This window comes from Dama dama, chromosome X (assembly GCF_033118175.1).
Source record: "Dama dama isolate Ldn47 chromosome X, ASM3311817v1, whole genome shotgun sequence".
In the NCBI taxonomy this organism is placed as follows: Eukaryota; Metazoa; Chordata; class Mammalia; order Artiodactyla; family Cervidae; genus Dama; species Dama dama.
Genome location: NC_083714.1, coordinates 43276825 through 43348913, shown reverse-complemented (window position 1 = coordinate 43348913; position 72089 = coordinate 43276825). Strand labels below are relative to the sequence as shown.

Sequence of the window (72089 nt, the reverse complement as noted above, 5' to 3'; positions counted from 1 at the left end):
ACAATGACTTATTAATTACAAAGGGGAAATAGCAAATTTACACTAAAGGAAACTGGTGGTTACTACTTGTCTTTGTCTATTTGGGCTTCTAGAGCAAAATACCATAGACTAGGTAGTTTATAAACAGCAAACATTTATTTCTCACAGTTCTGGGGACTCAGAAGTCTGAGATCACAGCTCTAGCAGATTTGGTGTCCAGATGGGGAACAGTGGAAACAGTGGCTGACTTTATTTTTGGGGGCTCCAAAATCACTGCAGATGATGACTGCAGCCATGAAATCAAAAGACACTTGCTCCTTGGAAGGAAAGTTATGACCAACCTAGACAGCATATTAAAAAGCAGAGACATTACTTTGCCAACAAAGGTCCATCTAGTCAAGGCTATGGTTTTTCCAGTGGTCATGTATGGATGTGAGAGTTGGACTGTAAAGAAAGCTGAGTGCCAAAAAATTGATGCTTTTGAACTGTGGTGTTGGAGAAGACTCTTGAGAGTCCCTTGGGCTGCAAGGAGATCCAACCAGTCCATCCTAAAGGAGATCAGTCCTGGGTGTTCATTGGAAGGACTGATGTTTAAGCTAAAATTCCAATACTTTGGCCACCTGATGTGAAGAGCTGACTCATTGGAAAAGACCCTGATGCTGGGAAAGATTGAGGGCAAGAGGAGAAGGGGACGACAGAGGATGAGATGGTTTGATGGCATCACCGACTCAATGGACATGAGTTTGGGTAAACTCCAGGAGTTGGTGATGGACAGGGAGGCCTGGAATGCTGCAGTCCATGGAGTCGCAAAGAGTCGGACACGACTGAACGACTGAACTGAACTGAGCTGAAGACCTGCTTGCTCACAGGTAGCCTTCTTCTCACTGTCAATTCACATTGCAGAAGGAGTTCTCTAGGGCCTCTTTTAAAAGGGCACTAATTCCAAACATGAGGGCTTTACCTTCATGACCTAATCACTTTCCAAAGGCCCCACTTAATACCATCACTTCAGCGTTTAGAATTTCAACATATGAATTTGGAGGGAGCACAAACATTCAGACCATAACACTACCTACACCAAGTGAACAAAGTTAACAGCAGCAATATTGAGATGGTCTGGCATCATGTACCCCCTGATATGAAAAACGAAGAAGGATTCAGTCACACTTTTATTATTCTTTTGTTATACTTGCTGATCTAATCATTTGGAAGGTCTTCCCTGGTAGCTCAGATGGTAAAGAATCTGCCTGCAATGAGGGAGACCTGGGTTCGATCCTTGGGTTGGGAAGATTCCTCTGGAGAAGGGAATGGCAACCCACTCCAGTATTCTTGTCTGGAGAATTCCATGGACAGAGGAGCCTGGTGGGCTACAGTCCATAGGGTCACAAAGAGTCAGACATGACTAAGCATAAGCACAAGGATCCAACTGTTTGGAAATAGCAAAAATATACATTTAGAGGCAATATACAAAATGATTGGCTTATAGCATTCGAGAAAAAGACAAAAGGAAACTGAAGAACTGTTCCAGATTAAAAGAGAGTAAGGAAACATGGTAACTAAATGCAATGCATATCCTAGATTGGATCCAGGACCCAGGAAAAAGAAGCTCTAAAGAATTGGATCAGTTGTTCAACCTGAATGTAAACTGTGGTTTAAATAATAGTATTATTTTAATGCTACATTTTCTGGTTTTGATAATCATACTGTGGTTATGTATAGAGTGTCTTTTTTCCTAGAGTAAATGGACATGATGTCTTTGCTACTTTCAGATGGATCATGGCAACAAGGCAGAATAATAAAGGCACTGTGCTTCACAAATTGCCTACAATAGGGAGTATATCTAACCAAGCAGTGAATTTCGTTAACCAACTAGCCTAGAAGGAGAAGTGGCCTGAGGTGAAACTGTGTACAGTTTATTAGGCAGTAGTCAATGGCTAGCCATCTGTCAGGGGCCCAGAAGGAAAAGTACTGGAGGATCATGTGTAGAGGCACATGGAAAAGTAAACTGTAACCCAAGGGGTGGATGGTGGCAATCATAAGAAAACACCTCACAGACTCTCTACTACAGAGAGCAGAAGTGACCAAGGGCCTTGGATGCTGTTTTCTGAAATCTATGGGACACTGTTTGTGCCAAGGCTACACCTCAGAAGATACAGGATTCCTTGTCACCGAACTTTGGCTCAAAAGACCCTCTGAGGACTGAGGACAGGGAACTCTTCAGATGAGATGGCAATCCACAATACTTCCACCTGAGTCTTATTCCTTATCTCCTTCATCCAGAGTCAGGATCGCATTGTGGTCTGACAGCACCCTCAAACTCTCCCAGCTCCCTCATTTCCTCTGAGACAGGCATTTCCTCTAATACAGTTCTTGCGCACTTAATCCTTTATTGGCATCTGCTTTTCAGAGGATCTGGACTAACACAGAGGAAAAAATGTAGATAACTGGTGAATCTTGGGGAAATATACAAGGGAATTCTTTTACTATTATTGCAATCCTTCTTTAAGTTCAAAATAATATAAAAATAAAAAGTTAAAAACAACTGACCTTACTGTGCAGAAAAAAGGAAGCTTCTTACACTGTTGGTGGGAATGTAAATTGGTGCAGCCACTATGGAGAACACCACGGAGGTTCATACTCAAAAAACTAAAAATAGAGTTGCTATGATCCAGCAATCCCACTCCTGGGCATGTACCCAGACAAAACTCTAATTTGAAAACATACAAGCACCCGTATGTTCATAGCAGCACTATCTACAATAGCCAAGACATGTAAACAACCTAAATGTCCATCGACAGAGGAATGGATAAAGAAAATGTGGTACATAGATATTTGCGTGTGTGTGTTAGTCACTCAGTTGTGTCTGACTCTTTGCAATCCCATGAACTACAGCCCACCAGGGTCCATGGGATTCTCAAGGCAAGAATACTGGACTGGGTTGCCATGCCCTTCTCCAGGGGACCTTCCCGAACCAGGGATAGAACCCGGATCTCCTGCATTGTAGGCAGACGCTTTACCGTCTGAGCCACTAGGGAAGATGAGATCAAACATGACCATAATACTTAGATCACAGAAGCATATTTTGTCATTTTATGCACCTGAATTTTAGAATTTGACTTCAGAGTACCAACCTTAATATCACTGTCCTTAAATGAAAAGATTTCTACCTTCCTGCAGTTAAACCCAGATAGCACAGTTTCTTAATGTCAGCACACACCCTCTTTAATGCTATTAACAAAGAAGGCAGCTTTCATTTCACCTTATGCCCAGATCCATGTTTCTCTTCTTACTTCTATGAGCTTGCTGATGTTTATACACAGATTCTCTTTTCCCTCTTTGCTGGTCTATTTCTGCAGTGTTACCATTTTCAGTGGGGATGTGGAATAAACAAAAAGCCCTATCAAGTGTTGCCCTTCCACTATCGTTTTTGCCTGCTATTAGAGCTGCTTTAAGATGGCTGCACTGGCCCCAAGAAAAATAGGGTTTATTTTTCTGCTCTGAGTCAAGCAAATAAAAATTCTGGTAGATATAAACTTTAAACTTAAATGGACTTGAGTTGAGTAATCATTAAACACATGAATTGAGTAATCATTAAACACATGTTGACCAAAAAGAGTCAAAGGACTGATGGCTGAAAAAGGATCTTAGAGACCATCTTGTCCACCTTCTTCATTTTACCTATGGGAAATCCAAGACCAGACATCACTTGACCACAGTGGCAGAAATGAGGTTAAAATCTGGACCCCCAGATTTCTCAAACTAGTCCTCATTCAACTGCATCATAATGCCTTCCTGACAACTTTTAAAACTGTAATTTGCAAAAACAGTATCACTAGATTCTTATGAATCAAGGCAGGATGTACATATATACATACACATATACAAACATAGTTACTAACAAAAACATTATAAGAGCATTAAAAGAAAGCTTGGAAAGCAGAAAAGAAACATAAAACCACAATGCTGTTTTCCTAATACAGCATCTTGGTAAGGGATTACAAATTTCAACTACTGAAAGCCCCTCATTGACACATTCACTATTCTTATATTCTGTTCTTCTTAAAATGGTTCAATCTACTTGTCTGCACACTAGTCTATCTGCACTGCCAGACATTTTGAATATATCTAGTCTGTAACTCATTATATTTAAAAAAATTTTTTTAAACCTTTTTATTTTATATTGGGTTATAGCTGGTTAACAATGTTGTAATAGTTTCAAGAGAACAGCAGAGGGACTCAGCCATACATATATAGCATGTTACAAAGCAGAGACATTACTTTGCCAACAAAGGTCCATCTAATCAAAGCTATGGTTTTTCCAATAGTCATGTATGGATGTGAGAGTTGGACTATAGAGAAGGCTGAACACCAGAGAACTGATGTTTTGAACTGTGGTGTTGGAGAAGACTCTTGAGAGTGCCTTGGACTCCAAGGATCAAACCAGTCAATCCTAAAGGAAATCAGTCCTGAATATTCATTGGAAGGGCTGATGCTGAAGCTGAAACTCCAATATTTTGGCCACCTAATGCAAAGAGCCGACTCATTAGAAAAGATCCTGATGCTGGGAAAGACTGAAAGCAGGAGGTAAAGGGGATGACAGAGGACAAGATGTTCGGATGGTATCACTGACTCAATGGACATGAGTTTGAGCAAGCTCTGGGAGATAGTGAAGGACAGGGAAGCCTGGCGTGCTGCAGTCCATGGGTTTGCAAAGAGTCAGACATGACTGAGCGACTGAACAACAACAAATTCTCTCCCAAACTCCCTTCCCATCCAGGCTGCCACATAGCATTGAGCAGAGTTCCCTGTGCTACACAGTAGGTCCTTTTTGGTTATCCATTTTAAATATAGCAATGTGTACACATCTATCCCAAACTCCCTAACTATCCCTTCCCCACTGTAATTCATTTTATTTTTAAATGGATCACTTAAAATCCATTCCTCTAATATTTTAAGAAAACATCAAAGCTAGGTGAAGACAGATAAGGAAGAACATATACTCTTCAAACACTGTTATAAAGGACCACAGTTCACATCCTAACCCTATGGACTGTGATGTTGATCAATATTCTCCCTATTGTAGTTGAAGCTTAGGACATTGTTAGCATTGCTATAAGGATAGATTTTGTTCTGATGCTTTGAGGAGTCAAGAGTGCAATTTAAGTCTTTTGAAATATGTGTCATTCAGATAGGGATGAAATTATTTTCTTTTACTAAAATGCGTTCACTTTGAAATAGTAAGATCTCACTTGAAAGCAAACTCAAATCAAAATTTAAAAAACTAAACTAATGGAGCAGTACATTTGAACAATTTTTTTTTACTTTTTAAATTTTTTTAAACTTTTTATTTTGTATTGGGGTATAGCTGATTAACAATGTTGTGATAAGGCATAGAGTTTTTATATAGGCACTTTGAGATGGATTAAACCAAGTGAACCACTATTTGGGGAAAAAATGACTTATTTTAGAAGTGAACTGCATTTAGAAGGAAAATAAAATTTAGACAAAAGCCTCTACACCTTTGTCTCCGCAGACCTGGACCAGACCTCAGGAGACCACCTAGTGAAACCACCTACTCTTCATAGCAATTGCTCCCCTCTCAGTCCCCTCACCTAGGCTCCCAAAACTAATCCCCACTAAGACAGTCATTTAGTCATTTGGCTCCAGTCTGTAATGAAAGAATTCAGGCACTTGACAAGTGATGGGAAAGAGCTTTTTGGCAAGAAAGCCTTCAAGGTGCCCTTAAACCACCCAGTTCTAGTCCTCCCTGCTTTCTCTGTTATTAGCCATCAATATATTTCTTCAATTCTTGCTAAACATCGTCAGAATTTGGAAAAGCACTTTGAGATGTTTGACATTATTTACAGGCTACCGAAATCATTTACAGGCCACTTGAAACTATTTCAAAGTAGCTATTTCAATAAGGCTTGTACAAAGCTTCAAGGTTATCTCAAATTGCATTAGACTGTGGTTAGGAAACCAGGCAGGCAGCAAGCAACTTGCAGTGTTTTTCATTGCCTGACAATCAGCTTTGGTTGTTTGTTTATTGATTTGCATGTAGGGTAACTGGCCTTTGTTCAACATTAAATTAAAAACATGTTAGAGAGCAATTAGGACTATTTCATTCACTAGTACCCTGTCTGACCTGTGGATCCACTTTTCTAATACTAATAACAACAAAAAGTTGAGCCACAAAAAAATATAACTAACCAGGTTCTCAAAAGCTACTTTGAATGAGTGGATGACATTAATGTGTTAACCAAATCCTTTCTCCCCCTATTTTCTAGCCAATTTCTCTTAAGCATAGTTGGCAGGAGAAGGGAAAGACATTTTAAGGACAAAAGTATTCTATTAAACACCAAAATTAGCAGAGCTCCAATGACGGGCAGCACAGTGGAGGAAGAGAAAAGCTCTCTAGACCATACAGCGGAAGTGTGCAGTGTCAGTGCTGGCCCTGCCTTAATCAAAACTCATTTCCAATCTCTGGGTCTGTTTTCTCTCGAAATCCCTTTGAACTTCAAAATTCTCTATGCTGATTAATGTTAAAGGGAAAGCTATTCTTTATTTTCAAATTTCTAGAACATCACTTATAAATACTAAAAATATATATAAATGACTTTTTTTAAACCCGGATGGATATGAATGGTAAATGTTAATTTGACAGTCTCTAAGTGGTATGTTTCTGATCAATATATTTGCTTTTCCAATTTTTTAAAATGTTGTTGTTCAGTTCCACAGTCATGTCCGACTCTTTGCGACCCCATGGACTGCAGCACGCCAGGCTTCTCTGTCCTTCACCATCTCCCAGAGTTTGCTCAAACTCATGTCCATTGAGTCAGTGATGCCATCCAACCATCTCATCCTCTGCCGCCCTCTTCTCCTCCTGCCCTCAATCTTTCCCACCACTGGGGTCTTTTCCAATGAGTCAGCCCTTCACATTAGGTGGCCAAAGTATTGGAGCTTCAGCTTTAGCATCAGTCCTTCCAATGAATATTCAGGGTTGATTTCTTTCAGGATTGCCTGGCTGGATCTCCTTGCAGTGCAAGGGACTCTCAAGAGTCTTCTCCAGCACCACAATTTAAAAGCATCAGTTCTTCAGGGCTCAGCCTTCTCAATGGTCCAAGTCTCACATCCATGCATGACTACTGGTTTTTTAAAAAACTGTATGAAATGGCAATTTTTAAAGCAGAGAATATAGATTCTTTATTTTTTAAAAAATTAACATTTTTTAAAGTTTCGTTCTAATCATAATGAATCAGAAACTCAGCATTACCTTAGAATATAGTATTAAGTTTGTTTCTCACGAGAGTTCAACAGATTTTATCTAGATAATGTTAAAAGCATCCCTGTGAGGTATGTAGATGGTGTCTCATTTCCATAAATCAGCATTTTTGAACTGCAGTTCTACAGGGAAATTGAGCCTTGAGTCTCAAAGACATCCACCTTATATAGTGAATTAAATTTCCTCCTGTGCATCTAGAATGGTACTAGTCATTTCTCCTTGGGAGAATTTGAGAAAATAATCACTCCACTATTTTCAGTGTTCTGTGGTTCCACTGAGGAGCCACAGTTGAAAAACGGTACACAGAAGGCAAACAAACCCACACACCGGATCATTTGATTAAGGAGCATCTTAAATTACACTGAGTCATAGGTTAGCAAAATGTTTTGAGTGAATTTTAATTACCACTTGAAATTCTAGGAATGTACACAGGATGTTTTTAAAACTATTTTCCCTTGGGTACTCGTAATTGTTGAAATTTCCAGTTATTTAAAGGACAAACCCTTTTATCGCATAATGTATTGAGAGTGTTTAGTCAGACTTTTAATGCACCAGGCACCAGTAAGTACTCTCTAGTGAGCAAGAAAATTTTTTAAATAAAAAGGTAAAGGGATCCCCCACACTTACACTGCAGGGATCAGGGATTCCATCCCTAGTGAGGAAATTAAGGGAATTAAGATCCCGAAAGCTGCATGGTGAGGCCAAATAAATCAATCAAAAGTTAAGATTAAACAAGATCAGAGTTCAGAGAGGTATAGTTTCCCAAATTGATGAGCTCCTAAGTAGATGATTGTGGATCACATGGTTTCTTCCCAGTCCCATTCAGATCCTCATTTGCTGTGGAAGTCTGAATTCCAGATATTGAGGAGGAGGAAAATAAATATAGTCACAGCTAAGACCTTCACATGTATTTATTCCTCACAACAATCCTAAAATTTTACAGACAAAGAAACCAAGACCCAGGAGGAGAAATGTTAGTTAACTTCTTGAAGGTTTCAATCTAATAACTGGTGGACCTTTGGTCATTTTTGTTTTCATAAGTTGTCAAAATATATGGGCATACAAACAGTGATAGACTTTATTTTCTTGGACTTCAAAATCACTGCAGATGGTGACCACAGCCATGAAATAAAAGACATTTGCTCCTTGGAAGAAAAGCTATGACCAATCTAGACAGAATATTAAAAAGCAGAGATAACTTTGCCAACAGAAGTCCATCTTTGTTTTGGCTTTTCCAGTAGTCAGGTATGGATGAGAGAGTTGGACCGTAAGAGAGGCTGAGCGCCAGAGAATTGATGGCTTTGAACTGTGATGTTGGAGAAGATTCTTAAGCATCCCTAGGACTGCAAAGATCCAACTAGTACATCCTAAAGGAAATCAGTCCTGAATAGTCATTGTAAAGACTGATGCTGAAGCTGAAGCTCCAATACTTTGGCCACCTGATGCGAAAAACTGACTCATTAGAAAAGACCCTGATGCTGGGAAAGATCGAAGGCAGGAGGAGAAGGGGATGACAGAGGATGAGATGCGGGGATGGCATCACCGACTCCATGGAAGTGAGTTTGAGCAAGCTCCAAGAGATGGTGAAGGACAGGGAAGCCTGATATGCTGCTGTCCATGGGGTGGCAAAGAGTCAGACACAACTGAGTGACTGAACAACATTTGTATATAGATTTTTTTGACCCTGCAGTGTGGCTTGTGGGATCTTCGTTCCCCAATCAGGGATGGAACAGTGAAAACACTGAGTCCTAACCACTGGACTGACAGGGAATTCCCATTTGTTTAGACTATTTATTTATTGTCCTGTATCTGTGGAATTTGTAGTGATATGATTTTGCTCATCTATTTGTGTCAGTTGTGTCTTCTCTCCTTTTCCTTGATAAGTCTGGCTAGAGGTCTATCAGTTTTATTGATCTTCACCAGCAGCATTTGGTTTCATTGACTTTTTCACTCTGGTTTTGGTTTTTCATTTATGTCTGCTCCAATCTTTATAATTTTGTTTCCTATCCCTGTGCTGAGTTTAATTTCTTCTCTTTCTAGTTTCTTAAGATGGGAGCAGAGGTTACTACCTTGAGATCATTCTCCTTTTCAAACTTAGGCATTTAGTGCTATGCATTTCCCCCAAGCCCTGCTTTAAGAGCATGCCACTAATTCTGTTATGCTGTGTCTTCATTTTCATTTATTTCAAAATACTTTACAAATTATCTTCTGATATCTTTTGTTGACCCATGGACTATCTAGAAACATGTCATTTAGTTCCCAAATATATGGGGGTTTTCAAGTGATTTTTTTGTTATTGATCTTTAATTTAATTTCATTCTTGCCAGACTGTGGTTTAAATTACTTTAAATATCAACATGAATCAGCCATGTTTGACAGAAAGCAACAAAATTCTGTAAAGCAATTATCCTTCAATTAGAAAATAAATAAATCTTAAAAAATGCAAGTGGAAAAAGTTTAAAAAAATTATTTTAAGTATGTTGAGACATCTTATGGCACAGCATATGTTCTATGTGAGTAAATGTTCCATAGACACTTGAAAGAAATGTATATTCTAGGGTGAGAGGTGGGACAGAGGCTCAAGAGGAAGGGGACATATGTATACCTGTGGCTGATTCATGTTGATGTATGGCAGAAACCAACAGAACATTGTAAAATTATCCTCCAATTAAAAATAAACAAATTTTTTAAAATAGATTCTTCACTGGTTGGGTAGAGTTTTCTACAAATGCCAGTTAGGTCAAATTGATTCATTTGTTGTTGATGTTGTTTAGTGGCTGAATCATGTCCGACTTTTTTTGTGACCCCATGACCTGTTACCCATCCTGTCCAAGGGATTTCCTGGGCAAGAATACTGGAGTGGGTTGCCATTTCCTTTTCCAGAGGATCTTCACAACCTAGGGATCAAATGCGAGTCTCCTGCATTAGCAGGCAGATTCTTTACCACTGAGCCACCAGGGAAGCCCAAATTGGTTCATACTGCTCTTTAATTCTTCTACATGCTTCCAGATTTTCCACCCAACTGTTCCATCAATATACATAACCAAGAGATAAGTGTTGAAATTTCCCACCATAGCTTTATTTCTCCTTGCCATTCCTTTGGTTTTTCCACATACATTTTGGAGCTGTGTTTTTCAGCACATAAATGTTTAGATTATTATTTCCTCTTGATAAATTGGCCCTTTAATTATAACAAAACAACTATATTTAACTGTAGTATAATTCTTTGCTCTGAAGTCTACTTTGATATTAATATAAGCATCCCAGCTGTCATTTGACTAGTGGTATCATGGTATATTTTATTCCATTGTTATATTTTCAATCTATTTGTGGCTGTCATTATACTTAAAGTTGGTTTCTTGTGTGCACAATGCAGCTGGGCCTTCCTTTTTTTTTTTCAATCCAATGTGACAATCTCTGCCTCTAATTGAGACATTTAGACTATTTTAATTTAATGTGACCACTGGTATGGTTAAGTTTAATTGTATCATCTTTTCTTAGACTTTTTATTTTCCCATTTGTACTTTTTTTGTCTTTTTCATCTTTTCTGGCTTATTTTGGTTTAACTGAATATTTTGTATGATTATAGTTTATCTCCTCTGTTAGCTTATTACCTATAACTCTTTGTTCCACTGCTTCAGGGATTGTCTCGGGATTTATCAGATACACCTTTAACTTATCACACTCTACCTATAACTGATATTATACTACTTCACATATAGTATAAGAATCATGCAACAGCATACTTTGGTTTCTCCTCTCCTGGCCTTTGTGCTATGCTTGCCAGATAGCATACTTCTCCATATGTGATAAATCCACAGAAACTCTGCCTGACTATACCTGGGTTCCCTTTGTGCACTGCCACCTGGAAACTTTGTCTACGTAGTAAGCTGGGACATTGCAGTGTTGTCCTTGTTTCCCAACTCAGAATCACTGTTCTTTGTTTTCTGACATCTTGAGAATACTGTTGCAATATTTTCTCATTGTTTCATGTGGGAGTGTAAATCTGGCCCAGATTGCTCCATCTTGCTTGGAAGCTAAAGTCCAGAAGGAGCTTTGTGAGTCTAGTTGGGGAATCTGCTTTGACTCAGAACAAGAATGCAATCAGGGAGTTACTTGAAGATTGACAGATATCTAAAAATATTGTCTCAGCTAGAGACAGATGAGTAACCAGGTATATGGAAAAACTTGAGGACAATGGCTTAGACTGAACATGAAGAAGATCCCCAAATGAGAGGCAGTGTCTGAGAGACACTGGCAAGAATATGGATCAAAGATAGTGGGAGAGAGACAGGGCAATAACGGTTAATTCAAGTGAATGATGACTCCTCAGACCATAACCTGACTGTCATGGATGGGCCACGGTTAGTCAACATTCTTGCAGATGTAAACCGGAATTCAGAGAGAGGGCAGGTTGACTAACTTGCAGCCTTCAAGAGACCATACATTGGCTAAGTGCTGATGATTAATAAAAATAAATTCCTATAGCGTTTTTTTGTTAATATTATTTACTCCTATAGCTTTAAAGTAATCAGGATATTTATGGCTATTTTGTCCTCATAACAAGTCTGAAAGAAGAGACAGTTACCATTTCTCCCTGATAAAGGAAATTTGCATATTGGGACTCACAAAATGGAGGCAGCCCAAGTGGCCCACAAGCAAATTGAAACCCATGTCAGCCCACATTCACAAGAAACACCTCACTGTCTAGGAAACCTAACATACATTAATCAGTCCTCCAACTCAACTTGAGCTAGCTTATCTTACCCTAGAAAATAGACCTACTAGCCTTATCAGAAAATCCTTGACCTCCTAGCCAGTCATGCCCTATTTCTCCATTGCCTCTCCTAATGCTCTGTAACACCCATTCTTGCGGAAATCCCTCTGGAAGAGTGCTCCACTGCTTCCGAGGCACTGGGCACTCCTAACACATAGGTTGTTTTCTCTCAAATAAAGGACACTGCACTAGTTACTAAATTGTACTGTTTTTGTCATTTGATACCCCATTTGACAGATTAACAAACTAAGGTTACAAAATGCTGAAATGACCTACCCGTGTTTACAGTTAAGCAGGAATTTGATGTGAGGGCCATCTGATTCCACAGCCAAGATTTCAATGACGATCTGTGCCACTGCCAAAGCATTTTTTAAATTTAATGAATTAACATTTTAAAATGTAAATATATTTGTATATTTTATTTTTTCCTTAAAACATATTTAAAATTTTATATTTATTTTTTCTTGAATTTTGTGGGGTTTTTTTTTGGTCACATCACACAGCTTGTGGGATCTTAGTTCCCAGACCAGGAAGCAGACCCTGTCCCACAGTAGTGAAAGCACCAAGAGTTAACCAGTGGACACTGGACTACCAGGGAATTCCCTATTTTTTTTTTTTTTTTTTACTTTATAGCTGTAGGTCCTGGATGTATATATGTCAACATGAGGTCATTTTGTTTACAAAGGTAGATGAACAGTTATATGTTCTAGCTTTGTGAAAAATGCCATTGGGGATTTGATATGGATTGCATTGAGAGAATCTCTAGATTGCCCTAGGCAGTCTGGTCATTTTAATGATAGTCATTCTTTCAATTCAGGAGCACAGTATATCTTTCCATCTGTTTCTGTCATCATCAGTTTCTTCAATCAATGTCTTATAGTTTTCCAAGATCACTTCACTTCAGTTCAGTCACTCAGTTGTGTCCCTCTCTATATGACCCCATAGACTGCAGCACGCCAGGCTTCCCTGTCCATCACCAACTTCCAGAGCTTGCTCTAACTTATGTCCACTGAGTCGGTGATGCCATCCAAGTATCTCATCCTCTGTTGTCCCCTTCTCCTCCTGCATTCAATCTTTCCTACCATCAGGGTCCTTCTAAGTGAGTCAATTTGTGCATCAGGTGGCCAATGTACTGGAGCTTCAGCTTCAGCATCAGTCCTTCCAGTGAATATTCAGGGTTGATTTCCTTTAGGATTGATTGGTTTGATCTCCTTTCAGGAACTCTCAAGAGTCTTCTCCAACACCACAATTAAAAAGCATCAATTCTTTGGCACTTAGCTTTCTTGATGGTCCAACTCTCACATCAATACATGACTACTGGAAAAAACATAGCTTTCAGACCTTTGTTGGCAAAGTAATGTCTGTGCTTTTTAATATACGGTCAATGTTTGTCATAGTTTTTCTTCCAAAGAGCAAGAGTCTTTCAGTTTCATGGTAGCAGTCACCATCTTCGGTGATTTAGGAGTCCAAGAAAATACAGTCTGTCACTATTTCCATTGCTTCCCCATCTATTTGCTATGAAGTGATGGGACAGGAAAAGAACCTGATATCAGCTGGAAAAGATTAAAGGCAGGAGAAGGGGATGACAGAGAATGAGATGGTTGGATGGCATCACCAACTTGATGGACACAAGTTTGAGCAAGCCCCAGGCATTGGTGATGGACAGGAAAGCCTGGTGTGCAGCAGTCAATGGGGTCGAAAAGAGTCGGACACAACTGAGCAACTGAACTGAACTGAATTGATGGGACCAGATGCCATAATCTTCATTTTTTTAATGTTTAGTTTGAAGCCAGCTTTTTCACACTCCTCTTTCACTTTCATGAAGAGGGTCTTCAGTTCCTCATTGTTTCCTGCCATAAGGATGGTATCACATGCATATCTGAGGTTATTGATATTTCTCCAAGCAGTCTTGTTTCCAGCTTGTGCTTCATCCAGCCTAGGACTTCACATGATGTATTCTGCATGGAAGTTAAATAAGCGGGCTGACAATATACAGCCTTGTCGCACTCCTTTCCCAATTTGGAACCAGTCCGTTGATCCATGTTCTGTTCTAACTATTGCTTCTTGACCTGCATACAGATTTCTCAGGAGGCAGGTAGCGTGGTCTGATACTCCCGTTTCTTGAAGAATTTTCCACAGTTTGTTGTGATCCATGCAGTCATAAGGTTTATTTTTTTTCCATTTATTTTTATTGGTTGGAGGCTAATTAATTTACAATATTGTAGTGGGTTTTGCCATACATTGACATGAATCAGCCATGGATTTACATGTGTTCCGCATCCCGATCCCCCCTCCCACCTCCCTCTCCATTCCATCCCTCTGGGTCTTCCCAGTGCACTAGCCCTGAGCACTTGTCTCATGCATCCAACCTGGACCGGTGATCTGTTTCACCCTTGATAGTATAGTTGTTTCAATGCTATTCTCTCAGAATATCCCACCCTCACCTTCTCCCACGGAGTCCAGAAGTTTGTTCTGTACATCTGTATATCTTTTTCTGTTTTACAAATAGGGTTATTGTTACCATCTTTTTAAATTCCATATATATGCGTTAGTATACTGTATTGGTCTTTATCTTTCTGGCTTATTTCACTCTGTATAATGGGCTCCAGTTTCATCTATCTCATTAGAACTGATTCAAATGAATTCTTTTTAATGGCTGAGTAATATTCCATGGTGTGTATGTACCATAGCTTCCTTATCCATGCATTCTTACATTGTGATAAATAATCTCCAAAATGAAAATTTCCTTCAGCCTCCATGAAGAGTTTCTACTAGGCCTTTTCAGCTTTTGCTTGCAAGAAAAGCAAAACTCACCATGTAGGACTACATCAAAATAAAAGCTACTGCCCAGCAAAAGAAATAATCAACAAAATGAAAAGGCAATCTACAGAATGGGGAAAATGTTTGCAAACCATCTAACTGATAAGGGGTTTATATACAAAATATATAAGAAACTCATAAAACTTAACAGCAATAAAACAAATTATCAGATTTTAAAATGGGCAAAGAAGCTGAATAGACATTTTTCCAAACAATATATACAAACGGCCAACTGATTCATGAAAAGGTGCTCAACAACGATAATCATCAGGGAAATGCAAATCAAAACCACAATAAGATATCATCTCAAATCTGTTAGAAAGTTTCTGATAAAAAGACAGGTCAAAACAAATGCTGGCAAAGATGTGGAGAAAAGGGAATCTTTATACACTGTTGATGGAAATGTAAATTAGAACAACCCCTTTGGAAAACAGTGTGGAGGTTTCTCAAAAAATTGACACTAGAACTACCATATGATCCAGGAATCCCACTCCTGTGTATATATCTGAAGGAAATGAAATTACTATCTTGAAGAGATGGCTGTACCTCCAAATTCACTGCAGCAATATTCACAATAGCCAAGACATGGAAACAACTTAGGTGTCCATTGACAGATGAAAGGTACAGAAATTGTAGAGTGTGTGTATGTGTGTATATGTGTGCACATGTGTGCATATACACACAAAGTGGAATATTATTAAGCAACAAACAGAAGGAAATCCCGCCATTTGTGATAATATGAATGGACTTGGTGGACATTATGCTTAATGAAGTCACACAGAGAAAGACAATTATTTTATGATCTCATTTATATGTGGAATCTAAAAAAAGAAAAACCCAAAGTCATAGAAAGAGAGGGTAGATTGATGGTTTTTCGAGAGGCCAAGAGGAAGAAATGAGTAAAGATGTTCAAAGGGTACAAACTTCCAGTTATAAGATGAACAATTTCTTGGTATCTAATCTACAGCATGATGACTACAGTTAACAACACTGCATAGTATATTTGAAACTTGCTAAGAGAGTAAATCCAAAAAGTCCTCACCACACACACAAGAAAGGTAGCTATGTGAGGTGATGTCTGTGTTAACTAGCTTTATTTCATGCTAATCATTTCACAAGGTATGCATATATTAAATCATCACATTGTACACCTTAAACTTACACAGTGTTATATGTCATTTACATACCAATAAAGTTGGGAAAAAATAAAGGCTGACTATGAAAAAAAAAAAAGAAGAGAGGGCCTGGAAATGATACAGTATCCCTTCCATAGCAACCTACTAGTTAGTGCCAGCCAGAGGCCCATGTGGCAGGGACTGTACAAGGCAACAAATACAAGTTGGTGTGGTTCATTGAGGGCCATCATCAGAATCAGAAAGGCAAAGAAGAAAAGAAAAGATACACTCATCTTTGTGCAGAGTTCCAAAGAATAGCAAGGAGAGATAAGACTTCCTAAGTGATCAATGCAAAAAAAAAAAAAAAAAAGAGGAAAAAAATAAAACGGGAAAGACCAGAGATCTCTTCAAGAAAATTAGAGATACCAGTTGAACGTTTCATGCACAGATGGGCACAATGAAGGGCAGAATCAGCATGGACCTAAGAGAAGCAGGAGATATTAAGAAGAGGTGGCAAGAATACACAGAAGAACTATACAAAAGAGAATAAGATGGCAGAGTGGAAGGGTGTGTGCTCATCTTCTGCAAGAACTCCAAAATTGAAACTCACTGCTGAACAACCATTGACAGGAGAATACTGGGTCCTACCGAAAAATGATACCCCACATCCAAGGGCGAATGGGAAGACCCAACAAGATAGTAGGAGGGGCAAAATCGCATTTAGAATCACACTCATTCAACCAGCAGCTATATTTTCCAAAGAATATCTATAACCATAATTCACAGCTACTGAGCTAACAGAGTCTACCCTTTCTTGGCCAAAGAAACCTCTAAAATAAATTCCTGAAAATTCATTCTCACCCATCTTTCAGGATTCCATATGAGAGTCCACATGTGCTTCAAAAATCAATTTTAAAGTTGTTTGATAATCAAAGAGGAATTGACAAGAAACCAGTGAAGGGATGATAAGAAATATATTTTCAAATAAACTTCTGAAAGTTCATCCAAAAACCTATCTGATAACAGATAAGAAGCATAACCCAGTGTGAGTCAACTTGGTTAAACGTAAAACGCAACTTCACTATATTATGTGATGCAAACATTGAGAGCTGGTCAGAGATCAGGACTGGCAGGTGGGATCTGGCAGATTTCACAGGTCAAGTCAGGTAAGATATGAGGTACTGAAAGGTTAGCTAACTGGGCAGCAGTGAACTTGTTGCATTCCACCTGTGGTGAATTTTTTCTCTTCTTTAAATGTACTAACTTCTGACCTCACTCAGAACTCTTTCTGCTATGATCTGAATGTTTGTGTCCCCTCAAAATCCATATGTTGAAATCCTAATATCCAATATCATGGAAGATGGGACCTTTAGGAGATGATCAGGTCATAAGTGTGGAGCTCTCATGAATGGGATTAGTGCCCTTATAAGAAGAAAGCCCCCAGGAACCCTAGTCCATTCCATCTTGGGAGGATACAAGGAGAAGTCTGTGACCTGGAAGAGGGCACTCACATAATCAGGCTGGCACTCCAATTTTGGACGTCAGCATCCAGAATTGTAAGAAAGAGATTTTTTTTTTTTTTTTATAAATTACCCAGTCTGTGGTATTTTGTTACAGTGACCCAAATGGGCAAAGAAACTTTCTTAAGTGGTTCATCCATCTGGAATACTATCCCTTTGCCCCATTCAGTAACTCAGCTTAAGGCCATTTAATCTGAAAACAAATTTGACAAACTCCTAGTAATCACAGTAACATATCACTTTTTTTTTGCACTCACTAATTTGGACAAAATGTAAAGTTCTAGAAAATTCAAAATGATAGCAAGAATTTGCACCAATGGCAGTTTTCACACACTCTGGTGGGACTATAAGTTGATCCAAACACTTTGGGGAAGAATATTAGATTATCATGCAAAAGTTGAACATCTGCATCCCCTATCATGCAGCCACTCTCTTCCAGGTATGTTCCCAAGAGAAACTCTCAAATCTACACATCAAGAGGCAGGTACATGGATTTACAGCAACACTGGATATAATAGTGGAAAACTAGAAACAAGTAAAGTGTCCATTACCAGGAGAAGGGAATGAGAACATTCTGGCATAGTCATAAAATATGGTCCTATACATCAGGGGGAAATAGAACTGCAAGTGCACACAGGAACATGGATGAAAGTCACAAGCAATTTTGAGTGAATAAAGCAAACTACAGAAGAAATGTAAAATATCTTCCCATTTTTATAAACTTAAAAATTAAGCAAAACTAACAACACATACTTTTGGGATAAAGCATTAATGAAAACCAAAGGAATGTTTTAAAAGTCAGGATCAGGAATTTCTTGGGAGTACAGCGCTTAGGATTTTGTGCTTTCATTGCCAAGGGTGCAGGTTCAATCCCTGGCCAGGCAGCATGGCCAAAGTATAGAAAGAAAAAAAAAAGTCAATATCTAAAGGCAGCAAGGAAGACTATAAGGATACACTTTGAAATTTAATGGCACTGATGGTGTTCTCAGGTTAATGGGTTCATGAGGATTCATGTTATTTCGTGGCTGAGCACTGAAGAATCAATGCCTTTGAATTGTGGTGCTGGAGAAGACGCTTGAGAGTCCCTTGGATGGCAAGGAGATCAAACCAGTCAATCCTAGAGGAAATCAACCCTGAATATTCACTGGAAAGACTGATGCTGAAGCTGAAGCTCCAATATTTGGCCACCTGATGCGATCAGTCAATTCATTGGAAAAGACCCTGATGCTGGGAAAGACTGAGGGGAGGAGGAGAAGGAGGGAAACAGGATGAGATGGTTGGATGGCATCACCCACTCAATGGACAGGAGTTTGGGCAAACTCTGAGAGTTAGTGAAGGACATGGAAGCCTGCATGGACCCCTGTCTGGGGTCACAGAGTGTCAAACATGACTTAGTGGTTGAACAACAACATATAGATAGATAGATAGATAGAATCTAGATTATTTCCATGCAATGTCGTAGTGAAATGTTATATTTTATATTTCCCATTTATATTCCCAGTTTATCTTCAAAACATCCTAGCTCTGCTTTGGGAAATTGAGCACGCTACATAGCCATTCCCAGCCTCAATAGGCCCATCTGTAAGATGGAGATAATAATACAATGGCCACCAGGCCAACTGCTGTAGGAGATCCTTGCCTGGTACCTGGCAGTGCTAATTATTGCTACATTCTCTGAGGGACGCTGCATTTAGAGGAGCAAATCCTCCAGTCTGAACCAGTCATAAAGATTCAGTGAAAGGAGTCTGTCTTACTTGGCTTAAAACACATGTTTTCTCTAGGTGTCCTTCCCACTTTTCCCTCACCCCTGGAGGGGATGATCAGATCTCTGATCATTAGAGCTCTTTTCAAATGGAACTTGGGGCTTTAATCCCAAAGCATTTGTGATCCTTGCCCACAAGAGGGCAGAACAGGCAAAGAATGGTGAAGTGGATACTCATCTGTCAGGATATCCTTTGGAGGATGCTCAAGACCTAGAAAGTAATGAACTGCCAGTTCATTAATGTCGGTCACTAAATAAAATGAGACTGGACAGGCAGCTGAGATCAAAACGGCTTCTTGTCCTTTATGTGGCAATAACTAGAGCACAACAGGCACATGAGATTTAAACACCAATGATTTAAAGGTCAACAAGACATAATTTCTTGTTCTACAGATGTTTCCTTCTACAAGATCTCACCTGAGCTCTCATGGATATTGACATGCGTGTTTGTGAAGGCATTTGAAGGCACATATGCACACATGCTGTGAGCATGTGCAGATGAGAAGATAAATGCACCACACTGGCAGGGTAGTCTTGTGGGTAAGAACAGAGGAATCAGGAGGGGAAGTTGAGAACTTCCTCACTGGAAATGCTCAAGCCTGCAATGACAGGGTGCACTGCCAAATGTGGGAAGGGTGCAATTTGAAATTTCGGTCAACATTTGCCTTGACCTCATCACACCTTAGCAGTAGGCCCTGTACCACATAGGTGTGGCTTGGGGCTGCTGTCCTAAGAACAAGCATGTGGGGCTTTGCCCCACTTTCTTTATTAATGGCCTGGGAACATCCATAGCAGAACTAAGGTGAAATGTGTCAAAAGAACAAATATCTTGGAATCATTCTGATCATAAAAGTGAATTTCATTTGATAGTTCTATCAACTGTTAAGTCTGAAATGAGCCATATATTCATAGGTCTAGACTTGAGCCAACACCAGCAAATGTAGTTTAAGGATAGCTTTTCAAAATGATAGTGTTGTGAGGACATAGGGAAATAAGTGAACCTAGGTTCTGGAGTGGAAGCCCTCTTAAAATATCAGATGCAGTAGAGGACACGGCCCTCAACAGAAATGTAAAAACATACCTGGTTGAAAATATACACTATTCGTTTTCTAGATATTTTGGTTTTCTAGACCACTGTCTATTTAGAGAATACTCAAGCAATTCTTGCTTCTTAACAAAGTCTTCACAAGGAGTAGAAAGTCATCTATTCACAGCAAGAAGTTGCTGTTACCAACAGTAGAGTGTCCAAAAGTGTGCAAATCACATAATCTGGTAGAGAATGTATACCCCTCCAGAGACTTTCATTTTTGGGTGAAAAAACAAACCTGGTGTCACCTCCACATTCAGTTCAGTTCAGTTGCTCTGTCATGCCTGACTCTTTGCGACCCCATGAACCGCAGCATGCCAGGCCTCCCTGTCCATCACCAACTCTCAGAGTCTACCTGAACCCATGTCTATTGAGTTGATGATGACATCCAACCATCTCATCCTCTGTCATCTCCTTCCCCTCCTGCCCTCAATCTTTCCAAGCATCGGGGTCTTTTCCAATGAGTCAGCTCTTCACATCAGGTGGCCAAATTGTTGGAGTTTCAGCTTCAACAGCAGTCCTTCCAAGGAACACCCAGGACTGATCTCCTTTAGGATGGACTGGTTGGATCTCCTTGAAGTCCAGGGGACTCTCAGAAAGAGATCTATTTCTGCTTTACTGACTATGCCAAAGCCTTTGACTGTGTGGATCACAATAAACTGTGGAAAATTCTGAAAGAGATGGGCATACCAGACCACCTGACCTGCCTCTTGAGAAACCTATATGCAGGTCAGGAAGCAAGAGTTAGAACTGGACATGGAACAACAGACTGCTTCCAAATAGGAAAAGGAGTATGTCAAGGCTGTATATTGTCACCCTGCTTATTTAACTTTTATGCAGAGTACATCATGAGAAACGCTGGGCTGGAGGAAGCACAAGCTGGAATTAAGATTGCCGGGAGAAATATCAATAACCTCAGATATGCAGATGACACCACCCTTATGGCAGAAAGAAAGTGAAGAGGAACTAAAAAACCTCTTATGAAAGTGAAAGAGGAAAGTGAAAAAGTTGACTCAAAGCTCAACATTCAGAAAACTAAGATCATGGCATCTGGTCCCATCACCTCATGGGAAATAGATAGGAAGACAGTGGAAACAGTGTCAGACTTTATTTTTGGGGGCTCCAAAATCACTGCAGATAGTGACAGCAGTCATGAAATTAAAAGACACGTACTCCTTGGGAGGAAAGTTATGACCAACCTAGATAGCATATTAAAAAGCAGAGACATTACTTTGCCAATAAAAGTCCGTTTGGTCAAGGCTATGGTTTTTCCAGTGCTCATGTATGGATGTGAGAGTTGGACTGTGAAGAAAGTTGAGCACCGAAGAATTGATGATTTTGAACTGTGGTGTTGGAGAAGACTCTTGAGGGTCCTTTGGACTTCAAGGAAATCCAACCAGTCCATCCTGAAGGAGCTAAGTCCTGATTCCTAAATCCTGGAATCATTGGAAGGACTGATGCTGAAGCTGAAACTCCAGTACTTTGGCCACCTCATGCGAAGAATTGACTCATTGGAAAAGACCCTGATGCTTGGAGGGATTGGGGGCAGGAGGAGAAGGGGATGACAGAGGATGAGATGGCTGGATGCCATCACCGACTTGATGGGCATGAGTTTGAGTGAACTCTGGGAGTTTGTGATGGACAGGGAGACCTGGAGTGCTGCGATTCATGGGGTCGCAAAGAGTTAGACATGACTGAGCAACTGAACTGAACTGACTAAGACACCGCCAGGCCTGCTCACAGAACAAAGGACTGAGCAGAGCTAGCTGGCTGCAGACTGGCTGATCCTCGACCGGAGACAGGCAGTTGAGGGAGGCCAGAGCCGGAAGGGGGCAGTTGTGGCCCCAGAAAGGCATCATCTACAAAACTGCAAGCAGGCTTCCTTGCTAACCAAGACTTCTTAGGATTCTGGATCGTCGACATTCACTGGGAGGGTCAGAACGAGAGATCAACTCCCCAGAAGAGACACATGGTGCACCTGAGAAGGCGTGCCGGTTGTACACCCAGAAAACCGAGCAGCTGGGATGGGGGAGGCGATCAGCCACAGCCCCCAAATGGGAGCGACTGCACTTGCCAAGCACCTGGTCACCTGAGCTGCTCAGACCTGGGAAGGGCACAAAACGCAGGCTCAACCAAGTCTGCGCCTTTGTGGAGTACCCAAGAACCTGAACCTGAGGGCTTAGACCTGGGAAGTACATGCAACCCAGGGGCCCGCCTCAGACAGTCCCTGGCAGAGCAACCTAGAGCCGGAACAGTGTAGACTGGGAAAGTACACACGCCATGAACGGAGGCAAACCCAGGGTGGCGGAGACACTGCAAGCACTCCCCACACACACCAGTGATATTTGTTTGCAGTGTTCCTCCCCCCCCCCCCCCCCAACAGCACGACTGATCAAGTGAGCCTAAAAAAGTGACCACTGCTGCCCTCTTGTGTCAGGGTGGAAATTAGAGACTGAGGAGACCAGCAAACAGAAGAAGCTAAAATAAACAGAGGGAACCAATTTGGAAGTGGCAGGTGCAATAGATTAAAACCCTGCAGTTAGCACCGACTACATAGGAAGGGCCTATAGATCTGGAGAACTATAAGCCGGATCAAGGAACTATCTGAAAATGAACTGACCCCACACTGTCCACAACACCACCAGAGAAAGTCCTAGATATATTTTTACTACTATCATTTTTTAATTTTTTTCATTTTTAAGTCCTCTATTACTCCTTTAATTTTCATTTTTATAACCTACTATTACTTTGCAAAAAAAAAAAAAAGGACCCTATCTTTAAAGCAAATTATATATATATATATATATTTTATAATTCTTGTGACTTTGTTTTTTTCTTTAATATTGTATTTTTTATAATCTAACCTGTACTCTAGATTCTTAATCTTTGCTTTTTGGTGTTTGCTATTAATTTTCTACCTTTAAGAACCCAATCTTCTGTATCCATTTTTACTTGGGAGCAAGATTAACGGCTTGATTGCTCTCTCCCCCCTTGGACTCTCCTTTTTCTCCACCAGGTCGCCTCTATCTCCTCCCTCCCCCTTCTCTTCTCTACCCAACTCTGTGGCTCTCTTTGTGTGTTCCAGGATGTGGAGAACACTTAGGGAACTGATCAGTGGCTGGATCTGTCTCTCTCCTTTTGATTCCCCCTTTTGTCCTCTTGGCCACCTCTGTCTCCTTCCTCCCTCTTCTCTGCTCTGTGTAACTTTGTGAACAGCTCTGAGGGATCCAGACTGAGTAGAGCACATAGGGAAGTGATTACTGGCTAGCTTGCTCTCGCCCCTTTTGATTCCCCCTCTTCTCTTCCTGGTCACCTCTATCTCTCTCCTCCCTCTTCTCTTCTCCATGTAACTCTGTGTACCTCTCCGGGTGTCCCTCACTGTGGAGAAACTTTTCATCATTAACCTAGATGTCTTACCATCGGTGCTGTATAGATGGAGAAGTCATGAGGCTACTGTAAGACTGAAAACCAGAGGCAGGAGGCTTAAGTCCAAATCCTGGAAACACCAGAGAATTCCTGACTCCAGGGAATATTAATGGATAGGTGCTCATCAAACGCCTCCATACCTACACTGAAACCAAGCACCACCCAAGGGCCAACAAGCTTCAGAGCAAGACATACCATGCAAATTCTCCAGCAACACAGGAACATAGCCCTGAGCTTCAATATACAGGCTGCTCCAAGTCACACCAAACCCATTGACATCTCAAAACTCATTACTGGACACCTCATTGCACTCCAGAGAGAAGAAATCCAGCTCCATCCACCAGAACACAGACACAAGCTTCCCTAACCAGGAATCCTTGACAAGCCACCGATCCAACCCCACCCACAGCGAGGAATCTCCACAATAAAGAGGAACCACAAAGTGCCAGAATACAGAAAGGCCACCCCAAACACAGCAATATAAACAAGATGAAAAGGCAGAAAAATACCCAGCAGCTAAAGGAACAGGATAAATGCCCATCAAACGAAACAAAAGAGGAAGAGATAGGGAATCTACATGATAAAGAATTCCAAATAATGACAGTGAAAGTGATCCAAAATCTTGAAAACAAAATGAAGTTATAGATAAATAACCTGGAGACAAGGATCGAGAAGATGCAAGAAAGTTTTAACAAGGACTTAGAAGACATTAAAAAAGAGTCAATATATAATGAGTAATGGAGTAAATGAGATCAAAAACACTCTGGAGGGATCCAATAGTAGAATAACAGGGGCAGAAGATAGGATAAGTGAGGTAGAAGATAGAATGGTAAAAATAAATGAAACAGAGAGGAAAAAAGAATTAAAAGAAATGAGGACAACCTTAGAGACCTCTGGGACAATGTTAAATGCTCCAACATTCGAATCATAGGAATCCTAGAAGAAGAAGACAAAAAGAAAGACCGTGAGAAAATACTTGAGGCGATAATAGTTGGAAACTTCCCTAAAATGGGGAAGGAAATAGTCACCCAAGTCCAAGAAACGCAGAGAGTCCCAAACAGGATAAACCCAAGGCAAAACACTGCAAGACACCTATTAATCAAATTAACAAAAATCCAACACAAAGATCGAATATTAAAAGCAGCAAGGGAAAAACAACAAATAACACACAAGGGGATTCCCATAAGGATAACAGCTGATCTTTCAATAGAAGCCTTTCAGGCCAGAAGTGAATGGCAGGACATACTTAAAGTGATGATTGAAAATAACCTACAGCCCAGATTACTGTACCCAGCAAGGATCTCATTCAAATAAGAAGGAGAAATCAAAAGCTTTACAGACAAGCAAAAGCTGAGAGAATTCAGCACCACCAAACCAGCTCTCCAACAAATGGTAAAGGATTTTCTCTAGGCAGGAAACACAGAAAGCGTGTATAAACACAATCCCATAACAACAAAGTAAGTGGCAATGGGATCATACTTATCAATAATTCCCTTAAATGTAAATGAGTTGAACGCCCCAACCAAAACACAATTACTGGCTGAATGGATACAAAAACAAGACCCCGGTATATGTTGTCTACAAGAGACCCACCTTGAAACAAAGGACACATACAGACTGAAAGTGAAGGGCTGGAAAAATATATCCCATGCAAATAGAGACCAAAAGAATGCAGGAGTAGCAATATTCATTTCAGATAAAATAGACTTTAAAACAAAGGCTGTGAAAAGACACAGAGAAGGACACTGCATAATGATCAAGGGATCAATCCAAAAAGAAGAAATAACAATTATAAATAAATACACACCCAACATAGGAGCACCGCAATATGTAAGGCAAATGCTAACAAGTATGAAAGGGGAAATTAACAATAACACAATAATAGTGGGAGACTTTAATACCCCACTCACACCTATGGATAGATCAATTAAATAGAAAATTAACAAGGAAACACAAACTTTAAATGATACAATAGACCAGTTAGACCTAATTGATATCTATAGGACCTTTCACCCCAAAACAATGAATTTCACCTTTTTCTCAAGCACACACGGAACCTTCTCCAGGATAGATCACACCCTGGGCCATAAATCTAACCTTGGTAAACTCAAAAAAAGGAAATCATTCCAAGCATCTTTTCTGACCACAATGCAGTAAGATTAGATGTCAATTACAGGAGAAAAACTATTAAAAATTCCAACATATGGAGGCTGAACAACATGCTGCTGAATAACCAACAAATCACAGAAGAAATCAAAAGAGAAATCAAAATATGCATAGAAACCAATGAAAATGAAAACACAACAACCCAAAACCTATGGGACACTGTAAAAGCAGTGCTAAGGGGATGGTTCACAGCAATACAGGGTTGCCTCAAGAAACAAGAAACAAGTCAAATAAATAACCTAACTCTACATCTAAAGCAACTAGAAAAGGAAGAAATGATGAACCCCAGGGTTAGTAGAAGGAAAGAAGTTTTAAAAATTAGGGCAGAAATAAATGCAAAAGAAACAAAAGAGACTATAGCAAAAATCAACAAAGCCAAAAGCTGGTTCTTTGAGAAGTTAAATAAAATTGACAGACCATTAGCCAGACTCATCAAGAAACAAAGGGAGAAGAATCAAATTAACAAAATTAGAAATGAAAATGGAGAGATCACAACAGACAACACAGAAATACAAAGGATCATAAGAGACTACTACCAGCAACTATATGCCAATAAAATGGACAACTTGGAAGAAATGGACAAATTCTTAGAAAAGTACAACTTTCCAAAACTGAACCAGGAAGAAATAGAAAATCTTAACAGACCCATCACAAGTGTGGAAACTGAAACTGTGATCAGAAATCTTCCAGCAAACAAAAGCCCAGGACCAGACAGCTTCACAGCGGAATTCTACCAAAAATTTAGAGAAGAGCTAACACCTATCCTACTCAAACTCTTCCAAGAAAGTTGTAGAGGGAGGTGAACTTCCAAACTCATCCTATGAGGCCACAATCACCCTAATACCAAAACCTGACAAAGATGCCACAAAGAAAGAAAACTACAGGCCAATATCACTGATGAGCATAGATGCAAAAATCCTTAAGAAAATTCTAGCAAACAGAATCCAACAACATATTAAATAGATCATACATCATGACGAAGTGGGCTTTATCCCACGGATGCAAGGATTCTTCAACATCCACAAATCAATGTTATACACCACATTAACAAATTTAAAAATAAAAACCATATGTTTATCTCAATAGATGCAGATAAAGCCTTTGACAAAATTCAACATCCATTTATGATAGAAAAAAAACCCTCCAGAAAGCAAGAATAGAAGGAACATACCTCAACATAATAAAAGCTCTATATGACAAATCCACAGCAAACATTATCCTCAATGGAAAAAAATTGAAAGCATTTCCCCTAAAGTCAGGAACACCACAAGAGTGCCCACTCTCACCACTACTATTCAACATAGTTTTGGAAGTCTTGGCCACAGCAATCAGAACAGAAAGAGAAATAAAAGGAATCCAGATTGGAAAAGAAGAAGTAAACCTCTCACTGTTTGCAGATGACATGATCCTCTACATAGAAAACCCTAAAGACTCCACCAGAAAAAATACTAGAGCTAATCAATGAATATAGTGAAGTTGCAGGATATAAAATCAACACACAGAAGTCCCTTGCATTCCTATACACTAACAATGAGAAAACAGAAAGAGAAATTAAGGAAACAATTATATTCACCATTGCAATGAAAGGAATAAAATACTTAGGAATATATCTACCTAAAGAGGCAAAAGACTTATATATAGAAAACGATAAAACACTGGTGAAAGAAATCAAAGAGGACACAAATAGATGGAGAAATATACCGTGTTCATGGACTGGAAGAATCAGTATAGTGAAAATGAGTATACTACCCAAAGCCATCTATAGATTCAATGCAATCCCTATCAAGCTACCAACGGTATTCTTTACAGAACTAGAACAAATAATTTCACAAATTGTATGGAAATACAAAAAACCTCGAATAGCCAAAGCAATCTTGAGAAAGAAGAATGGAACTGGAGGAATCAACCTGCCTGACTTCAGGCTCTACTACAAAGCCACAGTCATCAAGACAGTATGGTACTGGCACAAAGACAGAAATATAGATCAATGGAACAGAATAGAAAGCCCAGAGATACATCCACACACCTATGGACACCTCATCTTTGACAAAAAAGGCATGAATATACAATGGAGAAAAGACAATCTCTCTAACAAGTGCTGCTGGGAAAACTGGACAACCACTTGTAAAAGAATGAAACTACAACACTTTCTAACACCATGCACAAATAGAGACTCAAAATGGATTAAAGATCTAAACGTAAGACCAGAAACTATAAAACTCCTAGAGGAAAACATAGGCAAAACACTCTCCGACATAAATCACAGCAGGATCCTCTATGACCCACCTCCCAGAATGTTGGAAATAAAAGCAAAAAGAAACAAATGGGACCTAATTAAAATGAAAAGCTTTTGCACAACAAAGGAAACTATAAGCAAGGTGAAAAGACAGCCTTCAGAATGGGAGAAAATAATAACAAATGAAGCAACTGACAAAGAATTAATCTCAAAAACATGCAAGCAACTCCTGCAGCTCAATTCCAGAAAAATAAATGACCCAATCAAAAAACAGTTCAAAGAACTAAACAGACATTTATCCAAAGAAGACATACAGATGGCTAACAAACACATGAAAAGATGCTCAACATCACTCATTATCAGAGAAATGCCTATCAAAACCACAATGAGGTACCATTTCACGCCAGTCAGAATGGCTGCTATCCAAAAGTCTACAAGCAATAAACGCTGGAGACGGTGTGAAGAAAAGGGAACCCTCTTACAGTGTTGGTGGGAATGCAAACTAGTACAGCCACTATGGAGAACAGTGTAGAGATGCCTTTAAAAACTGGAAATAAAACTGCCATATGACCCAGCAATCCATCTGCTGGGCATACACTCCAAGGAATCCAGAGTTGAAAGAGACACATGTACCCTAATATTCATTGCAGCACTGTTTATAATAGCCAGGACATGGAAGCAACCTAGATGTTCATCAGCAGACGAATGGATAAGAAAGCTGTGGTACATATACACAATGGAATATTACTCAGCTATTAAAAAGAATGCATTTGAATCAGTTCTAATGAGGTGGATGAAACTGGAGCCTATTATACAGAGTGAAGTAAGCCAGAAAGAAAAACACCAATACAGTATACTAATGCATACATATGGAATTTAGAAAGATGGTAATGATAACCCTGTATGCGAGACAGCAAAAGAGACACAAATGCATAGAACAGTCTTTTGGACTCTGTGGGAGAGGGCGAGGGTGGGATGATTTGGGAGAATGGCATTGAAACATGTATATTATCATATGTGAAACGAATCACCAGTCCATGTTCGATGCATGATATAGGGTGCTCAGGGCTGGTGCACTGGGATGACCCAGAGGGATGGGATGGGGAGGGATTTGGGAGGGGGATTCAGGATGGGGAACACATGTACACCCGTGGTGGATTCATGTCAATGTATGGCAAAACCAATACAATATTGTAAAGTTAGCCTCCAATTAAAATAAATTTATATTTAAAAAAAAGAAACATGTATATAACCATATGTAAAATAGATGACCAGTGCAAGTTCGATACATCAAGCAGGGCACTCAAAACCAGTGCTCTGGACAACCGAGAGGGATGGAGTGGGAAGAGAGTTCAGATTGGTGGGGACACATGTACACCCAAGGCTGATCCATGTTGATGTATGGCAAAAACCACCACAATATTGTAAAGTAACTATCCTTCAATTAAAATAAATAACTTTTTAATAAATAAATAAATAAAAATAAAAACCATAACACACAAAAACCCACCTCAGGTGAAGGGTCATCTCCTCCAGGACTCCCCACTTTGAAGAGATCGTTCTTTTGCATGATCTTGTGGCACTGGATCCTGTGACTTCACAGCCTACATATGACATTACACACCCTGTATGCGTGCATGCTAAGTCACTTCAGTCGTGTCCAACGCTGTGTGACCCTATGTACTACAGCCTGCCAGACTCCACTGTCCATGGGATTCTCCAGACAGGAATACTGGGGTGGGTTGCCATGCCCCCACCCTCCAGGGGACCTTCCCAACCTAGGGATTGAACTCACATCTCTTACATTGGCAGGCGGGTTCTTTACCACTGGGAAGCCCATTATATACCCTGTGCTGTGCTGTGTTCTGCTCTGCTGCTGCTTAGTTGCTTAGTCATGTCTGACTCTGCAAACCAATGGACTGCAGCCCGCCACGCTCCTCTGTCCATGAGGATTCTCCAGGCAAGAATACTGGAGTGGGTTGCCATGTCCTCCTCCAGGGGATCTTCCCAACCCAGGGATTGAACCAGGTCTCCCACATTACAGGCGGATTCTTTACCATCTGAGCCACCTGGGAAGCCCAAGAATACTGGAATGGGTAGTCTATCCCTTCTCCAGGGGATCTTCCTGACCCAGGAATCAAACCTGGTTCTCCCGCATTACAGGCAGATTCCTCACCAGCTGAGCTACCAGGGAAGCCCCATTACATAACCTAGTGATTGGTTATTTACGTGTCTGCCTCTCCCTTTAGATTTCCAACTCTTAAAGGCAGGGACTGTGACTGTCTGAATGCTCATGCTTAACACAAAGCTTCCTGCCACATAGATCTCCAACACACTTTTGTTGAAGCAATGAATCATCCTTGCTGCTTCTCTCTCCTTCATGCCCTATGGCCTACCCTTCCTCAAGCCCTACCCACATCAAAATACTCCTCAAATGCATTGATTACTCTCCATCTTTACCACTCTGCTTCAAGCCACCATCCTCTATCAGGTGGACCTACATAACAGCCTTCTAATTGTCTAAATTACTTTAACCCCAGCAATCTAGTTCCCATACAAGAGCCAGAGTGGTTTTTTAAAAATGGAGATCTCATCATGTTACTCACTAGCCAGAAAGTCTTTAGTGGTACCCATTAAAAGTAGCTCAATAAAAAAGCTTGAGGGATATTCAAAATCTTAATTTTAGTAAGAAAACTTCCTACAAACTTATAGCCCAGGATGATTTAACCCCTAAAACACATAAGAACTACTATAACACTGTAAGGTGCCTCCTTAACATTTAATAAAGAAAAATAGTTCTTCAGTATCTAGAGCTAACTCATTTTCTCTGCCTTCTGTGCTTAATAATGTCTCAAGCTTTTTGATTCAAATTTGGTCGAATATTTGATGTAATGGAGAAATAAAGGATTAAAAGTCTTTTCATAATATTTGTACCCAGGAGCTCATGTGTCCCCATGGTGAGATTATGCTGTCAGGATATGACATTCTATGATTATGATGTCATAGCCCCCTAAAACAAGCTGAGCCACGTTAAACCCAGCAGTTTCCTTCGGAGAGGAAACACAACAAGGTCCTGGACATGAATCTCTTCATTTATGTCTTCCTTTTATCAATTTGGACAAATAATTGTTTAGATAGGAATGAAAGCAATGGATCTGCTACCGCAGGTATGTCCCTAACCTTAAAAGCTAGAAATTATGATCTATTATTTTAAATATATTCAAGTACTTAATTAGACAAGCTAGCTGTGTTTAAGAAATCTGTTTATTCTACTTTACTATGAGTAGGTCTTGGAGAAATTCTAGGACAACATCTGAAAATTTTACTTCTGTGTAAAAATTCTAAACATAGAAACATGAAGAGTACAGCCATACTGTCCCTTTTCATTCCCCTTCCCCACCCAATTCACCAACCCCTGCCCCTCCCCCACCAGCCATACCAGAAAATTCTATGTGAATGAACCTAGCATGGTACCTAACACATAGTAGGTTTCAAGAACTGTGTTCTCGTGTCCCATCCCTTTTCCCACCATACACATTCACACACACATCAACACTCAAGTGCATTCACACATTCAAATACCTAGGTAATGGGCTGAACAAGCCACGATGTGGGTTAACCTAGGTAATTATACTGATTAGCCAGAGACAGCTCCCAGATTTGGCTTGTAGACTGTGGCTGGCTGGGGACGTGATAGAGGGAGGAAAATGACAGTGGACACTTATCATGCTTAAAGAAATAACTGATGATGAGATTTGACTTTGATCTATAGTAACAAACCCCCATCAAAATGGAAGCAAACTTGGTTACCAAGCACATGTTCTCATGATACATTTTCTTTCATAGTAACTACACACGTTGAGTCCAAGCAGAGCAAACTGGAGGAATTAAGGCGACGTATCCTCATTACTGTAATTGGCGTCCTCATCATCGGCTATACGGTCACATGTTCCTGCTTTCTTCACTATACCTGTGATGGTGAAGAAGCCCATAACGCAGCAAAGTAAGTCTTAACACCTTTGAATAAAAGTACAAAGTTGGGGGGAGGCGCACGTTCTTCACTATACTCTATAACTGTGAGAGCGAGGAAGTCCCCAAAGCAGCAACATTAAGTTGCTTTTTGAACTTTTGAACTAACAATACACAGTGGCGGGGTGTAGGGGTGAGGTGAGGGGGTTGGTGCACACGCGCATGAGCGACTGTACCTGCAATCGCATGCGTGCACACACGTAGGCGAGTTCACTGTTATTTTGTTACTTAACACTAACTTTAGACTTCAGAAGAGCTACCAACATCTTGTGGGTTGGATATGTTCACTTAAATGAAACTCTTAAATTATCTCAAGTACATTATCAACTTCAGCCAAAACTATCTCCTATTCAGGGTTCAGTTGAGCCCCAGGCTGCTAATTTCATTATAAGTTGAGTCTATGAAAAGACGGAATGACTATCTAAATAAGACAGAATCAAAATCTTCTCAGGGGAGAAGGAGTTGGGTCTCTGCATTCCAAAGATAGTAACGCATTTTGGTTAATCTATCATTTTAAGATGTGATAACATGAAAAATTTGTAACTGTGTTCAGTGATCCTAGTCCCTGCCTTTAATATAGGAGGATTAGGCTGGCACTGATATACTGGGTCCCTAAAAATTTCCCAATCCAAGGACTGGTGACTGAAATATACCACTGTTCTATTCCTTTGGTTTTAGAGTAATCTTGTGAGGATTAATATGTATGGTTACAAAACTTGATGGTGTAAATATGATAGGAAAACAATGAACTTGGTCTAAAGACTTGTTTATGTGACAGGTTGTGACATTTGTGCCTCAGTTGCATATCAACTTGTGACTTTTTTTATAAAAAGTTTAATTTCTGGAATAAATAAATTCTCTCTCTCCCTCTCAACAGTAGATTTGAAACAAGTTTGTGTCATTGCATATATAGACTATATGGTTATCCACTGTGGTTGAAACAGCAAAATTAAGAAAAAGAAAAAGCATTCAACATGAGTTCGAATCTGTAACCTGAGTCATGGTTTTCTCCACACTCCAGTTCTTGCTGTGTTCAATTTTCCTGCTAGAGCCAAAAAAAGACCAGAAGTCTAAATTGATACAATAGCCCATATTTTCTGGTAACAGCAATTTTACTCTTCTGATTTAAATTGTCACATTCTAAATCCTCTGTATTTTCAGGGTCAAGAAGGATGATATCACCATCAAAGCATCCACATCATCAAAAATATCATTTACTGGCTCCAAGTCACCGACTGCTGGTCTGGGTGATCCAGAAAAACAATCCCTGGTATCCAGTATAGATAAGTCATTTGGGCCCTCAAGTCCACAAAAAGTTCCTTCAAGTGCCAAAAAGTCAGTCAGGCGCTCGAGTCAACAAAACCCATCCAAGCCATCAAATCCCAAAAAAGTGTTAGGATCACCCCCGCAGGAAAAGTTGCATAGAACACGTAGTCCAAAAAAGGCACATAGGCGGGCTCATGCCCATAAGCTAGTCGGTCAGGTCAGTCCATCCTATCCAAAGAAGGCCACCAAGCCAACTTGGCCATCAAGTCTACAGTGTCAGGTCAAGCCAACCAAAACTCCTCTACTCTATTCAAAGAATCAAAGCTTCCCTGAGCAATCCAGTGTAGAGAAACTGACCAAATGCCAGAGATATCTTAAACCAAAATGCCCAAATAGTGCAGGTAGGGCAGAAATATTATCTAGGCCTCAACCAGTGAAGTTTTGTCGATGCTACAAGGAAAAATGCCTCGTTTGCAGAGCTGTTTCTGAGCCATTCATCACTCATATTTCAGAAGCAAATATAAAGCATGTTCCAGTTCCACTTTTTTCACGTGAATTGAAGCACTTTTACAAGTCATATAAAAAGAAACCCAGATACATCACACTGTATGGCAACATGGGTGACAGTGATGTCACAACATATAACAGTGATGGTGACAGTGACAGGGAGGTGACTATACTTTGTGATATAAAGTGCAAGGAAGACATCTATAGAAACTCCCGATATAATTAAGGGATCAAAAAATAAACAACCACCCATGCAGAAGAAGCAAACTTCTGTGAACTACTATATGCTCACCATATTTAAGAACCTGGTAAAGGAAAACTCCACTTGGTATCACTATTGAGATTAGACTTATATTCATCTTGAGGCAATTTACTTGAAAAATAGTAAATAAATATGTGACATAACAACTGATTGTATTGTAATTATTATTGTATTTTAGAGGTATAAATCTCTTTTGGAGGTATCTTAGATCTGCTTGGGCAAATTCTGGGAGATGGTGAGGGACAGGGAAACCTGGCATGCTGCAGTCCATGGGGTTGCAAAGAGTTGGATATGACTTGACGACTGAACAACAACATAGATCTGATCACTTGGATGGGCTTCCCAGCTGGTACAGTCGTAAAGAATCCACCTGCCAACACAGGATACATGGGTTCCATCCCTGGGTTGGGAAGATCCTTTGGAGGAGGAAATAGCAACCCACTCCAGTACTCTTGCCTGGGAAATTCCATGGACAGAGGAGACTGAAGGGCTACAGTCGATGGGGTTGAAAAGAGTTGGACACAGGCACACACTTGGATGGGGAACATAGTCACACACACACACACACACACACACACACACACAAATATAGAAAGGTATTGCAAGATGGGTACCCTGGGCTGCTCTTTCCCTTGGATTAGCCCTCAGTTGAAGTCTCAACCCAACTATTTTTTAATTTTGACATACTGTGCTCAGTTTAAGACTGTCTTTCTGTGGTGCCCAGTGCATGGCGGAAATGGCTCTGTGTGCTTGGTTCTGGTTGAACTGGGGAAATTCCTGATAGTCATTATCTTTTTAAAAAAATATTTATTTCACCATGCCGGTTCTTAGTTGTGGCATGCAAACTCTTGGCTGTGGCATGTGATTCCCTGACCAGGGATAGAACCCAGGCCCCCTGCATTGGGAGTGTGGAGTTTTAGCCACTGGACCACCAGGGAAGTCCCAATAGTCATTTCTAATACCACTGCCTCTGATGACTGCTACCAAACAAAGTAAGGATCCAGGCTCCAGCTCCCACTCTCAAGGTTTTTGATTCTTTTTGTTATCCTTCAAGATGATAAGAAGAGTTTGCCCTGTTGTGTATTCTCAGAATGGCCCAGATAGAGATCTGATATCTACCCATTTTCTTCACAGGGTACCTTCTTACTTAGGATCAGGAGGGCTGGGAGGCCAGGGGAAAACCTTGGAGTTATATTTTCTAACTTTCTCACTGATGAGAGGTTATCCCTGCCCACTTCCGAGAGCATGGTTCAGAAAAACAGACAAAATCCTGGAGTCACAGCCTATATTCTAGTACAGTGAGGTCAGTCCCCTGTCACATCCAGCAGGATCAGTTAAATTCCATAGCTGGCATATATTGAATGTGTACTCCTTGCCAGACACTGTACTAGTCCATTTATGTCCAGGATATCTGAAGGCCACCTTCCCCTCAATTTTACTGATTTAGCAAAAGGACTCACAAGACTCAAAAGCAGATTATAGTCATGGCTGAGGTTTATTAGAGCAAGAATATACAAACCAAGAGCAACAAGAAAAAGACGTCTTTTCAGGTAAATCAGACAGGTTGGACATGTGCTTTTGAGTACTTGCCCCTCTGGGGTCACCTAGGGCATGCTCTCTTCTCTAGCAATAAACTAGAGGCATGTGTGCAACTTGGGAAGCTCAGGGAAGCCTCAGCATCTGAGGCTTTTATTGAGAACAGGTCCCATAGGTACATCATGCTCCATGACCAGCCATGCCAAGTGAAACTCAGGATCCCAACAGTGACACCAGATGCACATTATCGATGGTGATGTTTGTGCAAAGCAATCAGGTGAACAAAACATGATCATCAACCAATTAACATTAGAACATTCCCCCAGGGTTGGCCAATAGTCAAATCATGGTTTCCAGTTCCCTTGACATACAAGGACCAAACAACCAGATCTTCTGTGTTAACGCTTTTCTCACATTCACATATTTGATTTAATTCCCAACAGTCCCCTATCATATGGAGTATTATATGAGTTAACTGATGCTCTATAACATATAGTAAGACCACATCTAGCAACTGATTGAATCAAGATATGAATCTATGATTGACGTAAATTCAAATTTTCATTATGCTGTACTGCCTTCTCACTTTCAGTTTCTAGGGTATCTGCTTATTCTCAGATCACCCAGTCCGCTGGTATCAACAAAATCCTTACTTGACTTTTAATCAATCTGGACCATCCTCCTAACCAACCAGGAGCATATAAATATGTCTTGAGTTCATTCAGATCTGACTTTCTCATAACCTCTGCCTCTACTGATAGTATCCTGGTGGGGTCTGTAAGGTCATCATGAAATTCACAGATGGCACGATGTATAAAAGTTTTAAGAGGTGGAAAATGCATTTGAAAAGCATTGTGGTAGCTACAGACTTGATTTCCTACTTTTATGACACTTTTTGTAAAGATAAACTGCAAAGGGTTAGAACAGTTCTGGGATAGCCTGGTCTTTTTAAAATTCACGAATAGAAGCAAAAGTTCTGATCAAATTTTTATGGTTTAGTATCAGTAACAGTTCAAACAAAAAGGTAGAAGGAGTATGAATGAACGCCCATATAAGCATTGCCCAGATTCAACAATTATCATCACATGGCCAATGTTGTTTCATTTAAACTACTATCCATTGCCCTCCCATTTATATCTCAAAACAATAACAAATTTTAAAAATACATAACACAATACTCCACGGGGTCACAAAGAGTTGGATACAACTGAGTGACTGAACTGAACTGAACTGAAACACTATACTATTATCTCATATAAAACTTCATAAAACTCTTGAATATAAATTATCCAGTCAGGATGCAAATTTCCTCCATTCGCCTCATTTCTTTTAATGGTTTCTTTGTTCAGATGATGTTCACCAGCATTTGACAGCATCTCAGTCTAAATTTTTTAAAAATTAAAATTTCATTGGGTAATCTGGCTTCATATTGTAAGATGATTTTGGAGTTTATCTGAGCTATCAGTAGCCTGGAAAATAGCCAACGTCAAAACTGCATAGTTTTTCAGCTTAAATTCAACTGAAGTCTTGGTTCAGTTCAGTTCAGTCGCTCAGTCAGTCCGACTCTTTGTGACCCCATGGATCGCAGCACGCCGGGCCTCCCTGTCCATCACCAGCTCCCGGAGATTACTCAAATTCATGTCCATCGAGTCGGTGAGGCCATCCAATCATCTCATCCTCTGTCGTCCCCTTCTCCTCCTGCCCCCAATCCCTCCCAGCATCAGGGTCTTTTCCAATGAGTCAACTCTTCACATGAGGTGGCCAAAGTATTGGAGTTTCAGCCTCAGCATCACTCCTTCCAATGAACACGCAGGACTGATCTCCTTTAGTATGGACTTGTTGGCTCTCCTAGCAGTCCAAGGGACTCTCAAGAGTTTTCTCCAACACCACAGTTCAAAAGCATCAATTTTTCGGTGCTCAGCTTTCTTCACAGTCCAACTCTCACATCCATACATGACCACTGGAAAAACCATAGACTTGACTAGGCAATGGATAGTACTTTCTTGGCAAAGTAATGTCTCTGCTTTTTAATATGCTATCAAGGTTGGTTGGCAAAACCAAATCTTCTAAGCTCTCTTCTCTTTACCATTCTTAAGCTGAAGACTTGTAATACTTTAAAGGCTGGAAATATTAATATCTAATTTTTTTTTGCAAAAAAAGTAATAATTTTTTACCAGTGAAAGCTTCCACAAGTTAATACCTAAAATAACTCGTATCACTTCAAAGGATAGTCTTTGGCATTTCTTGGAAATGTCCTGGTTTATGTAAGAGCACTCTGAATCTCTATTTCCTAGCCTTCTTGCAGCATTGTTTTATCCGTCATGATGCCTTTCTTCTGTCTGGCTCCCTTTTTATTTTTTCTTCCATTTATTTTATTAGTTGGAGGCGGGAGGGGGGATCGGGATGGGGAACACATGGCTCCCTTTTTATATTTCCCTGTTCAGCAAGTGTAAGGGCTGTATCTCAGTCAGTCCTGGGCTTCCTTACATTTCCGTCCACCAGGGGTCGCTGTGAAGCCAGTTTCAAACGTGGTCCTTCCCTCTAAGACCATCTGCGCTGTCTTTCCCTTTAACCAGCTTACCTTGATCTCCAAAACTCACATCTTGTTCCTGTCTGTGGAACTAAAATCGTTAGCTCTTCAGTCGTGTCCAACTCTTTCTGAGTCCGTGGACTGTAGCCCACCATGCTTCTCTATCCATGGAATTCTCCAGGCAAGAATACTGGAGTAGGCAGTCATTCCTTTCTCTAGGGGATCTTCCAGACCCAGGGATCCAACTCAGGTCTCCTGCATTGCAGGCACATTCTTTACCATCTGAGCTACCAGCGAAGCTCTGGGGTCACAGAGAGTCAGACACGACTGAGTGACTAACACAACAACAACAATGGAACTGAAATTAATTATATTTTACTCCTTTTATTCAATAAGTTCAGTTCAGTTCAGTCGCTCAGACCTGTCCAACTCTTTGCGACCCCTTGGACTGCAGCACGCCAGGCTTGCCTGTCCACCACCAAATCCAGGAGCTTACTCAAAGTCATGTCCATCGAATGGGTGATTCCATCCAACCGTCTCATTCTCTGTCATCCCCTTCTCCTCCCGCCTTCAATCTTGCCTAGCATCAGAGTCTTTTCATGAGTCAGTTCTTCGCATCAGGTGGCCAACATATTGGAGCTTCAGCTTCAGTATCAGTCCTTCCAAGGAATATTCAGGACTGATTTCCTTTAGGATTGACTGGTTAGATCTCCTTGACTGGTTGAATCTCACTTTATTCAATAAAGTTCTTTCTAAAAACCTATCACTTAAAAAAAGTTCAAAAATGCAGATTTCAAACATTTCCAACATAGATTTGTACATGAAATTCTATAAGCAAGGAAGTTAACACAACATTGTAAATCAACTTTATAAACTTCAATAAAATTTTTAAAAATTAAACTTTTAAAATTAAAAAAAATTAAGAAATTATATAAACAATGGAATATTACTCAGCTATAAAAGGAATGCATTTGAATCCATTCTAATGAGGTGGATGAATCTTGAGCTTATTATACAGAGTGAAGTAAGTCAGAAAGAGAAAGACAAATACTGTATAGTAACACATATATGTGGAATCTAGAAAGATTGTACTGATGATCCTACGTGCAGGGCAGCAAAAGAGACACAGATGTAAAGAACAGACTTTTGGACTCAGTGGGAGAAGGAGAGGGTGGGATGATTTGAGAGAACAGCATTGAAACATATACATTACCATAAGTAAAATTGATAGCCAGTGTGAGTTTGATGTATGAAGCAGGGCCAGGGCACCCAAAGCAGGTGCTCTGTGACAACCTGGAGGGATGGGGTGGGGTGGGGGCTGGGAGGGGGGTTCAGGAGTGAAGGGACACAAGTATACCTATGGCCGATTCATGTTGATGTATGACAACCATCGCAATATTGTAAAGTATTTATTCTCCAATTAAAATAAATACATACATTTTTTTAAAAAGAAATTATATAAACATGTAGCTGAAAGAATACTTTGAGATCCTCTCTTCTACCTCCTTTGGGGAGAAGGGGCTGTGAAGAGCTGAAGGAATGTTCATTCAGCAAGAAGACCACGTTTTACCGGGCTATCAGGGTTGAGGACGCTAGCTCGCTGTGGCATGTGCCTGGTTGGCAGATCTTTAAGTGGCCACAGAGAAGTCATACACCAGATGAGGGATATATAAAAGTCTCCAGTTTTATCGACTCTCAAAATCCTCAGGTCCCTGCCACATCGTGAAATTCCTAAGAATTGGAAGCAACAAAGGAAGGGAACTAGAAGTAGGAAGAAAGCTTTCTGAGAGCTTCAGTCAAATATCTCTTAAAGGCAACCTATATACACCCCTCAATTATTCCTCTGCTGTTGCAACCTTATTAAACAAGGGTTAATCATGATTAATTAGCTTTGCAATTATATATATAATACACAGAAAGGGCCGTCTTTGAAATAAGCAAGGGCTAATAATAGCTTACATCTAAGAACTTTAAGCTAGTGCTCCTTGAGAATAATTCTACTTGGAATTATTCCCTGATGTGTCTGAGTCAAAATAACACGTTGAAAAGACAGCTGAAGGAGATGAAGAAATAAATTGCTGTAAATCTGTTGTATATAATTGTTTTACTTTGAAAAGTAAGATATAGGAACTATATAGTCATTGTTCTCTGGATAGTTGAAATATGCTGATTTAAAAAATCTGTAGATATCTTCTACCATCAAACTAATTCCTTAGTTACCAATTTTCCTAACAATATGAACTATTTTTAAATCCATATTAACATTAGCAAAAGGCTGGAAATGTAAGTTGGTACAGCCACTGTGGAAAAAGTAAGGCAGTTCCTCAGAAAACTAAAAATTGAATTACCATATGATCCAGCAATCTCACTCTGGGGCATATATCTGGACAAAATCAAAATTCCAAAAGATACATATATCCTTATGTTCACAGCAGCGTTATTCACAATAGCCAAGACATGGAAATAAATCTAAATGCCCATCAACAGAGGAATGGATAAATATGTGGTCCATATATATGATGGAATACTACTCAGTCATAAAAGAATGAAATAATGTCATTTGCAGCAACATGGATGCAACTAGAGATTATCACACTAAGTGAAATAAGTTAGAAAGAGAAAGGCAAATGCCATATGATATCACTTATATGTAGAATCTAAATTATGAAACAAACAAACCTATCTATGAAACAAACTGATGGGCATGGAAAACAGATGGGTGGTTGCCAAGGGAGAGGGGATTAGGGGTGGGGGTTAGCAGATGCAAGCTTTTATATATAGAATGGATAAGCAACAAGGTCTTATTGCATAGCACAGAGATATATCCTATGGTAAAGCAAAATGGAAAAGAATACATTAAAAATGAATGTATATATATATATATGTAAAACTGAATCACTTTGCTGTACAGCAGTAATTAACACATTGCAAATCAACTATACTGCAATTTAAATTTTTTTTAGAATTACCAAAAGGCAGGTAATCACAAAGAAGAAAAGAAGAAACAAAGGCTTATGTGAATGAATGGCTAGAATCATTAGTCCTGAAAAGACTGAATGGACTGTATCTACCCTATCTACACCTTCTCTGCCAGTTTGTAAAATAAAAAAATCAGTGTCTAATTGTGGGACTTCCCTGGTGGTCCAGTGGCTAAGACTCTGCACTCATAATGCAGGTTTGATCCTTGGTCAAGGAAGTAGATCCCACACGTGGCAACTAAGTGTTCACATGCTACAACTAAAGATCCTGCACATGCAACAAAGATCCCACGTGCCACAACTGAGACCAGGCACAGCCAAATAAATAAGTGAAAATGTCCAATTGTGTGGCTGTGAATCAGAACAATCGAACATGACTGACACCAAATGTTCATAGCGGACCTATTTACAATAGCTAAGATATAGAAACAATCCAAGTGCCCATCAATAAACTATTTGCTTAAGAATAAGTGGTATATATATATTCGATGGAATATTACTCTGGCATAAAAAAGAATGAAATAATGCTATCTGGCAGCAACATGGATGGACCTACAGGTTATCATACTAAGTGAACTGAGAAAGAGGAAGACAACATCATATGATGTCACCTACATGAGGAATCTAAAAACTGACAGAAATGAACTTATTTACAAAACAGACACAGATTCACAGATATACAAAACAAACTTATGGTTACCAAAGGGGAAAGGAAAGGGGGGAAATTAGGACTTTGGGATTAGCTAATACAAATTACTATACATAAAATAGATGTTATAAGGGTTACAATAGAGCACAGGGAATTATACCCAATACCTTATAAGAACCAATAATGGAAAAGAACCTGGAAATATATATATTAAATATATCAGTGAACTTGCTGTACACCTGAAACTAACACAAAGTTGTAAATCAAGTATACTTCAATTAAAAAAAAAAGAATGTGATTGAGCTACTGACCTTCAATTTCCACATGTTTATGTAAATAAAAAAGCACCCACAGCAAAATGAAATAAAATTCTAAAGTACCAAAGGACTAATGGAAGATATTATAAATTAGTAACAATGAAGATATGAAGGTAGTCAACTCTTGATATTTGCTCACAAAAGGACTATATCACTGTTACATAAACAAGTCTCTTTCATAAACCTTAGTTTCACTGAACAAACAGTGAAGACAAAGTGAAACTGTCAAAAATAAACCCTTTTTTAAAAAAAGATTTTCTCATCACGTTTAATGGGAAACAACTAAAATGTCATGAAAAGAGTGCAGTAGGGAAACATTTACTATTTATCTTTCAGATCATGTACTTTTTCTTCAAAATCTGCACAGATTCTCGTGATGTTTTCAAAAATAGGTCCTGATACAGATTTGACTCAACTGTAGATCCTAGAGGAGACACTCTTTAGGATCCAGATTTAAATTCAGCAGCAGATTGTTCTAGTTCTCTAGTTATATTCTTTTGCAACTCCCACTGCATCTTGTTATTTGAAGGGCGTGGAATTGAGACAGAAAACACTACATTTGCTCTTGGAGTAAGATTTCTAGAAAGAAAGAAAGTCGCTCAGTTGTGTCCGACTCTTTGCAACCTCATGGTCTGTAGACTGCCAGGCTCCTGGGATTTTCCAGGCAAGAATACTGGAGTGGGTTGCCATTTCCTTCTCCAGAGGATCTTCCTGATCCAGGGATCAAACCTGGGTCTCCCACACTGCAGGCAGACTCTTTACCATCTGAGCCACCAGGGAAGCCCAGAGTAAGATTTCTATTGAGCACTAAACTACTATTGAAATTGCCAACACAAGGGGGCTCCAGGACTGGCCTCGTGGTAAGAGGGCTGAGTCAAGATCTGTTCTGCTCTTTCTCCACCACAAGTTGGCTGCTGATATCTACCAGCCTCTCATTAGTCTTGTCTAGTTTATTTGCCAGTGACTTTCTAATGTCTAGTTCTACTAGGTAGAGTGGCTTATATTTTTCCAATCTGCTCTATTAGAATCTTCTTGAAAAGTTTTCGCCTAGGAGAGTCCAGATTCCAAGTCTTTAATTCTGAGTTCCATCTGACTTCTTATTGAAGCGTTATTCTTCTCTTGTAACTGCTCTAAGTTTCCTTGAGCTGCTGCTTGTATTTTCATAGATAATAATTTGTGTTGAAGAACTTGATTTTTTGCATTCAGGTGCAGACATTCTGAAGATGCAGCTTCCAGCTCTGCAGAAAGATCATCAGTCTGACTTGTGAGTTGACATAATTTCTTAGTTCAATCCTGTACCTCATCGTCTAAGTCAGCACAATAACATGACGTGGACGCCAGTGAAGCCTCCGACATAGACTGCATTTTTAGGGTATCAGCCAGTTTTTGCTGAAATTGTCTCACAACTGCTATGGCGATCTGCATCATCAGATTTTTGCAGCTGCTGCCACCAGAGGTCCCGGGCCACCCAGATTCCCAGTCCCGACTTTGCTTGGGCAGTGCGAGCCCCAGCAGAAAAATAAAGTTTTCTACACAAATCTCTTGAGGTTACTTACAGGAAAAAAATAAGAACATACTGCAAGTCACTTAAAATTAAAATGGTGTGAGGTAAGCTATTTCTGGAGCCATATACCAATTACTAGACTCATGGATTATCAGAAAACCAGTCTTGGCTACTAAACACAAATTCAAGCTACTTTTCTTTTCTCATTACTGTTACATGCATGAAATTATGTAAGTCTGATACAGATTTATGGTGCTCTAGAACTTTCAACCACTTTTATACTGTAGCCAACCTCCCAAGAACACCTCCCCCATTCGTTAACTAGGTACTGGATGTTGGACTAGAGGGAAAAAAATATTTTTTCGTGATGATAACATCCCATGGGTCCTCCACATATGCCAGATTTTGTGGTTTACTTTAGTCGTTTTTCAGGGGCATTTGGTGGATGCCACCAACATTTAAAAAAATAAAGAAAACAATTGATGTTTCAGCAAACCAGCTTGTGGTAATTTATCATGGTAGCCCTTGAAACTAATACAGTTGGGTAAAGTCTACAGTTGCCTTAAAAATAGCTAAGACCAAATAATGGAAAAATAATAGGGGAGTGTTAGGGAGGAAGTGTCCTTTCACACCTTATCCCCACAGGAAAAGCAGTGACTAATCTGACTGTACACAGTTAAACTGCATCAGGCCACATATCATGAGTTCATAAGGTCACTATCTTGAAAGGTGATTGTGTTTGCTATGCTCTCTTTGTCTATGCTATACTAGCAAAGGTCTGTCTAATTAAAGCTGTTTTATCCAGTAGTCATGTATCGATGTCAGAGCTGGATCATAAGGAAAGCTGAGCACCAAAGAACTGATGCTTTTGAACTGTGGTGTTGGAGAAGACTCTTAAGCATCCCTAGGACTGTAAGAAGATCAAACCAGTCAATCCTAAAGGAAATCAACCCTGGATATTCATTTTAAGGACTGACACTGAAGCTGAAGCTCCAATACTTTGGCCACCTGATGCGAAGAACTGACTCATTAGAAAAGACCCTGATGCTGGGAAAGGTCGAAGGCAGGAGGAGAAGGGGATGACAGAGGATGAGATGCGGGGATGGCATCACCGACTCCATGGAAGTGAGTTTGAGCAAGCTCCAAGAGATGGTGAAGGACAGGGAAGCCTGATATGCTGCTGTCCATGGGGTCGCAGAGTCGGACACAACTGAGTGACTGAACAACAACATTTGTATATACATTTTTTTGACCCTGCAGTATGGCTTGTGGGATCTTCGTTCCCCAATCAGGGATGGAACAGTGAAAGCACTGAGTCCTAACCACTGGACCGACAGGGAATTCCCATTTGTTTAGACTATTTATTTATTGTCCTGTATCTGTGGAATTTGTAGTGATATGATTTTGCTCATCTATTTGTGTCGGTTGTGTCTTCTCTCCCTTTTCTTGATGAGTCTGGCTACAGGTCTATCAGTTTTATTGATCTTCACCAGCAGCATTTGGTTTCATTGACTTTTTCACTCTGGTTTTGGTTTTTCATTTATGTCTGCTCCAATCTTTATAATTTTGTTTCCTATCCCTGTGCTGAGTTTAATTTCTTCTTTTTCTAGTTTCTTAAGATGGGAGCAGAGGTTACTAACTTGAGATCATTCTCCTTTTCAAACTTAGGCGTTTAGTGCTATGCATTTCCCCCAAGCCCTGCTTTAAGAGCATCCCACTAATTCTGTTATGCTGTGGCTTCATTTTCATTCATTTCAAAATACTTTCCAAACTATCTTCTGATAACTTTTGTTGACCTGTGGACTATCTAGAAACATGTCATTTAGTTCCCAAATATATGGGGGTTTTCAAGTGATTTATTTGTTATTGATCTTTAATTTAATTCCATTATTGCCAGACTGTGGTTTAAATTACTTTAAATATCAACATGAGTCAGCCATGTTTGACAAAAAGTAACAAAATTCTGTAAAGCAATTATCCTTCAATTAGAAAATAAATAAATCTTTTAAAAATGCAAGTGGAAAAAGTTTGAAAAATTATTTTAAGTATGTTGAGACATCTTATGGCACAACATATGTTCTATGTGAGTAAATGTTCCATAGATACTTGAAAGAAATGTATATTCTAGGGTGAGAGGTGGGACAGAGGCTCGAGAGGGAGGGGACATATGTATACCTGTGGCTGATTCATGTTGATGTATGGCAGAAATCAACAGAACATTATAAAGAAATTATCCTCCAATTAAAAATAAGCAATTAAAAAATATGTAGATATATATTCTTCTGTTGTTGGGTAGTGTCTTCCACAATGCCAGTCAGGTCAAATTGGTTCATTTGTTGTTGATGTTGTTTAATCACTAAATCATGTTCAACTTTTTTTGCAACCCCATGGCCTGTTGCCCACCAGGCTCCTCAGTCCCTGGATTTCCCAGAGAAGGATACTAGAATGGGTTGCCATTTCCTTCTCCAGGGAATCTTTCCGACCTAGGGATCAAACCCCAGTCTCCTGCCTTAGCAGAAAGATTTTTTACCACTGAGCCACCAGGGAAGCCCAAATTGGTTCATACTGCACTTTAATTCTTCTATAAGCTTTCAGATTTTCCACCCAACTGTTCCATCAATATCCATAACCGAGAGATAAATGTTGAAATTTCCCACCATAATTTTATTTCTCCTTGCTATTCCTTTGGTTTTTCTGCATACATTTTGGAGCTGTGTTTTTCAGCACATAAATATTTAGATTATTATCTCCCCTTGATAAACTGGCCTTTTATTATTACAAAACAACTTTATTTAACTGTAGTGCAATTCTTTGCTCTAAAATCTACTTTGATATTAATATAATCATCCCAACTTTCATTTGACTATTGCTATCGTGGCATATTTTATTCCATTGTTATATTTTCATCTATTTTTGGCTGTTATTATATTTAAAGTCGGTTTCTTGTGAAAAGAATGCAACTGGGCCTTCTTTTTTCTTTTTATTTCCCAATCTAATATGGCAATCTGTGCCTTTAATTGAGGCATTTAGACCATTTTAATTTAACATGACCACTGGTATGGTTAAATTCAATTGTGTCATTTTTCTTGACTTTTGATTTTCCCATTTGTACTCTTTTCATCATTTTCTGGCTTATTTTGGATTTTGTATGAGTATAGTTTATCTCCTCTGTTAGCTTATTACCTATAACTCTTTGTTCTGCTATTTCAGGGATTGTCTCAGGATTTTTTTTTTTTTTTGCTTTTTTTTTTTTTATTAGTTGGAGGCTAATTACTTCACAACAAAAGTACAGAACAGACTTTTGAACTCTGTCTCAGGATTTATAGGTTACATGTTAACTTATCACAATCTACCTATAACTGATATTATACTACTTCACACATAGTAAAAGAATCATGCAACAGCATACTTTGATTTCTCCTCTCCTGGCCTTTGTGCTATGCTTGCCAGATAGCATACTTCTCCATATGTGATAAATCCACAGAAACTCTGCCTGACTATACCTGGGTTCCCTTTGTGCACTGCCACCTGGAAACTTTGTCTACGTAGTAAGCTGGGACATTGCAGTGTTGACCTTGTTTCCCAACTCGGAATCACTGTTCTTTGTTTTCTGACATCTTGAGAATACTGTTGCAATATTTTCTCATTGTTTCATGTGGGAGTGTAAATCTGGCCCAGATTGCTCCATCTTGATTGGAAGCTAAAGTCCAGAAGGAGCTTTGTGAGTCTAGTTGGGGAATCTGCTTTGACTCAGAACAAGAATGCAATCAGGGAGTTACTTGAAGATTGACAGATATCTAAAAATATTGTCTCAGCTAGAGACAGGTTTATGTAAAAACTTGGTTCTTTACAGGTTTATGTAAAAACCAGGTCTATGAAAAAACTTGAGGGCAATGGCTTAGAACTGAACATGAAGCAGATCCCCAAATGAGAGGCAGGGTCTGAGAGACACTGGCAAGGATACGATCAAAGATTGTGGGAGAGAGACAGGTCAATAACAGTTAATGCAAGTGAATGATGACTCCTCAAACCATAATCTGACTGTCATGGATGGGCCACAGTTAGTCAACATTCTTGCAGATGTAAACCAGAATTCAGAGAGTGGGCAGGTTGACTAACTTGCAGCCTTCAAGACCATCGATTGGCTAAGTGCTGATGATCTAATAAAAATAAATCCCTAGAGCGTTTTTTTTGTTAATATTATTTACTCCTATAGCTTTAAAGTAATCAGGATGTTTATGGCTATTTTGTCCTCATAACTAATCTGAAAGAAGAGACAAGCATCATTTCCCACTGATAAAGTAAATTTGCATATTGGGACTCACAAAATGGGGCAGTCCAAGTGGCCCACATGCAAACAAAACCCATGTCAGCCCACACTCACAAGAAACACCTCACTGTCTAGGAAACCTAACATACATTAATCACAATCCTCCAACTCAACATTTGCTAGCTTATCTTTCACTAGAAAATAGACCTATTAGCCTTATCAGGAAATATTTGACCTCCTAGCCAATCAAGCCCTATTTCTACATTGCCTCTCCTAATGCTCTATAACACCCTTTCTTGCTGAAATCCCTCCGGAAGAGTGCTCCACTGCTTGTGAGGCACTGGGCACCCCTAACTCATGGGTTGTTTTCTCTCAAATAAAGAACACTGCACTAGTTACTAAATTGTACTGTTTTTATCATTTGATACCCCATTTCACAGGTTAACAAACTAGGGTCACAAAATGCTGAATTGACCTACCCATGTTTACAGTTAAGCAGGAATTTGATGTGAGGGCCATCTGATTCCACAGCCAAGATTTGAATGATGATCTGCGCCACTGCCAAAGCATTTTTTATCTTAACATTTTAAAATGTAAGTGTATTTCTATATTTTGTTTTATACTTAAACATTTTAAAAATTTTATATCTATTTTTCTTATATTTGTTGAGGTTTCTTTTGGCCATACCACACATCTTGTGGGATCTTAATTCCCTGACCAGGTATCAAATACTGTTCCATGGTAGTGAAAGCACCAAGAGTTAAACACTGGACCCTGGACCACCAAGGGATTCCCTATTTTTTGTTTTTATAGTTGCAGTTCCTGGATATATATAGGACAGCATGAGGTCATTATGTTTACAAAGGCAGATGAACAATTATTTGTTCTAGATTTGTGAAAACTGCCATTGGTACTTTGATAGGGATTACACTGAATCTGTAGATTGCCCAAGGCAGTGTGATCGTTTTAATGATAGTAATTTTTTCACTCCATGAGCACAGTATATTTTTCCATCTGTTTCTGTCATTGTCAGTTTCTTCAATAAATGTCTTATATTTTTCAAGTTCACTTCAGTTCAATTCAGTCACTCTGTCTTGTCTGACTCTATATGACCCCATGGACTGTAGTACACCAGGCTTCCCGGTCCATCACCAACTCCCGCACTTTGCTCAAACTCATGTCCATTGAGTCAATGATGCCGTCCTAGTATCTCATCCTCTGTCATCCCCTTCTCCTCCTTCTTTCAATCTTTTCAGCATCATGGTCTTTTCCAGTGAGTCAGTTCTTTGCGTCAGGTCACCAAAGTATTGGAGCTTCAGCTTCAGCATCAGCCCTTCCAATGAATATTCAGGACTGATTTCTTTTAGGGTGGACAGGTTTGATCTCCTTGCAGTCCAAGGGACGCTCAAGATTCTTCTCCATCACCATAGTTAAAAAGCATCACTTCTTCAGCGCTCAGCTTTCTTTATGGTCCAACTCTCACATCAATACAAGACTATTGGAAAAACCATAGGTTTGAGTAGATGGACCTTTGTCAGCAAAGTAATGTCTCTGCTTTTTAATATGCTGTCTATGTTGGTCAAAGCTTTGCTTCTAAGAAGCAGGAGTCTTTCATTTCATCACTGCAGTCACCATCTGCAGTGACTTTCAAACCTAAAAAATAAAGTCTTTCACTGTTTCCAATGCTTCCCCATCTATTTCCCATGAAGTGATGGTACCAGAAAAGACCCTGATGTTGGCAAAGATTGAAGGCAGGAAAAGAAGGGGATGACTGAGGATGAGACGGTTGGATGACATCACCGACTCAATGGACATGAGTTTGAGTAAGCTCCAGGAGTTGGTGATGGACAGGGAAGCCTGGCGCACTGCAGTCCATGGGATTGTATACAGTTAGACACAACAGAATGACTGAAATGAACTGAACTGAACTGATGGGACTAGATGCCATGATCTTCATTTTTTGAATGTTGAGTTTTAAGCCAGCTTTTTCACTCTCCTCTTTCACTTTCATCAAGAGGCTCTCAGTTCCTCTTCGCTTTCTGCCATAAGGGTGGTGTCATCTGCATATCTCAGGTGATTGATATTTCTCCCAGCAATCTAGATTCTGGCTTGTGTTTCATCCAGCCTGGCCTTTTGCATGATGTACTCTGCACAGAAGTTAAATAAGCAGGGTGACAATATACAGCCTTGACATACTCCTTTCCCAATTTGGAACCATTCCAATGTTCTATGTCCAGTTCTGACTGTTGCTTCTTGACCTGCATGCAGATTTCTCAGAAGACAGGTAAGGTGGTCTGATATTCCCAACTCTTGAAGAATTTTCCAGTTTGTTGTGATCCACACATCAAAGGCCTTAGCATAGTCAATGAAGCAGAAGTAGATGTTTTTCTAGAATTATCTTGCTTTTTCTATGATCCAATGGATGTTGGCAATTTGATCTCTGCTTCCTCTGCCTTTTCTAAATCTAGCTTGAACATCTGGATGTTCTCCATTCACGTACTGTTGAACCATAGCTTGGAGAACTTTTTTCAGGGGAAGCACACTGACTGAAACCATCCACTCTGACCAGGTACCACAGTAAACATTTGCATGAGTTGTTTTATGACAGAAGGTCCTGGTAAGGAATATGGAGCTAATAACCCATCACCAACCAGGAGAGTTCAGGGTCAAAGGTGACACCACGTGTCCGACCACCTCCCAGAATCCTCCTTGCTGGCATCCATCTTGGCTGAAAGAGGGATACACCACCAGGAAGGACTCTGAGTCAGAATGATTGGCTAAAGAAAACCCAGAAGTGAATCCCATCACCAGAAAACCCTAACTCTGAGCCACATGGCAGAGCAATTTTCCTGGGTTCCCTTACCCTACTGCTCTTTGCCCCGGCGCCCTTTCCCAATAAAATCTCTTGCTTTGTCAGCGCATGTGTCTCCTCAGACAATTTTCGAGTGTTACACAAGAGCCCACTTTCAGGCCCTGAAAGGGGTCCTTCCTGCAACAAATGGGGACTCTAGAGGGGACTCTTCTTCACTGTGACTGACATCCTGACCACTCAGGATACTCAGGGACCAGCTTGCCCACCAATGGACCAGACCCAGTTGCCACAACTGGGACCCGTTTGTCCCTAGTCACCTCCTGAGGTGGACAACTGGCCAGAGAGCCACTACTGGTAAAGGAACAAAAGACTTGATTGACCTCACTCCCCTTCTTTCTCTCTTTCCTCTCTTTAACCCTTCCTATCCTATCCTACCCTTTTTTCTAGTCCCCAAGTCCTGAATGCAGGAATCTGGTTGAAGGGCTTCAGCCTGAGCTGAGGATTGGAGACTGATCACCTGCTCTTGGCAGAGAACTCAAATTCTGGCTCTGTTTCAGTCTGGTTTCTGGTCGGGCCGAGTTCCAGTCCTCCCTTCTCTGGAGGCCCAGGATAAAGTCCCGTAATGCCTGGGTGTCTGCCGGTGGCAAGAGATGTCTGTAGGTCCACCCCTTTTGCCCTCCTCTCTCACCTCCTCACCCCTCTACTTTCAACCTGGCTTCATTTCCTCCCCTTTGAAATCTTTGATGATCTGATATATTTTCATTTATTCTGTTAATACTTGGATCTGAAGTTCTGTGTTTATAGGAGGTTTTCTGAGAGACAGTAATTTTGTATTTAAGGGACTAGCTTATGAGGACTGTCAGGCCTATGTGTGTGCTTTATATTCTGTGTTCTATGTTGTGATTTATGATAGACATTTTGCTTTGTGTGACTATAAATGGTTTAGACTGCCACCATTTTCTTGGAACTTGACTTTCTTTCCCTGTGCCTTGAGACCAGGGCTCTCAGGAACACTTATCTAGACCATCTCTAACTCTTGAGACAGGAAAAATGGGAAGAAGACTTTAAATTTTTTATTTAATCCAACTTTTAATTATAAACTAGTGAATCTTATATGGTAATATCTAATTCATGACTAGGTTTAGAAAATGAAGCTAGAGCTTGCCTTGTGTCTGTCTGAATATGTGTATGTCTCGGTATGTCTTTGTCTCTGGATAATATTTTTGAGATTACTTTGTAAATGAGCTCTATTTAATTGGCTTAAAGAAAAGTGAAGTGAGATTTGCTCAGTTGTGTCCTACTGTTTTTGACCCCATGGACTATACACTCCATGGAATTCTCCAGGCCTTTTTCATACCTTTTTCTATGGAAAAAGGTTTGGGTGGGTAGAAGTGGATAGTCATTCCCTTCTCCAGGGAAAAGAAAAGTAAGCACTTACAAACCAAATAATTCTAAATTAAACGATGAATTCCAGGTTAGTGTGAACTGGGAAATATTCAGTATTAAATTAATACCTGGTAACATAGACATGTCTTTAGAACCATCAATAAGTATAATTGCATACTTATTGTACACAGACTATATATATTCCGTATACAGAAGGATAAAAGAACTTCTGTTGTACTTAGGTTTACTGGAGGTCAAATAAGACTGTATTCTGTTACAAATTTGTCAACAAAACATTTAACTTACCTCATTGTGAAAAATACTTTAGGGAAACTAAGATGTGTTTTCAGTAGAAAAAGTTATGAAAAAATTACTGAAAAGAGTTATGCATGACCAGGATTTTCTAAAATTGGATTACAATTAGTAGGATAAATGGATTTTGTTAGGATTGACATAGACATAGGAAAACTGGTTCAAGTCAACGAGGTCCAAGATGGCGGAGTTGACTTTCACTACACCTTCAGCCTTGGTATCTACATATTCCCATTGTGACATATCAGCAAGCTAAATGATACACCCATCAGCACTGACTAAATCTGACTGAATGTTCTAAATTGTGTTCATTTCGTTGGTTAAATTACATGGGGAATATTATCAAATGAGCAATAAATCCACTCACATTATAAAGTATAGTAAATATTACTAATATAGATATCCTAGAAATTATATGGAGTTCCTAACATTCTGGTATGTCCTGGTATTCTAATGGGAAACCTGATGACTTTACAAAAGTTAAAAAAATGACTGAATGAACCAGAGAATATGCTTATAACTTTTATAGTTTCTGTCTGAAAAATTACAGGTTTGAATTCTGGGAGTAGGGAAAACCTTCCTCTCAAACTAATTATGACAGTAAATTGGTAAAATTATACGTTATAAAGAAAACAATTATATTTTCTCTCTATCTGACTCCTCCAGAGATCGAAAACTCTTAGGTTTCCAGTAACTTTTTCAGATGAGTTAGGAAGGTTTTCTCACTAACAGGTACAGAAATCTCAAGGAATTTTTTAGACCTTGAAAAGGGAGAAATTCACTCTGTTAGGCAAAATCTGTAATAAGCCTTTGGCATGACTTTCCTAGCCCTGGAAGGTTTGATTTTAAAAGTTCAGTCTGAGACTCTGTAAAAGTTTCAGCAAAGCAAAAAGGTCTATGATCAATTCTGGTTAAATAAATCATCAGGCCAAGTTTTTGAAACCAGACCTATATCACAAACAAGTCTTAATTTGGTTATATTTGGTAAAAATGACGGTGATTTTAGGGAAATAAAGAGGTTTCAATGAAAGTGAAATCCCAGTTTGTTAATGGAGGTCCGAATCTAGTAAGACTCATTTCCTGGATAGTTCTTTGCTGGTATGCGATAGTAATGTAAAATTGAATTGAACTCTTAAAGAACACCCTAAGTTTGTTTCTGAAGCTTATGTCAGTCATCTATCTTTGTGTAAAGATCAGATGCCTCATTAGCTGCAACCAGGACTGGAAAAAAGACATAATTTAAGGGACTGTCTCCAACCTGGATGGAAGGACCTTTTTCTCAGGTATTCCTAACTGGCTCATGCACAGTGAAATTGAAGGGAAACTGACTCTTAGATTAATTGCCACTTCCAAAGGCCCGTACACTGGACTGATCTATAGAGAGGACAGCTGACCTCATCTCACCTTAAAATGATGCTCAAACAGGAAAAACTGCACTACACCAAGATGAGAAGATGACATCAGAGGTAGACAGCTTGCCCAAGATGCTGGACCTGATTTCTATGAGCATTTATAATGCTTTCTTGACTTCTTAGACCTTTGCATATAAATGAAATGCTTTTCTATCATAGGCCTGATCCTATGCTAGTTTTAGAAATCAATCCAACTGCTGGGTTTGGGGCCAATGACCTGTGTCTAGTTCTGTGATTTTCTCTACTGCAACACTCAGACTGGTTGGCCCTGAGAAAAGTCACTTCAAAAAAAAAAAAAAAAGTTATAGTCCTATCCAAGTCACTATTGATATTATTAGATGGGATCTCCTCACCTGGCCAATTAATAATGCCTGCTCTGACTCTGGACATAAATTTGAGTTTTCTTCTATTACTCAAGCTCAATCAGAGAAACAAGCAAAGTTTCAGCAAAGGAAAAAAATCTCCCAAATTATGGAATGGATACATATAGATAACACCAGGCTATGGTAATTTAGGTTTAAAGTCTCCTCTATGTTGGAAACAATTAAATCATACTAAGGATAATCAGTCTAGTAACACTAGGAAACCAGGCTATGTGCCTTATAGACAGTGCCAATATATAATTTCCCTGAAAGATAAAGATTTGTACAGTACAGACTAAGTCAGATGACCTGGAATATACTGGGCTTCATCTTATGGAAGTTTTTAGTTTAAGTCTTACTTATGACTTTACTAATACTGCTGGCTATGTTATATGTGTTTTGCCTTTTTACAAAATTGCTATTTCTTACACTGCCAAATGTGTGTGTGTGACTGAGGCCTCTGATAAAATGATATAGTTCCATATGAGATTGATGATGGTAACTCTAGATTATGTAACTCTAGATATGGGAAGAAGCAACAAGAGGGAGTGTATTCCTGGACCAAGAGGCTAATAAGACAGGTGGTTCAGAGAATTTTGGATCCTGTTTTATGGCCTAGTCCAGTAAACAGCACATTGAGTGGCCTGTCAACAATGTCAACAATGGACATTCTCAGCAACGTGGGATGAAATGGTCATGAAGTGCCCCACTCTAAATCATGGTCAAGTTTATGACCAAGAAGGGGCTCTGCCAACTGAAAACTGACACTTGCCATCTACCTCTGCAAAGATTAAATCATGACCACTGCAGCTGCTGACCTTCAACACCCGTGAAAGAAGTCCAGAGTGAAAATCAGGAATGAGGCCCTCTGTGCTCTGGGGAAAACTGGCAGAATAGGCCTTCAGATAGTTAGATCTTTTTAGGAGAAGATTTTATGAGTCCCAATTCTCGCATCTTCTCGTACCTAGAGAAATACTGACATCATCAATGGTCACATCTGCTTTAGCTATTAAGAATTTTACAATTGAAAGTAAAAATATGACCCAGCAATCCCACTTCTGGGCATACACACCGAGGAAATCAGATCTGAAAGAGACACATGCACCCCAATGTTCTTCCAGCACTATTTATAATTGCCAGGACATGGACGCAACCTAGATGCCCATCAGCAGACGAATGGATAAGGAAGCTATGGTACATATACACAATGGAATATTACTCGGCCATTAAAAAGAATTCATTTGAATCAGTTCTAATGAGATGAATGAAACTGGAGCCCATTATACAGAGTGAAGTAAGCCAGAAAGATAAAGACCAATACAGTATACTAACACATATATATGGAATTTAAAAAGATGGTAACGATAACCCTATATGCAAAACAGAAAAAGAGACACAGATGTATAGAACAGACTTTGGGACTCTGTGGGAGAAGGCGAGAGTGGGATGTTCTGAGAGAATAGCGATGAAACAAGTGTTTCAATGTATCAAGGGTGAAACAGATCACCAGCCCAGGTTGGATGCATGAGACAAGTGCTCAGGGCTGGTGCACTGGGAAGACCCAGAGGGATGGGGTGGGGAGGGAGGCGGGAGGGGGTATTAGGATGGGGAATACATGTAAATCCATGGCTGATTCGTGTCAATGTATGGCAAAAACCACTGCAATATTGTAAAGTAATTAGCCTCCAACTAATAAAAATAAATGAAAAACAAAATCTGCCTGCCAATGGAGAGGACATCAGTTCCATTCTTGGTCTCTGAAGAACCCACATGCCTGGGACAACTAATCCTGTACACCACAACTACTGAAGCCCACGGGCCCTATAACCTATGCTCCACAACAAGAGAAATAATTCCACAGAGAAGCCCACATACCACAACTAGACAGTAGCTCTCCCACCCACAGCCGCAACTAAAAAGATTCTACACACAGCAACAAAGACACAGCTCAGCCATAAATAAATAAATAATTTTCAAATGCTTAAAAGAAAAAAGAAAGTAAGTCAAAATAGAGTAGCTATGTCTACAGCCATACCACCCTGAATGCGCCCAATCTCGTCTGATCTCGGAAAATAGAGTAGCTATGCCCAGACATCCAGGAAAATAACTAGGTAATACTATGGGTGTAATCTCAGACTAGACCTTGTATTGCTAAACACTTGAGTTTTCTGAGTCATGTCAGGCTTAGATGCCACTAGATATTCTAAAAACAATGTCTGCTGGCAGCTAGTAACTGCAACCTTACTTTTTATAAGGCTACCTGGCTACCTGGCTCCATTCTCCCCAAAGTGTCAGGTCCTGACTGGGTTTCAGGCCTATTCTTCTGAAAAGAAATGAGATTTATTTTGTCTATTAAAATCCCAACTGTCACTCCTTCAACTACTTCTGTTACACCAAAATGGCAGACCAAGGGATTGAGATTTTAATCACAGAAGACTCAGATATAGGACTTGGAACTCAGGAACACTTTCAATTCAGTGTTTATTCTCCAAGCTGAGGCAGTCCTATGCCCCATTTTGACAGAAACTTATCACAGTCATAGTTGCCCAGGTCCCTGAGTTAAAACTGTGCAGGATCCATGGGACTCTGGAATACAGGCCTGCTCTGTGTTTTCCATTTCTTATCTGTAAGACATAGGCTTCATTCAGCCTCCTTGACCTTCCCTGAGTTCCAAAGGATAGATTCAAACAGTTGCTGATCAGGGAAGGGACAGGATACAGAAACAGAGGAGGAACAATCAAATGGTAATTCAGCCTTGAGGTAGGGTCCTGGTTCCTACTCAAGAAATATGCATAACAATATCTTTGAGTTCTTCTGCAGAACTGGGGCCCTCACCCAGGTGGAGGATGGTATCTTCAGGCTGAGCACGAGATCCTGAGCACAAGATTTCCTGTTGCCTCAGCACCAACCAATCAGAACAAAGTCACACACCCTGCAGCCCTAACCCCAAATGTTGCCTTCTGTTTCTGGGGCCCAGTGATGACCATCCTTTTAGGCCTTCTGCTTGGCCCCTGTTTATTTCATCTCTGAGAGGGGCCAACAGTTTCAAGCTAAATCCCTGTTCCTACAAGGGTGAATGCTGGTTTCAGGCACAGAATACCTCGATTAAGATCAAGTAGAGAGAGACTTCAACTCTGCTAGGCAGGCCTACACCCATCCACAGCAGGAAGAAGTTACAGAAGAGACTTCTGCCCCTATTCCCAAGAAGTATCTTGAATGTGAAGTCTCTCAGGGGGGAGTTGTTAGGGGAAGCACACTGACTGAAACCGCCCATCCTGAGCAGGCACCATAGTAACCATTTGCATGAGTTACTTTAGGACAGGAGGTCCTGGTAAGGAACAGGGAGCTAATAAGCCACCACTAACCGGGAGAGTTCAGGAAAGGTCAAAAGGTGATACCATGTCTGTGACCACCTTCCAGAATCTTCCTTTCTAGCATCCATCTTGGCTGAACAAAAGGTGTACCACCAGGAAGGACTCTGAATCATGTTGACCAAAAATAAGTTGTACAACTTGAGAGTTGCAAGTTAAGTTTAATTTGGGACAAAATGAGAACTGCAGCCCAGGAGACAGCATCTCAAATAACTCTGAGGGACTGCGCCAAAGTGGCAGTAAGGGAAAGTCAATATATAAGGTTTTGGTGGAATTTAGTACCATGAAGCACTCAATTTACAAAAGGTATTTTGTCAGTCATGAGGGTCTGATGTCACCATGAAGGGATTTAGTGCTTCTCTAGCTATGAGGAGATGCAAGGATTGAGAGCATAAAATCTGTTCCTGAAAACATCCAACTATCTGAAGACCTGTCCCATCAGATTCCCTGAAGCACAGAGTGCCTCACTCCACCCTGAACGCCCTCAGGGATTGTTGAAGGTCAACAGCTACAGAGGCAGATGGCAAAACCCTTTGTTGTTCAGTCCTTGGCAATGCTCTTGGTAAGTGCCAATTTGTAGTTGACATGGCCCCCTTGTGGTCATAAATGTGACCATACTTGGGGGGCATTTCATGACCTTTTTGTCCTGTGTTGCTGGGAAAGCTCGTTCCCAGTTCTGAAGGTTTTTGTTGATAAGACACTCAATGTGCTATTACTGGACTAGGTCTTAATAGTCAAAGATCTCTGGACACCTGTCTTCTAGTTTTGGTCCAGGAAAATATTCTGTCTTGTTGCATCTTTTCATATCTAGAGTTACACTATTACAATCATTGATCATATATCGAGCTATACATTTGATCAAGTGCTTCAAGTCTAGTCATCATTTCCGTTGGAGGCTCAGTCATATACTTGGTAATACAAGAAATAATAATCTTGTGAAATAAGAAAAATACAAATGACATAGTTAATAACATTAGTGGAATTTAAAGTAAATATTTTAGTCATGAGCCTCCCACAGCAGTTTTATTTTAACGATTGTCAAGACTAGAGAATGAGTCACTTAAAGCAGAAATCTGATTTTTCATGTAGTTCAAATGTGTTACATTAAAGGATTTATCAGGTACAAAAATAAAGCATTAAGTTTGAATTATAGCACAGATATCTCCCTGAGATGCTGTAAGATGTCAAGGGCCTTGCAGTTGTGTGTTGGGGTCCTTTAATGGACCGGAACCTTGTGGTACGGAGTTGACGATAAGAAAGTGAAAGAGAGAAAGAGAGAAAGAGAAAGAGAGAGAGAGAGACAAAAAAGACCCGGGGACCTAAGCTCTGGTGGAGCAAAGGTGCTTTAATGATTTTTCTATGAGTATATATAGGCTGCAGTACAAGAAACTTCTTTCGGGAATGATAGAGATCAGAAAACCAAATGTACAGCAACCGTTACCAAGGGAACAAGGGGTAACGTTAGTCACAAGGTCAGGAGACAATCTATATCTCAAGTAAGGGGAAGGAGATTAAGCTGTTTTGTCCTAAGGAGAATGTTTACTAAAGGAAACTCATGCTTGCCTCACACAATGACCTCAGTCCCTGGGAGCAGCGTGCTGTTCCGCTTGAAGAGGGACAAAGGACTCATGAGAGACAGCACGTAGGAATCCTCCCATCAAACATTCCCTGACAGTTGTGTAGCACTGCCTTTCTCATCATAGAGATCTCAGAATTCAATAGGCTAATAACCCAATTACTATCATTTAAAGTTTATGAAAGTTGTTAAGGCTTAGATATGGTGAATTACATCCTCCAACCCCATTGAAGGCACACACACACACACACACACACACACACACACACACACAAGCTGCTAAACGGTCATACCAGTAGAATACAGATTTTTGACCCATTGAGATCATACCAATGGCAGATTGGTTAGTGTTACCTCTAATTTGTTAACATGTATGACCATGGGAATCCCAGGCTACACCTTCGTATCCATCCCTGTAAATGTGAAGGCCATAAATTAGTGCCACAAATCCACTGAGTTCCATACCAATCACTCTCTCTAAGGGTAATAATAGACATAGACCATAAAGCACCCAGACTTGTTTCATAATTACCAGGTTGGTCATTTTTAGTATGATTTAACCCTTCCCAACATAGAGGAGCTTTTAAACTTAAATGACCATAGCCTGCTGTTAACCATGTAGATCTACCCCATAATTGTGGGATTTTTTTTCCTTTTCATAGATGAGAGGTTAATTTTTTTTTATTGAGACTTAGCTCATCACTCCATTTGAGTTTAAATGACCCTAAGAGAAATGTTAAATCTATGGTCAGGATCAGAGCAGTTATTATTAACTGGCCAGGTGAGAGAATCCCATATAGTAATATCATGAAGATAAGACAGGACTGAACACTCATCTAAAATAAATTTCCTAGTGAGTGTCCCTAGAGAACAGAAATCCACTAAGGTAACCCAGAAGTACTAGACACAGGTAATTGGCCACAACCTAACAATTGGATTGCATTTTAAATTAGCATAGAATCATGTCCATGACAGAAAAATTTGATTGATAGGCATAGGTCCAAGGAATCAAGAAAACATTATAAATGATCAAAGGAATCAAGAAAACATTATAAATGATCATAAAAGTCAGATCAGCATCTTGAGCAAGCTGTCTACTTCTGATGTCATCTTCTTCTTGTCCTAGTGTAGTGTAGTTTCCTCTGTTTCAGTGTTGTTTTAAGGTGAGTTTGAGGTCAGCAGGCCATATAGACCAGTCCATCTTAGGGGCCTTTTGGAAGTGGGAGTTAACCCAAGAGTCAATTTCCCTTCAATTTCACTGGACATGAGCTAGTTAAGAGTTCCTGATAGAAAGGTCCTTCCATCCAGGTTGGAGACAGTTCCTTAAATTATTTCTTCAGTCTTGATTGAAGGTCATGTGTGAGGCACTTGATCTTCATTTAAAGACAGATTACTGAGATAAGCTTCAGAAACAACCCTAGAGTGTCCTTTAATAATTCAATTTTACATTAATATATCCTAACAGCAAAGAACCATCAAGGAAATGAGTCTTAGTAGATACAGACCTCCATCAACAAACTGGGATTTAACATTCATTGAAACATCTCTACCTAAAATCACCATCATTTTTACCAAATATAATCAAATTGATACCTATTTATAATATAGGTCTGATCTCAATAAACTTGGCCTGATGACTTATATAACCATAATTGATCATAGGCTTTTTTGCTTTGCTGAGACTTTTATAGAGTCTCAGAATGAACTTTTAAAATAAGACCTTTCAGGGCTAGGAAAGTCATGCCAAAGGCTTATCACAGATTTTGCCTAACAGATCTAAGTAAACTCCTCCCTTCTCAAGGTCTCCAAAATTCCTTGAGATTTCTGTACTTGTTATTGAGATAATCTTCCTAACTTATCTGATAAATTTACTGGAAACTAAGAGTTTTCAAGCTCTGGAGGATTCAGATAGAGAGAAAATATTAAATGTTTCAATTTGTTTGTAAAATATAATTTTACCAAATTACTGTCATAATTCATTTGAGGGGAAGGTTTTTTTACACCTGGAAAACACAGATTCAAATCAGTAATTTTTCAGAGAGAAACAACAAAAGTTATAAGCATATTCACCAGTTCACTCAGTCCTTTTGTTAAACTTTGTGAAGTCATCAGGTTTTCAATTAGAATTTTTCCACAGTTCAGAAACTGGTATTTATCTGAAAGTCCTTTCTATAAATCTTCTTGAAGAGGCAAAACTTGGTTAGTGCTATGACAATATTTTGAGATAGTAACTAGAATTATGCCTGGTAACATTTTACCCAAACATATCAGAACTTTAGGAACTTTATACAGTTTCTAGGATATCTATATTAATAACATTTACCATACAATATAACCCGAGACTTATTGCTCACTTGAAAATACCCCCATGTAATTCTGTATACAAAATGAACCTAATTAGTATAACAGCTCTCTTTGGGATGTTTCAGGGGCCCTCTGAAGCATCCCAAAGTTAGCTAGAAATCTTCTTCATTAGAATGATTTAGGAAGTTTTGTGAATAAATATCAAAAAGTTTTAGAACACTCAGTCAGATGGGATTATAGGTCAGTGTGAAACAATACTATTAACTTAGCCAAAGTAACAATAAGGGATTTCAGAACAGATCATTTAAAAGATAAAGAAATTTCAATCTATTAGCAGTTCAGTTCGGTTGCTCAGTCGTGTCCGACTCTTTGAGACCCCATGAACTGCAGCACACCAGGCCTCCCTGTCCATCACCAACCCCCGGAGTCCACCCAAACCCATGTCCATCAAGTCTGTGATGCCATCCAACCGTCTCATCCTCTGTCGTCCCCTTCTCCTCCTGCCCTCAATCTTTCCCAGCATCAAGGCCTTTTCCAATGAGTCAACTCTTCACATCAGATGGCCAAAGTATTGGAGTTTCAGCTTCAGCATCAGTCCTTCCAATGAACACCCAGGACTGATCTGCTTTAGGATGGACTGGTTGGATCTCCTTGCAGTCCAAGGGAATCTCAAGAGTCTTCTCCAGCACCACAGTTCAAAAGCATCAATTCTGCGCTCAGCTTTCTTTATAGTCCAACTCTCACATTCATACATGACCACTGGAAAAACCATAGCCTTGACTAGAGGGACATTTGTTGGCAAAGTAATGTCACAGCTTTTTAATATGCTATCTAGGTTGGTCATAACTTCCCTTCCAAGGATTAAGCGTCTTTTAATTTCATGGCTGCAGTGACCATCTGCAGTGAGTTTGGAGCCCAGAAAAATAAAGTCAGCCAGTTTCCACCGTTTCCCCATCTATTTGCTGTGAAGTAATTATCAAAGGCAGTTCAATGTTTAAAGACAAGGTATCCTCTTAACAGAGAGAAAAGCTAAATTCAAGTTTTTGCACCAGCTTACTTTACTTAAAAGGTACACTTAGTTAACTTTATTTTAAACTTAGTCCTAACCATGTACAAAACTCTTTCCTCATGGTTCACTTTTCACAAACCTTATCACTTTCTGTACCCATTACTGTGTTCTTCCATCCTAAAAAGCCACCTGTAAGTCATGCTTGCTTCCTTTTCCCTTCACAAAATTTAATTCCATACCTCATAACTTCTTTACCGAAAACACACTTCCTACTTCCTTTAAGCAACCAAGAATTGACTTTTATATTAGCATTTTATAGATTGGCGAGCATAAATACCAGTGATAATTTCTAAAACCTTCATTTTAGGTTGGCACCAAACATTGTTTCATTTCAATCCCAAATCTCTTTAGTTTCTCTGTAAGAGGAAATTAGTGTTTAGTAATAAATGTTTCAAAACCTTATTTTATTTGGAAATGACTTAGGCTTCCAACACTTAGTTTAGCACAACCCTTAGAAGTTCCAGTTACCCCAATCTGGATAGACTATTTCAGACAGACATTCCTAAAGCATAACTATTCTTAATGGAGTTTGTCTAAAGGCTCATACCTCATTTACATTTTTTAGAAGTTTCTTCACCTAGCAAGGTAATTTCCTTGCTGACAAACTTGTAACAGACATAATAATATTTAACTTATATTAAACCTAGGTACAATGAAAATATTCTGCTTAATGTTAATTACTCTTAGACATGTCTACATTATGTAGATCAACAAATAAACATTAATATCAGGTATTTATTACTGAATATTTCCCAGTTCACATGAACCTGAAATTCAGTTAGGTTAATTTCTCTTGTATTTAGAATTATTTGATTTGTAAGCACTTACTTTTTTTAAGGGCTATTAGGTTAGAGCTCATTTACAAACTGATCTCAGCAATCAGCAATATTATTAAAAAAAAAAAAAAGACACACACTGAGACATACATATATCCAAATAGACACAAAAGACACAATAGCTTTGTTTTCCAAACTTAGTTATGAATAAAAATGGTTGGAATAAGATTTTAAAAGGTTTTGCTCCCTTTTTTTTTTTTCCTTTTGTTTTCAGGAATTAGATATGGTCTAGATAAGTGATCCAGAGAGCTCTGGTCTAAAAGTAAAGGAGGAGTTATTTCCTCAGGGTAAGAATTCTTAAAGAGAGAATTTTTCCTTCAAGCTTCCTCCGGAGTCTAAAGAATATTGTGACCACATTGTCAAAAATCATATTTTTTGTGTGTGCCACCATAGTTTTATAGCCAAAATTTAGACCAGGTAGTGCTCAACTTGGCCCTGCTAACAAGGACAGACTGGTCCCAACAGAGATTGTCCCTCTGGGGAAGTAGGGGTCTTAGTTTGATCAGCCCCAAGCTGTTGATTACAGGAGGAAGTCCTAGACATAAAGGAACTTCAGTCCATTTTCCTATCCTATGTCAATAGATATCTAATATTTCAGTCCATCTTTTTCGTCACTGGATCATAGCTATAGATTGACCATTAAAAAAATTTATTTTCCCAAGGGGTTCCCAGGTGGAGTGTGGAACCTTACAGTGAGCAATTCCCACATTAGCTCAAGCAGTTTATACCAGATGTCTGTGCACTCAAACCAAAACAACAAAACCAAACTGAAGCAGAACTTCAGCAGCCAGGAGTCGCACTCCAAATGAAACAAAAGGCAAAGAGATGCCCAGAAATCAAAAGCCAAGTGGCAAGAGTGCCCCAAAAAGGTGGTAAACTGATGCCCAGAAATAAAAAACCAAATGGCATAAATGTCAAAGGTGACTTCCCAGTTTCACTAGACCTGTGACCTGGCAAAGTCAGTGCTAGCAGCCTTTTTTAGTTTTGATATAGTTTCAGGCAATTTCTTGTTGATTTTCTGTGAAGAAGTTACTCTCTCATTTCCTATTTTAGAAGCCTCTAGATACCAGTCAAAGTAAGCACACTGACCTTTTCAAATTGTGCACACGAAAAAATATATCAATTTTGGAATATTAAAAAAAAAACCAATTTGGCCATTTTAGGTTGAGATTTTCTTCAGTATAATTTCTCCAATTAACTAGGTACTTGCAAGTATGAGCTCCGTATATATGTACATGAATCTGGCTAGAGTGTTAATCAGAGGCTGGTCTTTCTGACACCCCTTTGCTTCTGTTTTTGAGAGATTCTGTTTCCCATTTTAAGCTGAATTTGTCAGGAATAAAACTCACTAGTGAACTTGTGTAGTGGGCCCATGTGCTGCTTAACTTCTCCAGGAGTCACCCCAGAGTCATTTCAGCTTGTCTTATGTGTCTCGGATTCTGCCTCCAGCAATCTAAGACCACCATGCCTGCTCAGGTCGCTGAATGGCCATTTCTCATGTACGACCCCCAGATGAGCCAGTGTTTTAATTTAATGAGTGGGTTTCCCTATGGGACCACTGCATGGTATGAGGACTAGGCCTCCAACACTCCCATAAATTTCTCAGCCACCTGAGAAAACCAAAACCGACCAGGAGGAGTCTTGTCCTTTTTCTTCAGAGCAAAGCTCTCATGTATTTTCCTCACTTTTATCCTGACAAATTCTATAAAGGCAGTCAAATTTAGAGAAAGTGTCAGATCAGCCTCTTATTTAACCACTCAGCCAAGACAATTCAGTCCCCTACAATGGAGCGACCTCAGCATCTTTCAGCCGAGACCTGGGTATTCCTCGATTTTTTCCAGTCAAGACCCCCCTATTCAGTACCTTTCCACTGGGTGGGCAATTCTCCTGGCATCTTTCAGCCGGCCCCCCACCCAGTACCTTTTGACTGGGTGGGAATTCCTCAGTATCTTTCTACCAAGCCCCATTCACTGTCTAGACCATAAGTGGGTAGTCCTTGGACGTTTCACCCACGCCGCGCCCCGCCCACTCCCCTCCGCCCCCCGGCCAGTTGTTCCTACTAGGAGGGGTCAGGTAACCTGCTCCACCGCCAAATAAAACTCAGAATCTCAACTAATATGGGAGATCCAAGAACCAGGAGAGATTTACCCAAATTCATCTGCACTCCCCGAGGATGCGGATGGGCACAAGGGGCCACTGCTGGTACCAAACCTCCAGTTCTTCGTGGAGTCCAGTCTAAGAAAGGAAGTCCACTCTGGGTCCCTTCATGGTCACCATAACTGTCGGCTAAGAAAAAGGCTGTAAAACTTGAGAGTTGCGAGTTAAGTTTTATTTGAGGCAAAATGCAGACTGCAGCCTGGGAGGCAGCATCTCAGATAGCTCTGAGAAGACTGCTCCAAAGTGGCATTTGGGGAAAGGCAACATATAAGGTTTTGGTGAAGAAGGAGTTCAATGCCATGAAACACTCAATTTACAAAAGTTTTTTTTTTTGTTAGTCATGAGGGTCTGATGTCACCATGAAGGAATTTAGTGCTTCTCTAGATATGAGGAGATGCAAGGGCTGAGAGCATAAAATTTGTTCCTAAAAACATCCAACTATCTAAAAACCTGTCCCACCAGATTCCCTGGAGCACAGAGTGCCTCACTCCACCCTGAACTCCCTCAGGGGTTGTTGAAGGTCTATAGCTATAGCGGCATGGTCTAAAATCTCCATAAAGGCAGATGGCAAATGCCTTTGTTGTTCAGTCACTGGCAAAGCTCTCAGTAAGTGCAATTTGCAGTTGAGAGTCAGAATGACTGGCTAAAAACAACCCAGAAGCTAATCCCATCACCAGAAAACAGAAGACTGTGGCAGAGCAATTCTCCTGAGTTCCCGTCCCTACTGCTCTCCACCCAGGCGCCTTTCCCAATAAAATCGTTTGCTTTGTCAGCACATTTGTTTCCTCAAACAATTCATTTCTGAGTGTTAGACAAGAGCCCACTTTTGGGCCCTGGAAGGGGTCGCCCTTCCTGCAATGCTTTCAGCATTACTTTGCTAGTGTGTGAGATGAGTGTAACTGTGCTGAAGTTTGAATGTTCTTTAACACTCCCTTTCTTTGGGATTCGAATGAAAACTGACCTTTTCCATTCCTGTGGCCACTGCTGAATTTTCCAAATTGGCTGGCATGTTGAGTGCAGCACTTTCACAGCAACATCTTTTGGGATTTGAAATAGCTCAGCTGGAATTCCATCACTTCCACTAGCATTGTTCGTACTGCTGCTTCCTAAGGCCCACTTGACTTCACATTCCAGGATTCTGGCTCTAGGTGAGTGACCACACCATCGTGGTTATGTTGCAGGAAGAGGGACCCCTTCTAGGGCCCGAAACTGGGCTCTGGTCTAACACTCAGAAATGAATTGTCCGAGGAGACACATGTGCTGACAAAGCAAGAGATTTTATTGAGAAAGGGCACCCGGGTGGAGAGCAGGAGGGTAAGGGGACCCAGGAGAACTGCTCTGCCATGTGGCTTGCAGTCTCAGGTTTTACGGTGATGGGATTAGTTTCCGGGTGGCTTTGGCCAATCATTCTAATTCAGAGTCTTTCCTGATGGCACATGCATCACTCAGCCAAGATGGATGCTAGCGAGAGGGATTCTGGGAAGTGGACGGACAGGCAGGGTCTCCTCTCGAACTTTCCCGAACTCTTCCGGCTGCTGGTGGCTTATTAGTTCCGTATTCCTTATCAGGATCTCCTGTCATAAAACAACTCATGCAAATGGTTACTATGGTGCCTGGCCAGGGTGGGCAGTTTCAATCAGTGTGCTTCCCCTAACAGTTATCTGGGTCATTAAGACCTCTTTTGTATAGCTCTGTGTATTCTTGCCACCTCTTCTTAATACGTTCTGCTTCTGTAGGTCCATACTGTTTCTGTCTTTTGTTGTGCCCATCTTTGCATGAAATATTCCCTTAGTATCCCTGATTTTCTTGAAGAGATCTCTAATCTTTCCCATTCTATTGTTTTCCTCTCTTTCTTTGCATTGATCACTTAGTATGGCTTTCTTATCGCACCTTGTTATTCTTTGCAACTCTGCATTCAGATGAATATATTTTTCCTTTTCTCCTTAGCCTGATACTTCTCTTCTGTTCTCAGCTACTTTTAAGGCCTCGCCAGACAACCATTTTGCCTTTTTGCATTTCTTATCCATGGGGATGGTTTTGATCACAGCCTCCCATACATTGTTACAAATCTTCATCCATAGTTCTTCAGGCACTCTGTCTATCAGATCTAATCTCTTGAATCTATTTGTCACTTCCACTGTATAATCGAAACGGATTTGATATAGGTCATATCTGAATGGTCTAGTGGTTTTCCCCACTTTCTTCAATTTAAGTCTGAATATTGCAATAAGGACTTCATGATCTGAGACACAGTCAGCTCCTGGTCTTGGTTCTGCTCACTGTATAGAGCTTCTCTATATTCGGCTGCAAAGAATATAATCAATCTGATTGCGGTATTGACCATCTGGCAATGTCCACGTGTACAGTCGTCTCTTGCATTGTTGGAAGAGGGTGTTTGCTTTGACCAGTGCATTTTCTTGGCAATACTTTGTTAGCCTTTGCCTTGCTTCCTTTTGTACTCCAGGGCCAAACTTGCCTGTTACTCCAGTTTTCCAAATACAAGTATTTTACCCCCTGGTTACATTTACTCTTAGATATTTTATTCATTTTCCTGCACTGGTAAACTTCTCTTTCTCACAGTTCATTGTTAGTATATAGAAACACAACAAATTGCTGCCTACTAATTTTGAATCCTAATTTGTTAATGATGTCAGGTAGTTTTTAGGATGGTGTCTTTAGGATTTTCGATGTATAGAATGCTGTGGCCTCTAGTTCAAGAACTGTGGCTTTTGAGGGGTTGGTGCTGGCCTGCTGGTATACAGGGGTGTGTGTGTTCTCAGTCATCTTGTTGCCACCCCATGGACTATAGCCTGCAAGGCTCCTCCCTCCATGGAATGCTCCAGGCAAAAGTTCATGGATTGGAAGAGTCAATACTGTCAAAAGTACTGCTAGGCAGGGCAGGGTATCAAAGGCTGGCTGCAGGGCCCCGAAGGTGTGGGGGAGGTTCCAAGGCTGCCTGGTGTAGGGGACCTAGTCCTGGGATGGCTGGAGGTTCAAGGGTCTTAAGGCAGCCCGCCTGCTGGTGGGTAAGGCTGTGTCACCACCTGGCCAGCTGCTTGTCCTGAGTTGTCTGAGTACTGGTGCCAACAGGCTGGTAGGTCCCAGTGTGAATAAGCTAGATGGATTCCAAAATGATATTTGCCAGCATTAGTGTCTTTGCGGTAGAACAAGCCCCCAAAAATGGCTGCTGCCACTGTCTGTGTCCCCTGGGTGAGCTCCAGTTGCCTCCTGCCTCCCTAGGAGGCTTTCCCAAGGTCAACAGGTAGGTCTGACCCAGGTTCATCCCAAATTATTGCTTCTTCCTTGGGTCCTGAAAAATGTGAGCTTTTGTGTGCACCCTTTAAGAGAGGAGTCTCTATTTTCTCCAGGCCTCTGGCTCTCCTGAATTTAAGCCCTCTGGTCTTCAAAGCCAAATGTTCTATAGGCTTGTCTTCCTGGCACAGAACCCCCAGGCTGGGGAGTCTGTTGTAAAGCTTGGACACCTTCCTCCTTTGGGAGAACCTCTGCAGTTGTAATTATTCTCCCCTTTGTGCGTTTCCTGCTCAGGGAGTTACTGGTCTTAACTATACCACATCTCTGACCCATTTACCCAACTCTTTGTGGTTCCTTCTTTGTAAATTTCATTGTAGAAATTTTCTGCCTTCTGCAGGTCTTTCTTTTCAATGTAAGCTCTGTAGTAGTATAAATTTCATGGAAGGACGTGAGCTAAGGTTCTTCCTACTCTGGCATCTTGGACACCCCCTCATTAGATTTCTTACATCATGACTAAACAATCTCCAAAATGAATGTTTCCTTCAGTCTTCATGAAGAGTTTCTACTATGCTATTTCACTTTTTGCTTTCAACAAAAGCAAAACTCACCATGTAGGACTACATCAAAATAAAAGCTACTGTCCAGCAAAGGAAATAATCAACAAAATGAAAAGACAACCTACAGAATGGGAAAAAATATTTGCAAATCATCTATCTGATAAGGGGTTAATACCCAAAATATATAAAAAACTGATCAAACTTAACAGCAATAAAACAAATAATAAGATTTTTAAATGGGAAAAGAATCTGAATAGACATTTCTCCAAAGAATATATACAAATGGCCAACCAATACATGAAAATGTGCTCAACATCACTAATCATCAGGGAAATGCAAGTCAAAACCACACTAAGATATCATCTCAAATCTGTTAGAAAGTCTATTATAAAAAGCCATAACAAATGCTGGCAAAGATGTGGAGAAAAGGGAATCTTTGTACACTGCTGATAGAAATGTAAATTAGTACAACCCCTTTGGAAAACAGGGTGGAGGTTTCTCAAAAAATAACACTAGAACAACCATATAATCCAGCCATCCCACTTCTGTATATGTATCTGAATGAAATGAAATTACTCTCTTGAAGAGATGGCTGTACCTCCATATTCACTGCAACAATATTCACAATAGCCAAGACATGGAAACAATTTAAGTGTCCATTGACAGATGAATGGTAAATAAACTGTAGTGTGTGTGTGTATGCATGTGTGCATATACACACAAAGTGGAATATTATTAAGCAATGAAAAGAAGGATATCCTGCCATTTGTGATAATATGAATGGACTTGGAGGACATTATGCTTAATGAAGCCACACAGAGAAAGACAGATATTCTATGATCTCATTTATATATGGAATCTGAAAAAAAAGAAAAACCCAAATTCATAGAAACAGAGGGTAATAAAAGGAATCCAGATAGGAAAAGAAGAAGTGAAACTCTCACTGTTTGCAGATGACATGATCTTCTACATAGAAAACCCTAAAAACTCTACCAGAAAATTACTAGAGCTAATCAATGAATATAGTAAAGTTGCAGGATATAAAATTAACACACAGAAATCTCTTGTATTCCTATACACTAACAATGAGAAAACAGAAAGAGAAATTAAGGAAACAATACCATTCACCATTGCAACAAAAAGAATAAAATACTTAGGAGTATATCTACCTAAAGAAACAAAAGATCTATACATAGAAAACTATAAAACACTAATGAAAGAAATCAAAGAGGACACAAACAGATGGAGAAATATACCGTGTTCATGGATTGGAAGAGTCAACACTGTCAAAATGACTATACTACCCAAAGCAATCTATAGATTCAATGCAATCCCTATCAAGCTACCAACGGTATTCTTCACAGAACTAGAACAAATAGTTTCACAATTTGTATGGAAATACAAAAAAAACCTCGAATAGCCAAAGCAATCTTGAGAAACACTAATGGAACTGGAGGAATCAACCTGCCTGACGTCAGGCTCTACTACAAAGGATATACAAAGGATATACAAGACAGTATGGTACTGGCACAAAGACAGAAATACAGATCAATGGAACAGAAGAGAAAGCCCAGAGATAAATCCACAAACCTATGGACACCTTAGAGACAAAAGAGACAAAGGAGACAAGGCTATACAATGGAAAAAAGACAACCTCTTTAACAAGTGATGCTGGGAAAACTGGTCAACCACTTGTAAAAGAATGAAACTAGAATACTTCCTAACACCATACACAAAAATAAACTCAAAATGGATTAAAGATCTAAACATAAGACCAGAAATTATAAAACTCCTAGAGGAGAACATAGGCAAAACACTCTCTGACATAAATCACAGCAGGATCCTCTATGACCCACCTCCCAGAATATTGGAAATAAAAGCAAAAATAAACAAATGGGATCTAATTAAACTTAAAAGTTTTTGCACAACAAAGGAAACTATAAGTAAGGTGAAAAGACAGCCTTCAGAATGGGAGAAAATAATAGCAAAGGAAGCAACAGACAAAGGATTAATCTCAAAAATATACAAGCAACTCCTGAAGCTCAATTCCAGAAAAATAAATGACCCAATCAAAAAATGGGCCAAAGAACTAAACAGACATTTCTCCAAAGAAGACATACAGATGGCTTACAAACACATGAAAAGATGCTCAACATCACTCATTATCAGAGAAATACAAATGAAAGCCACAACGAGGTACCATTACACGCCAGTCAGGATGGCTGCTATCCAAAAGTCTACAAGCAATAAATGCTGGAGAGGGTGTGGAGAAAAGGGAACCCTCTTACACTGTTGGTGGGAATGCAAACTAGTACAGCCGCTATGGAGAACAGTGTGGAGATTTCTTAAAAAACTGGAATTAGAACTGCCATATGACCCAGCAAACCCACTCCTGGGCATACGCACTGAGGAAATCAGATCTGAAAGAGACACATGCACCCCAATGTTCTTCCAGCACTGTTTATAATAGTCAGGACATGGAAGCAACCTAGATGCCCATCAGCAGACAAATGGATAAGGAAGCTATGGTACATATACACCATGGAATATTACTCAACCATTAAAAAGAATTCATTTGAATCAGTTATAATGAGATGGATGAAACTGGAGCCCATTATACAGAGCGAAGTAAGCCAGAAAGATAAAGACCAATACAGTATACTAA

General features: G+C 39.8%; 1 protein-coding gene across 1 annotated transcript; it reads left to right on the top strand.

The window, feature by feature from the left end:
* Positions 1–31213: 31213 nt before the first annotated feature.
* On the top strand, positions 31214–34198 carry CXHXorf66 (chromosome X CXorf66 homolog). The gene is made up of 3 exons (XM_061137093.1): positions 31214–31337; positions 32017–32173; positions 33361–34198. Exons 1-3 carry the CDS (start codon positions 31250–31252, stop codon positions 34196–34198), a joined length of 1083 nt encoding a protein of 360 aa, XP_060993076.1. The 5' UTR covers positions 31214–31249.
* Positions 34199–72089: the final 37891 nt, after the last annotated feature.

Coding starts and splice junctions, on each gene's coding strand:
- CXHXorf66 (XM_061137093.1), top strand. CDS start 31,250: ATGAATCTCTTCATTTATGTCTTCCTTTTATCAATTTGGACAAATAAT. Junction 31,338..32,016: donor CAATGGATCTGCTACCGCAG/GTATGTCCCTAA, acceptor TTTCTTTCATAG/TAACTACACACGTTGAGTCC. Junction 32,174..33,360: donor GAAGCCCATAACGCAGCAAA/GTAAGTCTTAAC, acceptor CTGTATTTTCAG/GGTCAAGAAGGATGATATCA.